This window comes from Urocampus carinirostris, chromosome 6, assembly GCF_059441175.1.
Source record: "Urocampus carinirostris isolate Australia breed hairy pipefish chromosome 6, RoL_Ucar_1.0, whole genome shotgun sequence".
Classification (NCBI taxonomy): domain Eukaryota; kingdom Metazoa; phylum Chordata; class Actinopteri; order Syngnathiformes; family Syngnathidae; genus Urocampus; species Urocampus carinirostris.
In genome coordinates this window covers 25,062,777-25,133,829 of record NC_142354.1, presented here as the reverse complement: position 1 = coordinate 25,133,829, position 71,053 = coordinate 25,062,777, and the positions used below count along the sequence as shown (strand labels likewise).

At 38.6% G+C, this 71,053-nt stretch overlaps 5 protein-coding genes and 1 long non-coding RNA gene across 10 annotated transcripts in view; 3 read left to right on the top strand and 3 right to left on the bottom strand.

Annotated features, from left to right (window-relative positions):
- erbb3a (erb-b2 receptor tyrosine kinase 3a) overlaps window positions 1-21,265 on the bottom strand; it is a 40,867-nt gene extending 19,602 nt beyond the window's left edge. Inside the window, exons 1-6 of the mRNA XM_088338431.1 lie at window positions 21,009-21,265; window positions 6,964-7,121; window positions 4,843-5,029; window positions 2,725-2,850; window positions 1,314-1,379; window positions 1,118-1,236 (exon numbers count right to left, since the gene is read on the bottom strand). Coding sequence (XP_088194557.1) covers window positions 1,118-1,236; window positions 1,314-1,379; window positions 2,725-2,850; window positions 4,843-5,029; window positions 6,964-7,121; window positions 21,009-21,108 — 756 coding nt within the window. The 5' untranslated portion in view covers window positions 21,109-21,265. The remainder of the gene's footprint in view (window positions 1-1,117; window positions 1,237-1,313; window positions 1,380-2,724; window positions 2,851-4,842; window positions 5,030-6,963; window positions 7,122-21,008) is intronic.
- LOC148364359 (uncharacterized) lies at window positions 19,088-24,470 on the top strand. The gene is made up of 3 exons (XR_015850749.1): window positions 19,088-19,206; window positions 20,695-20,801; window positions 24,403-24,470. It is a non-coding gene; the product is annotated as an uncharacterized LOC148364359 (long non-coding RNA).
- Window positions 24,471-30,941: 6,471 nt separating this feature from the next.
- Window positions 30,942-39,469, bottom strand: arf3b (ARF GTPase 3b). Of its 2 annotated transcripts, none has more exons than XM_088338429.1 (5): window positions 39,390-39,469; window positions 36,109-36,329; window positions 35,893-36,003; window positions 35,684-35,808; window positions 30,942-33,993 (listed from the first exon to the last, which is right to left on the bottom strand). In XM_088338429.1, exons 2-5 carry the CDS (start codon window positions 36,254-36,256, stop codon window positions 33,832-33,834), a joined length of 546 nt encoding a protein of 181 aa, XP_088194555.1. In that variant the 5' UTR covers window positions 36,257-36,329; window positions 39,390-39,469; the 3' UTR covers window positions 30,942-33,831. The 2 variants fall into 2 exon arrangements, with proteins under 2 accessions (XP_088194555.1, XP_088194554.1); XM_088338428.1 differs by having other exon boundaries at window positions 39,330-39,418.
- Window positions 39,470-41,791: 2,322 nt separating this feature from the next.
- fkbp11 (FKBP prolyl isomerase 11) lies at window positions 41,792-51,165 on the top strand. Its single transcript, XM_088338426.1, has 6 exons — window positions 41,792-42,149; window positions 42,234-42,296; window positions 45,363-45,450; window positions 45,555-45,588; window positions 48,692-48,762; window positions 50,547-51,165. Exons 1-6 carry the CDS (start codon window positions 42,045-42,047, stop codon window positions 50,753-50,755), a joined length of 570 nt encoding a protein of 189 aa, XP_088194552.1. The 5' UTR covers window positions 41,792-42,044; the 3' UTR covers window positions 50,756-51,165.
- Window positions 51,166-52,502: 1,337 nt separating this feature from the next.
- On the top strand, window positions 52,503-54,132 carry LOC148364356 (small ribosomal subunit protein eS26). Its single transcript, XM_088338427.1, has 4 exons — window positions 52,503-52,669; window positions 53,593-53,770; window positions 53,855-53,985; window positions 54,055-54,132. Exons 1-4 carry the CDS (start codon window positions 52,667-52,669, stop codon window positions 54,088-54,090), a joined length of 348 nt encoding a protein of 115 aa, XP_088194553.1. The 5' UTR covers window positions 52,503-52,666; the 3' UTR covers window positions 54,091-54,132.
- Window positions 54,130-69,979, bottom strand: ikzf4 (IKAROS family zinc finger 4). Of its 4 annotated transcripts, none has more exons than XM_088338423.1 (8): window positions 69,880-69,979; window positions 67,673-67,731; window positions 67,494-67,601; window positions 65,358-65,585; window positions 65,098-65,265; window positions 62,681-62,830; window positions 59,074-59,205; window positions 54,130-57,883 (listed from the first exon to the last, which is right to left on the bottom strand). In XM_088338423.1, the coding sequence occupies exons 2-8, from the start codon at window positions 67,710-67,712 to the stop codon at window positions 57,084-57,086; spliced, it is 1,626 nt and encodes a 541-aa protein (XP_088194549.1). In that variant the 5' UTR covers window positions 67,713-67,731; window positions 69,880-69,979; the 3' UTR covers window positions 54,130-57,083. The 4 variants fall into 4 exon arrangements, with proteins under 4 accessions (XP_088194549.1, XP_088194551.1, XP_088194548.1 ...); XM_088338425.1 differs by lacking the exon at window positions 69,880-69,979 and adding an exon at window positions 69,011-69,032; XM_088338422.1 differs by lacking the exon at window positions 69,880-69,979 and adding an exon at window positions 68,474-68,715.
- Between the last annotated feature and the right edge of the window lie 1,074 nt (window positions 69,980-71,053).

The following is a 71,053-nucleotide window of genomic DNA, read 5'->3' as shown; positions in this document are numbered from 1 at the left end:
CAGCAATTTTCAGATCTTTTCACCAATTCCTTTAGGATTTAAATCTGGACTTTTCCTTAGCCACTCTAAAACCTTTATATTGTTTTAGACCATTCCGTTGTAGATTTTGCCTGTTGGAAGGTGAACTTGCGTTCTATTCTCAGGTCTCTTGCAGACTCCAACAGATTTTTTCTTCACCGTATTTCTACACAGTCCCTCTCAAAGAAAAACAACCCCAGAGCAGGATTCTACCACCACAATGTTCGACAGTGGGGATGGTGTTCACAGCGCAATGTGTGGTCTTATTTTTACGCCAAACACCACGCTTTGCATTCAAGCCAAAAACAAATCTAATTTTGGTCTCATCTGAGTAGAGCACCTTGTTCCACATGTTATACAAACAGGCCTTTTTTATGAAATTCTTTTAGGAAGAGCTTTCTTCTTGCCATAATGGGCAGATTTATGCAGAGTGCGACTAATAGTTCTCTTATGCACAAATTGTCCCAACTGTGTAAGCCTGCAGGTCATCCAATGTGATCATGGGCCTGTTGGTTTCTTCGCTGATTAATTTCCACCTTGTTTGGGCCGAAAGTTTAGAGGGACAGCCAGGTGTTGATGAGTTTGCAGTGTTTTTAGTTCCTCTCCATTTTGATATTATCTCTTGCACAGTGCTCCGGGAGATGTGTAAACATTTTCTTGTATCCCATTCCTGCTTTGAACTTTTCCATTTCTTTACAACGGACCTGCCTGGTGTGTTCTTTGGTCTTCATAACACTGTCAGTTCTCCAGTGTCTGCTTTCACAGAACTCTGAGCACATCACAGAGCAGATGGATTAAAACTGAGACTTAATGACACAGTCATGCTTAGTCATTTGGGTTGACAGTGAATCATACTAAAGTCAACAGGAAACTATTGATGTCAGCTGAGAGAACAAGGGGGGGCAATATTTTTGCAACACACACTTTTCTGTTATTTTTGTCGTAAATATGATACAAAATGTTGAAATAATTTGGTTACACTTCACAATTGTGCCTCATAGATTGTCGATTATTAGAAAATATTTTCAGTTTTTTTAGCTTTAAGTTTGAAACTTAAAATGTTGCATTATGACAAAAAGTGCTCTATATCAGGACTTACAAAGCAGTCAGTGTCGAGGGGTCCGGTGCATCCTCCGGCGCATTCGTTGTGGCAACACTCGCTCGGGTTCCTGCCAAAACATCTGCTATTGCACTGGGGAGCGCAAACCGTCTTTGTCACTAGAAAACATTTGAGACGACATGTCAGTCAAACAACAGGGCACGAGGAAATAAAACGGGGCGACGAGGTCACTCACGGATCTGACACGTGTCGTTGCCGGGACCCCAACATGGAACATCCTCGCATGCTTCACTGCAGGGCCCTGGTTAAAACATTAATGTGATTATCTGAATGAAAATGTGTGCTTTTGGATTGGGGGTCACCAACATGGTGATTATGGGCATCAGGTTGCCCCTCAAAGGGACACTGTAGTATTTAAACACTAGATGTCGCTGTATTGTGTTGTGCAAACATGTTTTCCAAAATTGTTTTTAAAAAACATCCTTTAATTTATCTATGTAAACCACTCAGTGCCCTTCTACAAGGAGGATCTTTTAGTGGTTGACTTAACCTCTTTCAATAATACTTCTCGTTATTATTACCTGGTTATATATAATAAAGCCAGTGTAACAACATAGTAATAACAACTTTATAACAAGTTTAGATATGAATAAAATAAACGGTCACCTCTTTTTACTAATCAGTAAAAAAAAAAAAAAAAAAAACGTAGATTTTATCTTCAAAAAGACTTTTAGAAAACAGCGACCCCCCGCTACTTTGCGTTTTGTTTCTTGCTGGTTCACTCCTTTGTAGATTTTCAATTGAATTGTCTTTGTTTTTATTGATGTCAACATATTGTGCATTTTGTTCTAAGCAGACAGTCTATAGCAAATGCTATCACAGGGGCATGTTAAAGAGGGCTTTGTGTGTTAGGTGGGCGTGACTGAGTCTGTGTGACTGTTATAGGCTGGTATATACGGTCAGTCAAACAGCCGGGCGCACAAATGGCCACCAAAACAAACTAAGCAGCTAGCTTTTAGCAACTTTTTACATTGATAAACATTTCATGAATTTGATTGGACTCTGAGGTAAATCGGAAGAACCCAGAGAAATGGTGATCACCAGCAGGTGCCAGAGGATTGTTATCTGGTCCACGAAGCGACTGAAGAGGTGTCGGGAGAGAAGGCAATATCCAGGCTGCATTTCCAGCCTACTGCTGCGGAAAGGCTAACCCTCTCTATGAAGCCACCCCTGCCGAGCTTGTATCTCACGAACATCAGATCTATTACACTTAAAACCGATGAGCTACAACTTGTGGGAAACCACTACATTCGTGAGGGTTGTATTTTAATCCTCGCGGACACCTGGCTCAATGTGAAGAAATCAGAAGCTAGCCAGACGCTCTCTAAATTACTTTCTTACACTGAAAGGAGAAGCCCTCCAATTTCGTTGTACTTTTGTATTATTATAATAAGACTATTTATTTAACTGCAATTCCGTGTTCTGTGTTTTAATTTGTAGATCTCTAATTGTTATTTCGTTACAGTGGTATATTCTGAGTCGGTAAGTACGTCATCTCAAGATGATTTTGATCTTTAGGGGGTTTAATAAAGATCTGACCTCCATTAACCACAATAACCAAGGGGGTTACTGTACTTTTCACTCACTTTCAGGTCCATTGTCTTCCAATTCGATAGGCGCCGCCCCGTCTTTTACGATATCCTCCCAGTTGACCTGCGGGGCGTAGCTCAGGTACTTGTTTTGGATGATCTTCACGCCTCCCTCCAGTATCTCTGAGTGCGACAAAAAAAAAACGCATGCACGTGTTAAGACACAAACAACAAGCCGCAACATGCCTCAGATTAAAGAGATTATTAGAAATTGCAGGGCCTGGGAAACACACTTTCATGGGAAAGCACTTTGATTCCACTGGCAGTTGAAAGGATTGCGTAAGGTATTCCTGTGACCTCACCAAATACAATACATACTTTTACACAAGCTGATCAATGACCAGTATGTTAAAGGCGTGGCGGCTTTTTCCTGTTGTAAATGGTAAAACGTGTGCATTGATATATCCTCCGAAAAGCGCTTAACATGTAATTTACACTTACCCATTCACACACACACTCACACAGAGAGTTGCGTCAGCTACCTGCTTAGGGGTTCAGTCAAGGACACTTTGAAATTTAATGCTGGGAATCGAAGCTGCGGCCTATCGGTCCCAAGATGATCGTTCTACCTCCTGATCTACTGCCGCCCTGCCCGTCAAGCACAATAAAAAATGTTCTTCTCCATTTGACCGAGCGCTTCTGGCTGATTCTGAGAGAAAATTGAGATGGTTGATAATGGAGTACTCTGTTGGTTTGGACACATGGAGAGGATGGATGAAGAGCAAATGTTGAGAGGATCTACAGAGCAGAAGTAAATGGAAGGACACCAAGAGGAAGGCCGCGATTGATCTGGATGGAATGTGTTATGAGTGCACTGGAGGAAAGAGGTCTAAATATAGTGGGACCTAGAGCTCTTGTTGGTGATAGGAATGAGTGGAGAGGTGTTGTGAAAGGATAGTGAGATGTTTGGACACGTTCTATGGGATAGGCAGGATACCTGTATGCGGCAGGGATAAACCAGTGAAAGCTGTTGGTCCCTGCTGTTTAACAAAAGAGTGTGTTGTGTCCCCCTGACCCTAGTGACATGGCTGCTTTCTTGTCTTCATCTGGAGGGACGAAAGCATGACCAACTCTGGTGCCGAGGTGCTTAACTTGTTTGGGTGTTTGGCCATTTGGGTTGGCCATGGTCAATTTTTTTAGTGTATTTGCTACTTTTTCCTTTTTTCTTTTATTTGTTTTTGTGTATGTGTATGTGTCTTGCTGTCAGTCACCCCTCTTGAGGAATATCACCAAGGTAGATAGATAGATAGATAGATAGATAGATAGATAGATAGATAGATAGATAGATAGATAGATAGATAGATAGATAGATAGATAGATGGATAATTTTTCTAGCAGCTAGTATCGCACATGCTAGCATTGGCTGCTTGCATATTGGAAGCTAGCATTAGCAGCTAGCTAATTCTAACCAGGCTTACCCAACTGTGCTGATTTGTCTGTAAAATTTTGATGGGATAAAAATGAAACCAAGTTTGTTGTTCATCATCAAGCACTGTAAAACTTTGTTTTTTCCCCCTTTGAATCTATTAGCCGTTAACATCGCAAATGCTACCGTTAACAGGTAACTAATTATAATCAGGGTTTAATTCCTCTGTAAAATGTTCTCATCTCATCTCATCTCATTAGCTGCACCGCTTATCCTCAGTAGGGTTGCGGGGGTTCTGGAGCCTATTCCAGCAATCATCAGGCAGTGGGCAGGGGACACCCTGAACTTGTTGCCAGCCAATCGCAGGGCACACAGGGACAGACAACTCGCTCGCTCATTCACACCTAGGGACAATTTGGACCGGCCAATCCACCTGAAATGCATGTCTTTGGAATGTGGGAGGAAACCAGAGTGCCCGGAGAAAACCCACGCAAGCATGGGGAGAACATACAAACTCCGCACAGGAAGTCCGGTAGCTGGATTTGAACCCACACAGAAGGTTCCCAAGACCTTACAACTGTGCCGCACACGCGCTAACCACTGCGCCGCCGTGCTGCCCCTGTAAAATGTTGATCTAAAATTGTCTATGCGGCCGCCCACACTTAAAGATACCATGCTTCAATGAATATATTCTAACACACATGCTTTGACAGTCTCCGGCCACATCCAACCAAGTGACTAAAGACTACCTGTGAGACGCGTGAGGCCCAATTCTTGCAGGCCGTGCGGGCCATCCTTCTGGTAGTTGACCATGACCGCCAGAGCATACTTGTCCTCGTACAAGGTGGTGCCCCGGATCACACGAAGATGGTCTAGAGGCAGGCGGCTGAACTCGTTGATAGCAAACAAGATGTAGCCCGTCACCTCCCGGATTGACTGCAAGGAAGTTAAAGTTTAGAGTTATTTGTAATTTGGTTTGGCATTGTACTATGAAATGAATGTAATATGGTTTTATTTAAAAAAAATATTATTTTATTTTATTTAAAAAAAACAGTCAAGCTTATGGGTGCCTAAGACAGTGGTTCTCAAATGAGGGTCCGTTTACCCTTGAGGGTATGCGAGGGCACTCCAGGGTGCTCGATAGTGAAAAAAACATATATATAAAAATCATTGAAATTTGAATACCATTGGATGGCATTATTTCAAGAAAATATTATTACTGTACATGAAATAATGTTATATTTATAAAGCCTTTCATTTTAAAATATAAGCTGCAATGTTTTTCTAACAGATACATACGATAACCCAGGGGTGTTCATAAGTTTTCAGATTTGGTAAGCTCATTGTGGGCAGATCAAATTCTTGACCATTTTTTGGACACAGTCTTTAATAAATTCACCCTCCGAGAAAGGTTAGCCGTGCTTAGCAATCAGTGTCTTGACCTCGTAGCTTTCCTTTGTAGAATTTTCATTTCATTTTTTTTATTGCTTTCCACCGAAACTGGTGCCAAGGGAACCAATCAGTGTTACAACTCTTGCTGTAGGTTTAATTTTCTTTATTGGATCCACCAACACCATTCAGCCATTCTAGTAGTTAGGTATGGTATAAACCTACAATACAATACCTGTATACGTATTTTACTTTATTTACATTTCAAGTATTAAATAAAAACAAAGCATTTAAATCATATATATTTTAGAGGAATATTCACGATCCTAACTCCCCACAAACGTTTGAACAGAACAACTACAATACCCATAAATCACTGCACTGCAGAAGTGCAGTCATGTGACCATGCCGGGTCTAAATACTTGAAAAACACAAAACAGAACTAAAAGAGCGATCAGAAAGACAGCGATGTTGAACAGTCACAAAAAGCAAAGCACGCTCATAGAAATAATAACAACAGTCGAACTGGAGCAAAATAAAGGAGGACTTACTGGTGGCGTTTCGCACACTTAACGTACATTAACATTTTAAGTTCTCTGGATTCGAGCTCCAAAGCACAATAACGTGTGTGCTCCTGTTTTAAATCCCGGAAGCCCTGTTGTTTCGGATTTTGGTAAAAAAAATACTCCAATTTCCACTTGTCCTGGAAGCGACGGCCTTCACACTCAACTTTCCTTTTTTTTCTTCTTTTTTTTTTTTTTTTTTTACAGTCGCCATTTCAGAAATGGGGACAGTAGCCAAAGGGCTACTACCACTCTCTGATGAAACGATGATTTTTTTGGTGCCATTTTTTTTTTAATGCGGGCTACATATTATTAATTTTCTGACAGAGGCCACGGACCAGTAAAAATTTGATCACGGGTCGTATCTGGCCCACAGGCCGGACTTTACACATAGCTGCTACAACCCATAAAGATGATTAGAAACAATTAACAATTAAGCTAATTTACCACTCAAATTTTGTAAACATTTAATTAAATAATTCAGTTGTTTTTTTTCAAGTTTTTCTCTCTTTCTTTCTTTCTTTCTTTCTTTCTTTCTTTCTTTCTTTCTTTCTTTCTTTCTTTCTTATTTTCTGCCAACTAAACAAGAATAAATGATTATTTTTCTTACTTTACAACATTTTTCCCCTTTAATTAACTAACTTTTTGTTATTGCTGTTATAAATATTGTTCTGTCATATATCGTTTTTACAAATCTATGAGAGAAGTCCAAAAAAAACGAAGCCAAAACGTTAGATAAATCACATGAAATAATTTTATTATTTTTATTTTATTATTTTGGGTAACCCCCCAAGCCCAAACAATTTTTGCAGGTTCTTCGCTGGAAAAAATACCTCTCAAGGTGTACAGCATCTCTCCTAAGTGACACCACTATGACATTTTCAATGAGAACTGGTCATCTATTATGGAGTGGCTCACCTTCAGGAAGGAGAAATCCCTGTTGTGTTCCATCATTGTTATTTCCAGGTTGCCCATGACGATCTCACAACCCGTGTACCTCTCCCGCATCAGGTTGAACTGGATCTCCGCATTTCCCGTCACGCTTAGAGAATTTTGGGTGCCGCTACAAACCACCACTAAGGAGAAAAGAAATAAAGATTAAACATCTACTTTAGAATGCCACAAGTGAACCTACTTGAACCTTCTGAAAACTGAATATACATGGTCAGATAACTAAAGCCATTTTTTCTTACAACAAACATCCATCCATCCATCCATTATCTGCACCACTTATCCTCAGTAGGGTCGCAGGGGTGCTGGAGCCCATCCCAGATATCTTCGGGCAGTGAGCAGGGGACACACTGAACTGGTTGCCAGCCAGTTGAAGGGCACACAGAGACAGACAATTCGCTCGCCAGAATGCCTATATGCCCGTGCAACACCGTTGCATTATGGGAAATGTAGTATGTGTGCATATAGAAGATCTGCGGGTTGCCAGCTTGCTAGTTCTGATAATAACTTACGATCATCTCAGGGGCCTAAGACAACTTTTTGGAGGGCCAGATTGGTCCCACGGGCCTAAACTTTGAAATATGTCCTCTTTAACAGGGGTCACCGACATGGTGCTTTCGGGCCCCTAAGAACACTTGAGTCGCAGCAGACGCAGACCGGTTCCGAAAATATCTTTCTTGGAAAATTTGATTTCTAAACGGCATGAGAAACCATTTATATTTTATTTTAATAAATGATCACTTTTTCTAAAATTATTATTGAAATTAGCCTAGAATTAATATATGTGAATAACTCCATACAAGGCAGATGTTTTAGTGTTATACCTTGCCCTTTTTCACCTCACTCCTTATAATAACATCTATATTAACTACATAGATAGATAGATAGATAGATAGATAGATAGATATACTTTGTTCATAGTGACAAGATAGTAATAACATAATAAGTTATTATTTTGTGAATGCATATCAAACCGGTATGGCCCTTTTGCGCTAATCAGCAACTAAAAAGTAGCTTAGTGCCCCTTGCTCTATACAGTGTACACCCTGCTATTTTGCTATTTATCACTATTTTGCTATTTCTCTTACTCAGAAATCATGGAAGGGTCTGAAATTTCCATCGTAGGTGCGTGTCCGTGCGTGTGCGTGTGAGAGAGATAAACTAAAAAGAAAAATCCAGAAATCACAATGAATGATTTTTTTAACGATTTATTTTGTGATACAGCTGCAAATAACTATTTGAAGTCCACAAGCACTTTATGTATCATCCTGAATCAGATGCACCCGTTTGAGGCTGTTAGCTGCATTAAAGACACCTGTCCACCCCATATGATCAGTAAGACTTTAACTTGTAACATGGCAAAGACCAAAGAGCTGCCCAAAGACACCAGAGACAAAATTGTACACCTCCACAAGGCTGGAAAGGGCAATGGAGCAATTGCCAAGCAGCTTGGTGAAAAAAGGTCCACTGTTGGAGCAATCATTAATAAATGGAAGAAGCTAAATATTACGGTTATTATGAAAAAAACGTTCTCCTTTTTATACAAGCAAGATTTTTAAATATCCCTGTGTGAAGTTCATTGCGGTAACAAACCTACAATAGAGCTTCTCATTCTGGACCTTAACTGCAATCAGGGACCAGAAAATTTGCAACTTTGTGACACTTCTTCAGTGCAAGTTGGCAAGTCGTGAGCTCTTCTTACAGAAACTGAAAAAAGGTCTCGGATATTTGCATGTATGGGATGAATAGATTTGCTGAAACAAGGACTGGGGTGTGATTCTGACAAGAAAACATAACACAAGGCTTTGCTTATGTACCGGGGGAGTACATTTGTTAGCATTGTGAGTCCGTTTTGCTATTAACATGTTAGGGAGGGAGTGCAGAGGACACTAGCAGTCTGATGAGAACCCATCATATGGGTTCTTGGGTATTTGTGGGGCATACGTTCCAAAACAGAAAAAAAATAAAATAAAATATAATGATAACAAGCAAAACGGCCCAGGTTTGCGAGCTGTGATTTGATAAATTGTGAGTTATTCAGAATTACTGGTATGCAACCTTTTTTTGAAAAATTGTTCTTGAAATAAATTCGGGAGGGTTATATTAAACTCAAGTAGACACTCAAAATAAAAGATTTGGAACTTGCAAGGAGGACAGGAAGAGTGGCTTTTTGATAGAAAATTCCAACCCGTTCAGAAGGCCCTCCCCCGAGCCCTTTCTATTTATTACATACTTACGAAAGCAGATTCGCCCTAGAGGGTGTGGCGGTCTAGGAACAGAAAAATGATTGGCCGATAGTGACACTATACTCAACATTGTGTAAAAATAGTCAAAATAACCAACTGGCATTCTAACTAATCGCCCTCACAGGTGTACAATATTAAAAACAGAATAAATAATAAAAAAAAAAAATTAAAAAGGAGAGCAGAAAACCCTAACCCTTAATTCAAATGCACAAAATTATCTACCGGTGGTATTAAAAATTACCTGGAAAAAATATATATTTTCTTTAACATTTGTCTCGATGGTAGCGAGTGTTTTGGCAACAATAGGCTATTGTGTCGGTATTCATATTACATTCCATTTATAAACCTTATAAATATAGTTGTTGTTGTTGTTGTTGTCATTTATTCTGAATATGCGTTACAAGTAGTGCAAGGCATTCTGATTGTTGTCGAACAATTTCTCGGAACCAAAAAATATGAAAAATGATTTAAAAAATGACGACGCTACACAAAACAAAAAAAAAGAGAAAACAAAAAAACATTTTCAGAAACTTGTGAGCAGAAGCAAAACGTGTTAGCTCTCGCCCCTTAACTAAACTAAAAAAAATAAAATGTACATACTGTATGTACATATATACACCGACATACATACATAGACAAAGGCTACATTCACGCATATAAACTCATACAATCCTTTATGCATACCTACACATAGACTACTCATCTAGATCGTTCCATAGTTTTGCACCGGTCATAGTTATACAGAAACTTTTCAATGTTATTATTTCATTTAAGATTTTGATGCTATTTTATACGTTATTTCGTAATTCAGTCTCTGATTTTCTACTGCAAACAGATGCACGTGCAAACTGGTCGCAGTGTTGCAGAAAAATGAATCAGTGCCAGCCATGCAAACAATGCACAAGCTCCGGCTGGGGGAGGCTGAGAACGTCAACAGGACGAGTGGGTTTTCCTATCAAAGGCCGACTTTCAGGGAAGGCAGATGGACGGCAGGCCAGGAAAAAAAAGGAAGGGGAGAAGGGATGCGAATCAATGCTTGCAAAGATAAACAATACCGTCCTTTTTAAAAGATGTCCAAATTGTATCATTGTTGGAAGGCTGACCTTTATTTGGGACCATTCCAACACTGACCAGAGCTTAGACTGCTCTGAAGAAGCCAGTATTGTTGAGTTAGTAGTAAAGTGAAAACAACCCTAAGTCGTGAAATAACTTTGTACAAGCCACTGCTTGTCAGAACTTTAAATTAAATATTCACCGGGTAATATCAAACAAGTAGTTCAGGGGTGCTCACACTTTCTTAGCATGCGGGCTCGATACAAAATAACCATTTCACAATGATTTATGAGCAAAATATGTAATTATTTTGTATCTTTAAATAACCATAACATTATTTTTTTTACATAAAGGCCCTTTATTTGTTGAGTGAATACAGCACATTCATTTAACACGCGAAAGATTGCCGGTTTGAGACCGGGTGGAAACATTTGTAGGCCTGGAGAGGGATGGGCATCACCAGGCTGTACTTGCCCAAGACACACCACAGGAAATGGTTCCCTCACAACCCTGGTGGTTCAGGGAAACCAATTTCCACTGGAAATGACATTTCTCGGCATTACAAAAATGCTTTTATTTTTTGTTTTGTTTTTCCTGATTGTCGATGTTTAATGAATGGTGACTTGATATCGGAAGACAGCAAAAAATTTACTATGGAGCTTTGACAAGAAATTCATGTGGTTACTGGCATTTTTAAAGAGGCAAAATGTAGATTTTGTGTAATCTTTAGGTCTTAGGTCTTAAAATGTAAGTGTTTTAATTGCTTACATGTTCAATTGTTCCAGCCCAGCCTACTAGCGCTTAGTGTTGGGCATGAAAGGTGATCTATAGGTCAAAATTTCGTCTACATCTGACTGGTTGCTCTGTAAGTCGTTCAAGTTCCGGGATTGCTGATTGGCTGACAACATAAAATTGTTGTTTGTTGTGCTTGAATGTCAAATGTTGTTGTTATCTAACTAGCAGGGTGACGAGATGAAAATGATAAGCTGATGTTTTTTCTGATGTCGGGCTGTGATACCAGTGATCTACCGGTAGATCGCGATCTACCTAACAAGCACCCTGATGGATTGGAAACAAAAACAAGTTCTACAAGCACAAGGAAGATTGCAAACTCTGGAGAATTAGGGTGACCAAACTAGGGCTGCAACTAATACTGAATTTTATGATATGAAACAACAAAAACATTCAAGTGCCAAATAGCCTAACAATAAACAAAAATAGATACCAATGTATGCAAATATGTAAGACAATTTTTGTTTGTTGGATTTTAGCTTGCATATCGAATGTTTTTATAAAGCCCTTTGAGTTGCATTTCTGTGTCTGAAACCTGCCGTATATATAAATATGTATTTTTATCAAGATGACCTCATGCATCAAAATATCGTCTCGAAGCGCCCCCTGCCGGACAAATGTGTTACTACAAGTTTGTCGCCGCATCAAGTGGAAATTCAATGCACTCTTTTATTTGCATTGAATTACCGTGCTGGGTGCCGCTTAAATCCCGTAACACAATGAATCAATGATGAAATTCGTTTTGTAGCGTTTTTAATAATTGATTTGAATCGATTTTAGCAATTTCTTGTTGCCGATCGCATCGCTTTTCTTTTTTTTGCCAAGCCTTTCACAAGGTTTTTAGTTTTTGGGAAACAATAGTATCAGTAAGCTAACGCAAAGTTAAGCCATCCAGTCATTTCCTACTCGGTGCATGGACTTTATTTTTTATAAAATTAATGTATTTGTTAGGGCAGGGGTGGGAACCTTTTTGATTTAAAAGAGCCATAAAAGTAAAAATATTTAGATTTTTCTTTTTCGGAGAGCCGCTACATTTATTTTAAGACAAAATTCAACATATCCGACAAACCTGTTTTCCAAACAAAAGCTAATTCTTTAACACATTTTCTTTCACTGTGTGAAATTTGATTATTATATCAAATCTATGAAATAATGATAATGCCTGTGTCCCATATCAATATCAACATACTTAAAATGTGTCTCTTTCCTTCAGTTACTTAAGAGTGTTGAGGCTCATATTGGCATTTTTGTCCTAACTCCTAACTAATGGTTTCAAAACAAAGCGCAAGCAAAGTTACCTTGTAAAAATGTCACAAAATACTGTAAACAAGGATACCAGTTATTTACCTTCAGTGCAGACGGCGCTGGGCAAATAAGGTAGAGTGTGCACGCCCTGTTTATTGCTCCGCCCATTCCTACCGCCAACCCAATCAAATTCATCTAGGTGCTTTGCTAGAGCTTCTGGGTAAAATGTTTGTTTTGGGTTGAAGTTTGTTTTGTGCCTTTTTATCATAAAGTGTCTCAACAATAAACACAGATTGTTAAATGAGGATTATTTAGCGATTTACAGATAAAACGGGTCTGCTGTGGAGACACCTTGACTGCAAACAGTAATTAAAATTGTGTCAAATGTAAACTGCAGACATGGGGACTTGAGACTTAGTGACTTGGACTCGAGTCGACTCGAGTCGCTGTTTTTATGACTTGTGACTTGACTTGGACTTGGCAATCTAAGACTCGGGACTTGACTTGTGACTTGACTTGCCCAAGAAAAAAATACTTGGGACTTACTTGGGACTTGAAGGTGAAGACTTGAGACTTACTTGAGACTTGCACATGTGTGACTTGGTCCCATGTCTGGTAAACTGGTTTGAACCTTTTGTACATCAGTAATAATTGGCTTTGAAAGAAGTAATATATTACACTAAATGTACATTTTTTGTTTTATACCCGAGCACTTGCACTCACGAAAAGAGCCATATACGGCTCACAAGCCATATGTTCTCAACCCCTGAGTTAGGGTAAGACAATGGAGCTGATTTTTTCTATGCTCGAGTTTATATACTGTTTTCTTGCTAAGCCAATCAAACGATGAATATATTTAAATTGATTTATTTGTAAATCTGACAAGATGGGAACCTCTTCACAGTCGAATGGGGAATTTGAATGTTGCCTGTGATCATTCAAATGTACACTTTATGACGCATTTTGCCTGATGGCTTGGAAATTTTTCATCATCACTGCTGAGTTCTCATCGATTACAATAAGCCTCGATTTTCATTTCCACGACCTTCGGCTTTGTGTGAATTTTAATCCTTGTAGAGTGGGAGGTAAACACAAAAGCGCCTTGAAGAAATTGCAGACTTGGGTAGATTCACACGCATTTGGATTTGTTGTTTTTGTTGGTGAATACAATGGAATACAATTATATGTTGTTCTAAGTTGCCATGGGCTGCACTTCACGGGACAAACAAATCGGGCAGTAGCCAAGTGACGACTTTGTGGTGCAAAGGTGTCAAATTCAGCTTTATCTGTGGCCCATTGAGCAGATCTTGGAAAAGGGGTTCTATAAAATATAGATAAAATTAAATCGTTTTGTTGTTCTCCATACAAGTATCAACCAATGCCCAACACCATCTTTCCATTGTTTTCCATGTAAAATAAATTGAATGTACTGCGACAATGTACAACCAAAATATCTTCAAGTAGAAAATATAACTCTTAGAATGATCTAAATGTATTTTTAATTGGGTTAGAATATTTTCTTTCGCAGTGATGAAAAAAAGAAGGTAAAACTACTTTGGGAGAAACTGAAATTTTTCCCATTTTAAATATATTTTTTTTCATTTTTTAAGAATTATTTGGAAACACATTTTGACGAATTAAGGAAATTTCATTTTAAAATAGTTTATTTTTGAGAAATATTGAAGACATGTATTGATAAATAACATGAGAAAATATACTTAAAATCTGAAAATTCATTCAAAACTGAAAACAATAATTTTACTTAGAATGTATTTTCTACAAAGGAAAAAATACAGTCTTTGTTAGTAGGAAAAAAAGGTTGAATATATATATATTTGATATATATACATATATATATATATATATATATATATATATATATATATATATATATATATATATATATATATATATATATATATATATATATATATATATATATATATAAATGTGTATATTTCCAAAGGTAAGGGTGGGAAAAATATATATCCACTATTGTCCGCCGCCTCCACAAACACGTCTCACGTTTATTCCACTTCCCGTCATCCCCCGTGGTTTTCGCCCTTCTTTTTTATTTGCCCGTACAAAACATATCAGAATAAGTCTCTAAACTAAATACATTACAAAAATAGACAGTTGCAAATACATACTATACATGGTTACACATATTTACAAAGAAAGACGGTACACCGAGAGAGTTTTCAAAGCTTTAATAATGATAATATAACTTTCATCCCAAACGGTGCCTGCGACAGGTAGCAACACGCTAACAACACGCTCGCAACACAGAATACGGGTCTGTTAAAAAAAAACATACCGTACTTGTAAAAATCACGGTAAACCGTCCTCATCTTCCTCCTTAGAATTGAAGCCATCAAAGTCGTCTTCCTCTGTGTCGGAAAGAAACCTTGTCATCTAGACGTCGTCCCACGCTCCCATCCACTCCTGATTCTGTGCCCTCCTCTCCGACCGGCTTTTCAGAACCCGTTGGTGATGGTGGATTTTTTGATGCTGCCCCACGCTGTCAGGATCCACTGGCAGACTTGCGAAAAAGTTGCCTTTTGCATGCGGCCAGTTTTAGTGAAAGATTTCTCGCCGCTAGTCAAGCCAAGAAGTTGCAGTCTTCCTCGGCGCATATATTCCACCAGTCTAAATCTTACCTTTTGTACTCGAGCGCCGCTGGCGGCCGTTAGAAAAATTACATAAATTGGCCGCATCACTGAATAAGCCGCAAGGTTGAAAGTTTGGGGAAAAAGTAGCGGCTTATAGTCCGGAATTTACGGTATATTATTCTTTAAAATCTCTACGTTGTTATCAATGACGATAAAAACAGTTCTACACAAAATATTTCATTTATTTGAGCAGAGGAGTTTATCAACTGTTAAACCTGATAACACACCAACCTACTATCAGTGGCACTATATTTATCTCAGTAAATGAGATCTTTGGTCAACAAGGCAACTTAAGCAAGATAAATCAGTCACCAACACAAAAATCGAGTCACAATTCCAGTGAATAATTACATGAAAACACCACTTGTAGTCTATGAATACAAAATAAGCAGCCCTGGAACCTTTCGACATACCTAGTGTTAATGGTAGAGATTAAGCACAGTACAATAAATGTCTTCGCATCTAGAATGCAAAACAAATTGCTGTTGGTCCGGTTGCTGATGTTTGTGCATTCTAGAAAATGTCAGCCTTGATGAACCTCCTTTAATTACAAGTTGTGATCATCACCAACAATTTTCACGAGATTTCAGCACCAAAAGGCATTTGTGTTCAGGTGTTGTTGCATGAGCGCTTGCTCATCGTGCAGTTATTTCAAAACTTTGCACGCCAAGTTTCTGTTTACCTCCTTCATGTCTAAGTTGTCATCATTTCCTCCTTCCCGCTTCGTTTTTTCTAAAAAACATGTTGTTTGGGCCTCCACTATAACAAATACATTTTAAATAATATTGTAATTGTAGAATATCGGGTCTTGGTGGTGATGTTTGAGGCAGGTGAGGCACAGTCAGATTTACAAACAAATGAACCTACATCTTATTTATCATTTGATTGGCAGAAGGAAAAAAAAAATTGTAGCATAGAACAAACATTTTTTTTTCCAAAAACCTTTTAATAAAAGCTTCGATTGGTAATTATCAAGAAAAGAATTCCTGGATGGCTTGTCACGACTTCTATTGTTTTGAGCCGAAGTGTGCACCAAATCAGAGTACTTGGTTTCACAATCGACCTCTGCCATGAGGCAAGAGAATTGCGGGCCTCACTTTGGATCTGCAGACGGTTAGCACAGTAATATATTACAGACAACCTTTTTTAAATCAAAGAAACAATAGATAGGTAATCCTCAATAATCAAAAGAAGTCAATAAATGACTGGATGGTAAGACTTGCTGTGAGTTTGCTAATACTATCACAAATTTTATCACCTAGGGCTGAGGTGTACACCAAATTAGAATCCTTGCTCTCACTATCGCCCTCTGCCATGAGGCAAGAGAATTGGGTGCCTCATTCTGCTGTCAGCACCGTATTACATTACATACTTAATAATATTCATAAAATAATATGCAAATTCAGCAATTTTGAAAAATAAAATCAAAATATTGAGCAGTGAAATGAGAAAGAATTTTGAGACTTAATAAGTACTGTGATACTTTGCTATATTGCAGTTTATTATTTATGTTTTTGATACTTCATGGATTTTCGTTGTGCATTGTGTTCTGCATTCTGATTGGTCAGACTGCCGCCCCATATCGTTTTTGTGTTGCGGTCTAAACGTAAAACAACTTGACGAATCTACATTTTTCAATGTTGAGTTTCTTTAAAAGCCACTATGTCAACAAAGCGCTCTGGACCGCCACAAAAGACAACATGGTTGGACTTCTCCTCATGCTAAAGATAGGTAAAGGCATTTATACGTCACATTTCCGTTTTCCCAATAACATCCACCTGAAGGCGATAAAATATCATCTGAAGTGAAAATAATTGATACAAGGTAGAGCAATACAGCAGCTAGATTATTTCTAAAATCATAATGGACAGCACAGAGGTTTTAGTTAAAGAAAAGTACAGAATATGTCATGATTACTGATGCGGGGCACCTGAGTTTGCTCCGTTGGCGCCAACAGCCCTGGGCGCTGATTGGCTCCCTGCTACTTTTTAAACCCCCCGGTTACCGGATACCAGCGTCAGACTGTCTGCGAACCTTAGCTATACGCAAGGCCAGCTCTTTTGACGCCTGACTTTATCCTGCCCTGTTTCCGTCTGATTCCCGTTGCCGACCTCTTTTCTGAACCCGTTTTAAGTTTTTGCTCCTCCGTCCCGGCCATCGACCTGTTTTTTCTCGCTCTCGACATTGTCTTCGATCGACACGGAAGTGCCACTTACGCGTTCCCAGCGATCTGCTACCCAAAACTGACGATCACCGGATCGTGGGTGAAAGCTCTTTCCTCCTTCCAAATAAAGCTGAGTAAAACAAATGCAAATGGGTCCCATCTCCGTTCCTGGTCCGTGACAGAATACAGTACTTTTTTCAAATTAATGCTTGCGCCTGTAAATAGGGTTTGTTCTATTGTTTCAATGTACTATAGATAGATAGATAGATAGATAGATAGATAGATAGATAGATAGATAGATAGATAGATAGATAGATAGATAGATAGATAGATAGATAGATAGATAGATAGATAGATAGATAGATAGATAGATAGATAGATCGATAGATAGATAGATAGATAGATAGATAGATAGATAGATAGATAGATAGATAGATAGATGAAACGAGGGATTATTGAATAACCATTTTTTTATTTGACGCAAATTGGGGTTGTGCCTCAACTTCCTCCCCTGACTGCATGTCACCACTCTATTCAATTTTTGTTTTGTACTGCGCATCAGTCAGACAGAGCAGTACAGTAGTCATTTACATTTTCCACGATATAAATTCGTGGAAAACGTAAATTCGGGCTGCCTCACAACAGACATGTATGCTGTATGGTAAAATTCCGGTTTGAGAGTGCAGGGACCCTACACTCTGCTGCACTTTGATGTACAGTGGAACCTCGGTTTTCGAACGCCTCTCAGTTCGAACAAATCGGTTCTCGACCAAAAATTTCGAGAAATTCTTGCTTCGCTGTTCGGTCAAATAATTGGAGTTCGAACGCCGGTACGCTAGGGTGCGATGCTGAGCGGCGTACGGGTGTAGATCGTGTAGATTGCCCCCACCCTTCGTGAAGAACTGTTATCACGTGCGGACGTGTTTTGTTTTGCTTTCGCTTTTAATATAGGTGTACCAAGTGTTTTAGCCCCTAATTATGCCTCCGAAGAAGGCCGGTGCAAGCAGCAAAGTTGCTACAGGTGAAAAAAAGAAAAGTAGTGCCTACAACTATTGCATTCAAGAAACAAATAATAGCAAAATATGAAGAAGGTGTGCGAGTTTCCGATCTTGCTATACATACAGCATGGCTTCTGCTGAGCACCACAAAGGTAAGAAATCCTATTCATAATTCTTTTCTTTACCCTTTGTTTATTTTTACACGTTCATGTTAGCGTAATCTTTCGTACGGAAGATTACGATAACGCGAACGTACGATTAGCCTGGGTTAGCTTTGTTTACGTAAAACATTCAGGGTGTTGTAACGGAGCCCCATTTCCAATGAAGCACTAGCCACTTGTTGTGGAGACCCGGGTGCTAAATGACGTGTAAACGACCAGATTTTTGATTTTTACATGTTCATGTTAGCGTAATCTTTCGTGCGGATGATTACGCTAACGCGAACGTACGATTAGCCTGGGTTAGCTTCATGTTTACGTTCATGGTAAACATTCAGGGTGTCGGAACGGATTAAAAATGATTTACATTACTTTTAATGGGAAAAACGATTTCGGTGATTAAACAAATCGTTTTTCGAACAGGGTTCTGGAACGGATTATGGTCGAGAACCGAGGTTCCACTGTACATATACAACACAAAATGTTTGTACATAGTCTACACCCTCTTACACATATGATTGTAGTTTTATTGCATTCAAATTTTAAGCGCCTTTTCTTAAAGAAGATTTCAATGGCATTCTCCTGTTGATGACAATAAAGACAATCTTGGGTCTTAAGGACGTCACCCTTTGGATTCACTTCAACTGAAATTGTTCTTCTCTTGTTGTTTTTAAACATGGAGGCGCGGTCAAATGCAAATGTTTTTGTTGTCGGAACATCGGAACATCAGCTTTCAGAAATGCGCGACGCGATTATACCGATTATTCAAACTACTTTGTTTTCCTCAGTCGCAGGCGCCACCAGAGTCTGATGCGACAGGTGACGGTAGTTGGGGTTAAAGTTCACCGTTTCCCCGGGATTTAAACAACAACAACACTCACGGTGGGTGATGACCTGACGCCGGCTCGTGTACTTCCTCTGAGTCGATACGACGTAAAACAATGTGCAACTTGTTCTGTTTGGCTTCATTGTAGTGTTTTTTTGTCAGGCGGGTTGAAATAAGTTCAAGAGTGTCAAGTGAGAAACAAGTATCTATTTTATTCTGTTCAGTTTATACACTGGGCAGATATATTGGTTATTTATAAGGTTATCGTAGGTATCATATGTCTTACTTTGATATATTTGAAGCTATTTGTTTATAATATTATTTTTCTATTTAAAGTCTTTATTAGGTGTTTATCCTGTAGTTCAATGTCTAATTGCGTTGTAAACAATGTTCCCGATGTTTGTTATCATTGTTAATAAATATAATTCTAATTCTAAAATAAGCTAAATTCTGTAAGACAGCAAGTCATTTATGTTAGTTTTTATTATATTATTCATATTTAAGTAGAAAATCACACTAGCCTACATGCTAAGAAAATTATATGCCACCTGATACTCCAGAAGACGTTTTTTGTTTTAAGGATTTTATTCTGAAATAATTCTTAAAATGAGCACAACAGATTTAATTTTGTATTTATTTATATACCTTGAAAGTTAGCTAGCTAGCTTGATTGTCATTAAGTCCCACATAGGAAACTGATTTAAGTGACTTTGTGTTAATTGTTTAAGCCATTAAAAAATATATATTATGTTGGCAGAAAATGTTGGTAGTTGTATTATTCTTTTTACTTTAATATATTTTGAAATATTTGTTCTAGTACAATAAGAAAAATATTATTTCAAATTAACAAAATTCTGCAAGACAGCAGATCGTTTTATGTTAGGTATTATTTTTCTAATTTTCATTGAAAATCATACTTAAAATAAAAAAATTAATACCTGATACATCTGAAAATGTCATTGTTTTAAGGATATTTTTTCCCGTTTTACCAGAGAAACCGAAAATATAGAGCACCATGGGAAAAATTATATTGTTTTAATTTTTCATTTATTTATCTGGCTGGCTTGCTATCTTACTTATCATTAATTTATATTTTGATTTATATTAGAATATAGATAGATTTCTTTTTATAATAATTAATTGGGTCCCTTTATTGAGCATTTCATTTGATAATGTGTATTTTAAAATGTCAAAATCCAATAGTGTTTTCCTGCTTACGATTTGATAAATATACTAACACATAAAATGAATACATGATTAAAAAGTGAGTATTGTACAAACAGATGTAGCCAGTGTGTTTCGTGAAAAATACATTTTTTCTCGGCAGGGAGACAAAAGAACACTAGGGACTGGAGAGTCACCAAAAGAGCATTTTTTATTCTCTGTACTTAATTTACCGTTGTGAATATCATCAGTGTATTTTAACAATTTGTGTTTAGTGGGCCGGATTAAAAAGCTTGATGGGATGCATGTGGCCCGCGAGGCGTAGTTTTCCCACACCGACTTTGAAATGAAGGAACTAAAACAACATTGAAATTTCTCAGGATTCCAAACGTGTGGGAAGACCATAGAAAATGTGTGAGACTGTTGTGAACTCTCGACGAGTGTTGAGCAACTCATTTGTGGTTCCAGAACCTTGAACGAATGACAGGTGAGATAAGCGTTGCCCCACAAACTTGTGGGAGAGGTGCAGGTGAGTCATTGCAAACAGGTTTCCGAGTTTGCCGAGCAGGTTGTGATTGCGTGGCCCGGCAGGTGTTTTTTTCTAAGCTGAGATAAGATTCTAAAAATTCACTCTAGCAATCTTCTAAATGAGCTTCTTTATAGAACAAGAGAAAGCGAGTCTTTCAAATCTTACCTCCTTGTGTCTGAGCGCTGCAGAGTTGCAGAACCGAGCATGGCAGTAGCAGCAGGACACTAAGCACCTGCAGGACCTTCTTCTCCAACGTACTCATCATCACTCAAAAGGTCTCACCGTCTCCAAGTTGCTTAACCGTCCCATGAAGCAAAAAAGCCCAAGAGTTCATTCAGAACGGCCGTGGTAGTAAATCCTTTAGCAACGGTGGTAGGTTCTGTCCTAGTGGTGCCGTCCCCAGCGCATAGTGTGATGTTGAAATGAACAAGGCAGTGATTGGAGCGTGGCTGGGGGCCAATCACAGATGGGAGCGCCTTTTTCTTCTTCCTGCCAGGCTCTGATTTGAATGGGAGGGATTAGCTTGCATAGAGTACACACACAGGCACACACCACTCAAGTAAACACCAGCTTGCAAAACTGGATACCTTGAAACAATTTAGAAGATTGGAATGAATTGTGACATTTAGATTTGAACTTTTGTGCATAACAAGATATTGTGGAACTATTACCTAGCGCTACCTCCCACTTGCATCCCACTTGCATCCCACTTGGAATCTAAAAAAAATGATCGGTGGCCTCGTCAACTATTTACCGCGCACCAGGGCCATACACAGCTTTCTTGAACGAATTCGCTGAACTTTTGTCTGAACTAGTAACCTATACAGACAAAATTATAATTATGGGGGACTTTAACATTCATATGAACTCCCCACTCAATTCACTCACTGTTGCGTTTCGGTCTCTAATTGATACATTTGGTTTTAACCAACTCGGTGATTTGCCAACTCATAAAGATTTGGTTTTGACTCGAGGAGTTTCAACCTCAAACATGACGGTGTTACCGTGTACTACAGTTATCTCGGATCATTATTTAGTTACATTCGAGGTGCTAGCTAAATGTAGTACTAAAAAAGCTGAATTGTGTAGTGAACGCAATATAAGCACTGGCACATTTTCTGAGCTCTCCAATCTTCTTACAGGAGCAGTTGCGTCCTTTCCTTCATACAAAGGCTCTATCGACTCACTCATGAATGAGTTTAATGCTACCCTGGCTAGTGTCCTGGATTTAGTAGCGCCCATACGGCTTAAATCAGTTATTAAAGGTCTTTTTGGCGTCCTTGCACCTTCGGTTCTAAATATTATACATATCACTCTCCTCAGGTGTAGTTCCAGCGGCTTTTAAGTCCGCCGTTATTAAACCCACACTGAAACGACCCAACCTTGATCCAGAAAGCCTATGTTATTATAGACCTGTGTCAAACCTACCGTTTCTTTGTAAAGTACTTGAAAAAGTAGTGGCACAGCAGCTGAATGATTTCATATCCGAGAACAATCTTTTTGAATCAATACAATCAGGATTCAGGGCTAACCACTCTACTGAGACAGCTCTGATTAAGGTAACCAATGATCTCCTACGGGCAATGGACTCTGGCGCTTCATCACTTTTGCTGCTGCTGGACTTTAGTGCTGCTTTTTACACAGTGGACCATAATATCTTACTAGAACGGTTGGAAAAATGGATTGGTCTCTCAGGAAACGTCCTCTTATAGTTCAGATCCTACCTCTCAGATAGGACGCACTGTGTTAAATATGGCGAAATTACATCTGAGCCCTTTAGTGGTACCTGTGGTGTTCCGCAGGATTCAGTGCTTGGCCCCCTTCTTTTCAGCATTTACATGCTTCCATTAGGTGATATCATTCCCAAGTATAATATCAGTTTCCATTGTTACGCAGATGACACTCAACTATATCTCCCAATGGAGGAATCTGCCACACTAAACTGTGCAAATTTGGAGGCCTGCCTCACTGAGATAAAAGAGTGGATGTCACTCAATTTCTTGCGTCTTAACTCTCAAAAGACCGAATTGTTAGTTATTGGTCCATCTAAATGCCGCGACTTATTCTCTAAAACTGCTGTGAACATTGACAAATGTCACATCAGAGTGACTCACTTAAAAATTTAGGTGTCACATTTGACCCCGATCTGTCCTTTCAAACACATGTGAAGAAAATTACTAGAACCGCTTTCTTCCATCTACGTAACATTGCTAAAATTCGTCCTATACTGTCTCAGTCGGATGCGGGGATTATAATTCACGCGTTTGTTACCTCCCGTCTCGATTACTGTAATGCACTACTCTCCGGTCTTCCGATGACCAGACTCAAGAGTCTTCAGCTGGTACAAAATGCCGCAGCAAGGCTTTTAACTAGGACAAAAAAGTCCGATCACATCACCCCAATTTTGGCTAACCTGCATTGGCTCCCTCTTAGCCTAAGATGTGATTTCAAAGTTTTCTTATTATTACAGTAAGACCTCGGTTATCGCGATTAATGGGGACCAAAACCACCAGCGATAAGTGAAAATCCGCGAAGTAGCGGCGCACCTTCAAAAAAAAATTTTTTTTTAAATTATTATTATTATTTTTTTTTTTAATTATTATTTTTTAGACCCGGTTAATGGGGACCAAAACCACCCGCAAAAACTGAAAATCTGCGAAATAGCAACGCCCCTTGAAAAAGAAAAAAAAAAAAAAAAAAAAAGGTTTTTTTTTAATTATTATTTTTTAGACCCGTTTAATGGGGAGGAAAACTACCTGCAAAAAGTGAAAATCTGCGGAGTAGCGACGCCCCTTCAAAAAAAAAAAATCTCATCTCATCTCATTATCTGCACCGCTTATGCTTATTATTCGCAAGCGAGCCCCTAACCCATGGCGTGGGTACTTTCAGGCGTGATACGTACGACACCGCGACAAGCCGGCCTGTCGGAAGCGCAGACACCCCCCCCCCATACAGGATTTTGTACGGGAGTCGGATTTGGGGACAACACCGGCGCACGGTTTTGGTGCGGCTTCCGCTTCACCGCTGTAATGCATAATAGTCTTTGAGATCCCGTCAGCAAACACGAGCTTTAACTTGCGCCACGAGCACCATGCTAAGCCAGAAAGGCTCTCGACTTACTCTGGCCGTACTGAGTGTACTGGTAGCCCACGGCTGCCACTGCTGGGTCCACGCAGCTTCCGCTTCACCGCCCCCTAACCCCCACAGGTCCCCCCCTATGTTCCGGCACGAAGCCTTCGTTCTGAGCGCGCCGGTCTTCTGGTGATCCCAAGAGCCAAGAAGTGTTCCGCTGGTTCGAGAGCGTTCTTCATCCGGGCACCGGTGTTGTGGAATGCTCTTCCCCCTGAGATCCGATCAGCAGTGGAAATGTTTAAATCTAAGCTTAAAACTCACTTCTACTCTATAGCATATAATTAACCTAAACTTCTCATGTGTAATAACCTGTGAAGCCCTTTGAGACTCTTTGTGATTAAGGGCTATACAAATAAAAATGACTTGACTTGACTTGACTCGTTGTATAGACCTTTTGCATGTGGCATCACTTTGCCTTCTCTTGCAGAATGAGAGCCATGACAGACGGCTAGAAGCACCCTAGCCTCAGCATTTGAATGAGCCTTTGAGGTGAAACAAATATCAATAGCCATGACAGAAGAATATAATCGCGACGTTTTACGATGGTGAGTTTTTGCTGTGCGATGGGCTGTTCCAAGAGGCAATGTTCTTTAGAATTTTATCATATCTGTTTTGATTAAATGGCGGCATTGCAGCTGAGTGATTAGCTCGCCACATCACAGTTCTGAGGTCATGGGTTCAATTCCAGTAACCAACCATTCCTGTGTAGAGTTTGCATGTTCTCACTTTGCCTGCATGGGTTTCCTCCGGACGCTCTGGTTTCCTCCCACATTCCAAAAACATGCATTTAAGGTCAATTGACCGGTCAAAACTGTCCCTATCTGTGAATGAGCGAGTCAGTCATCTGTTTCTGTGTCCCCTACGACTGTCCGGCAACCAGTTGAGGGTGTCCCCTGCCCACTGCCAGAAGATAGCTGGAATAGGCTCCAGCACCCCCGCAACTCTCCTGTGGATAGGCGGGGAAGATAATGGATGGATGGGTCTGACAGAAAACAGAAGACGGTGATGTGTACATCAAACCGAGGTACTCGCAGCCCTCAAATTATTCCAGGATTTGCAGTTAGTATTTTTACAAGGTATGTTCTATGTATTTCCGAGCAATTTTATTTGGAGTATCGATTTGAATCATATGCAAAAATACATTGACTACTATATAAACCTGCATTTTTGTAATACTCGTGGGTCAGAAAAATTGTATTTCTTTTACATAACGCGACTCGGGAAGCTGACATAATTGTCGGCCATCCTGCCGCTACGGGTACCCAAAGAAAACAAAAAGGTGGCAGAGAAGAAGAGTATGTTTTGCTCTGTATAGTTTGTATTGTTCCTTGAGCTTTTTGGCACTTGTTTTTAGTTGCATTACACAATACAGCGACATCGAGTGATGAAACATTAGACAGTGTCACTATAAGCAAAAAAAGGGAGTGTGGCATTTATTTGACATTACTTGGTTGATGTTATCAGAATCTTAACTGGAAATCTGTTTCACAGTTCACTGGATTTAAAGAAACTCACCTCAGTATTTGTTTTAGGAATGTTTTAACTTTTGTCAAACAGGGTTCATACGCCTTTTTTGTGGCCAAATTCAAGCACTTTTTAAGGACTTTGAAAGATAATTTTAAAATTTCTCCAGTACTTTTATAAGAAAAAATCCGGTGTTAATCGTGTTTTTTTGCGAATCCACAAATATATCTGCAATTTACATATGCAATTTTGGATCTTATGTTTGCATTTATCAAGACATATGATTTTTAGATCTTGGGTGGATCGTGAATACATTTGTGAATCTGAACAATACGTGTGTAAATATTTTTTGAGACAAATCTCTCCCCATATTAGTGTTGGGGAAAGTGACGGTAATAGGTAACTTGTATTTTCAGTTGCAGGAAGTTCTTCCCATTCCCATTTACCACTGGGAAACGTTACCTTAACGTTTTGGATGACCCATGATAAATGTCCACAATTGATACTTAATCTTTGCATTAATACACATTTCATAGTGCCCTTTTAACGTGTAGTATGCACCTGTTCTATTGAGCCATACAAATTGATGTCAGCTGCCGTTAATCACAAGGGAGGAAATGCAATGGCAAAGCATAGCCACCAGAGAGTAAGGGCCAGGGGTAATTTTTAAGCAGACTTGTTGTGAAACTTGGCAACAATTTCAAACATTTACAAGCACTTCAGCCAAATGTAAGCATTTTTTAATCCTAGAAAACACAACATTGAAAGGATTTCAAGCACTTCTACAAACACTGACAACAAGTAAATCTGAACACAAATCTTTTCTAATATGATGAAAAGTTAACCCAAAATATTATTGACAACTGCCTACACAAGTATACAAACAAAACTCTCACTAAGGTTTTTCGGAGTAAAATATGTAGCAAAGTGTACTTTTTTTTAATCCATGACCATAGGCGGCCACTTACTGTGACAGCTCAGCTGGTTTGAAATTCACAAACAAAATCATGGGTTTTTCCTGAACATTGCCGTGTTTTGTTGTCCTAAACAGTAAAGTTATTACGGTTATCATCAACATCGCAATTAAAAAAGGTTTGGTTGTACATTCCCTCTTTATTATACTGTATATGACTAACAACGACACACTGCGTTGTTAGTGAAAATAAGCAAGTGACTGGTGTGTAAATGGAAAAATGGACAACAGTGGTGTCAAACAGAATACTTTCTGACATATCAGCTTTGCCATGTTACTTACTTACTAATCATGAGTTGAAAAATACTACCAATGCAAAAGTGAAACTTGCAAAAAGAAGTAACCCGCAGCTCATAAACTTTATTTGAGATGTTTTGTTGGGACTTTGGACTTTCCACTCCCTTACTTATATGGCCTCAAGATTGTAGTGCTATATGACACCAACTCTTGGTGCTCATGTTTAATATTCAGCACCCTTTCAGTATAATCATAATAATGATACGATATAATGTATCATATACATGATATATGATGTATAATTCGGCAGACTTTGTTCTTTTTGGTTTTTCAAGGGGGTAAAGACTACATGTCGTTTGAGGATTTTTATATCTAACTGTATTGTGTTTAAACTTTTCGTGTACTATCGTGGTTAACATTTTTGTATATTAATAAACCACGAGATACAACTAATTATTTTCTACTAATAAGTCAATCTTCTAATGAGTGGTGTTACTGACTAAAACTAATATTTAAACCCTGGGCAGTAACAAGCCAAACAGCAACGAGCCACCATACTACGAGTGGCCACTTGCCAAACATTGTATTAAAGCGTTTAATGTACAATATGAGTCGAGAAAAGTGTCAGGACAAGAGCGCTACAAAAAAACTTGTTAAAGATGTAAGGTTGTAATATCACTATCTACCACTACACTACTTCTTCAATCCATATGCTGCGCCACTTATCCTCAGTAGGGTCGCGGGGGTGCTGGAGCCCATCCCAGCAATCACCGGGGAGTGGGCAGGGGACATCCTGAACTGGTTGCCAGCCAATCACAGGGCACACAGGGACAGACAACTCGCTCGTCCATTCACACCTAGGGACAATTTGGACCGGCCAATCCACCTGAAATGCATGTCTTTGGAATGTGGGAGGAAACCCACGCAAGCACGGGGAGAACATACAAACTCCGCACAGGAGGTCCGGTAGCTGGATTTGAACCCACACAGGAAGTTCCCAGGACCTGTGCCGCACATGCGCTAACCACTGTGCCGCCGTGCTGTCCTTAAATAATAATAATATACAGATATTGTCAACTTAAAATATAGGTTATTCATATGCTATAGAATAGAACTGTGTTTTAAGATGTAAACATTTCCACTGAGGTTGCAGATCGAATCTCAGAGGGAAGAGCATTCCACAGCACCGGGGCCCGAATTGAGAACGCTCTCGAACCTGTGGATCTCTTCTTGGCTCTTGGGATTACTAGTAGACCAGCATTTTCAGAGCGAAGGCTAGTGACCGGAACATAGGGGGAAATTAAATCTGAAAGTCCATGCATGATTTTGTATGATACCAACAAAACCTTAAAATCACATCATGAGCGAACTGGGAGCCAATGCAGGTTAGCTAAAATCTGGGTAGTGTGATCAAACTTTCTTAGTTAAAAGGCTCGCTGCAGCTTTGTGTACCAGTCGAAGGCCCTTGATTTTGGACTGCGGGAGATATAAATTAACATAACTTGACTTGACTTGACATTATGAAGACCAAATAACACACCAGGCAGGTTCGGGATAAAGTTGTGAAAAAGTTCAAAGCAGGAATGGGATACTTTCTGAAAAAATACTATCAACAGGGCCCGCATGGCATTTGCAAGAACCCACATTGGAGACACAAATAACACGTGGATCAAGGCGCTCTGGTCAGATGAGACTGAAAATCATTTTTGGGGGGCTAAATGCAAAGCGTTACGTTTGGCGTGAGGGTAACACTGTAAGTCAACCTGAAGACACCATCCCAAATGTCAAACATGTTCTGAGGTTGCTTTTCTTTCGCAATTACTGGAAAGATCCAACAGGACAATGACAGTATAGTGGAATGATTTAAAACTAACAATACAAAGTTGACCTCAATCTTATAGAGCCTTTGTGAAAAGAACTGAAAAGTACTGTCAACAAACGATCACTGTCAAATCTTGAGGAACTTAAGCAGTTTTATAAGGAAGAATGGGCGGATTTTTATGTTTCAAGATGTGCACAACTTATAGAGATACACCCAAAAAGACTTGTGGGGGTGATAATAGTAAAATGAGGTTGTACAAAATATATATTTTTTTATTTGTTTGCACTATGTAAATGTTGAATACATTTTGTTTTTTCACCACTGGGTATACCATGTTTTGATTCTTAGACAATATTCAGAGTTTTTGTATCTATAAGTTTGAATGCTGAAATATGGTAATATGTCAAAAAGTCCTTTGATGGGGAGGCGGTGTTTGGTGCAAAACCTTTTCTAGGCTCTGTATGTCACCTCCATATATTGTTATCCGTAAAGCTTCTTGTTTCGCTGCCTTCTAAACGTCCCAAAAACAACTTCCTGAGAGAAAGAGAGAGGGCGAGCTAGCCAAACTGCTCTGCAGAAACCCGCTTGTCCTGAAGATCCAGTCTCTCTTCCTTGTTCTAGCCACATAGAAACTCGTTCGCAGTGGAAAACGTTTCTCAACTTAAGCACAGAATCAAGGCAAAGACATGCATTCAATGTACAGTGAAAAGAGAGGATTTTATCCAAAGGTAGTGCGGCAAATGGTTAATATTTCACCCAAACCAGGAAGTTATGGAAAAATGCTTGCCCCTGCGTTTCTTTTTTCAATCACAGAAAAGACAGGCTGCTTGGGTAAACATGTTTTACTGGAATCACTGCATAGAAGGCAGAAGCAAAACAAAGACTTTTTCCTTTTTATTTCAACCAACCCATTTGGAAATAAAATCAAATTAAATGATATGGAAAACATTCGATAAAAAGTAAAACATTGCCAATGTATTTTTCTATAGATATGCTCTGCAAATAGATTTCTTGAATTCAATTTCATTGACATGAAAAACTAGATACTACTAATAAGGAAAATAAGTTGTAGGTATATATTTTTTCCAATGGGGGCTAGTTGATTCTCATAACATGAAAACAAACTTAAAATTAAGTTTTAGTGGTCATAGCATTAAAATTGAAATGTTTGACCTTATTATGATGACACATGTAAAAAGGTACTTTTAATTATACTTCAATCTAATACTCATTTTAGAAAATAAGTATGAACCCCCAGTAATATTAATGGTAATTTGAATTTCTCTAAAATATATTTCAAAAGTGTGTAATTCCCTCAACCTGTCAACATAATAGGGAACTGTATGGGTTTTTATTGAACTGCCATGCATCTTCTTATTCCATTCTTGAAGAAACAATGATCCCTTATAATAAACCTTATTATTTTTAATCCTTATCGAACACAATAAAAGGAGGGCTTAAAACCCAATTGAAATTACTGTATGCAATATTATGGGTGGGAATTTTTGTCAGTCCATTGTTATTGTCAGACTGCCCTCTAAAGGAAGGAGTCGAACTAAAAAAAAACTCTCTCTCTGTCTCTGTCCCTCTCTCGCTCTCTCTCTCTCTCTCTCTCTCTCTCTCTCTCGATAAATGCAGAGACGGATGGACAGACAGACAGACAGACAGATAGATAGATAGATAGATAGATAGATAGATAGATAGATAGATAGATAGATAGATAGATAGATAGATAGATAGATAGATAGATAGATAGATAGATAGATAGATAGATAGATAGATAGATAGATAGATAGATAGATAGATAGACGTGGTCAAGTCATGTTTATTAGCCCTTAATTGCAAGAAGTCTTAAAGGGCTGAACAGACTTAAATGCGATACAGATATAGACAAGGACAAAAATAGATAAATATAGACAAAGACCAACATAGACAGATATCGACAGACATAGACAGATAGAGGCAGAGATAGACAGGGACAGGGAAAATGTAGATATAGCGAGGAGCAGTATGTAATTAATAAAAATTTCCCACATATACTGTGAGTATCGTATCATTTTAGGCCTCTGTTGAGATATAACCTGCATATTGTATTTAAGGATGACCCAACTCATGATTTAGTTTAGAAATGTACAGTAAAATTTAAATAATATCACCAGATGGGAAATACGTTAAGGGTATGAATCAGCGTGACATTTGCAACATTTACATGTGAAATATATTTAAATAAAAGAACAGCACAAAATTGTGAATAGACAAGACGTTTTTCTCTAGTTAGTTGTGTTCCAATTATTTTCACTGTTGAATAGATCATATTACTGTATGGATAATATTGTTCTCTAGAGCTTCTATGGTTGTGAATGTCTGATAACAGCAGTTAAAATTGACCATGATATTTTTCCCAAGTCTGTAAAGAAATACATGCGTACGTCACTAAATCCGGTAAAATGAGACCAAGCAGATGAGACTGTTCATACATAAAATGGTTTTATTTGTGATACAGCAGGAAGTAATCGGTCTCCATGCAGTTAGCACTGAAACATGGAATCTAAATGTGTAACTCAGATGGTACAGAATGAATACCGGGGTTCTTTACTTGTTGTCACATTCACTTTCGGACGTAGTCAAAAGATACATTTCTCTTAATTGATAACGCTCCCACCTCATATACACCTTTACAAATAAGACCTACCAGTAAATATGGATCAAGTATACAGGCAAAACAGAAAGCTACAGCAAGACAAACCTTTGCCTATTGATGTCAAACTACAGTGCACAAACCTGATTTTGATCAAATAATTAAACATTATTCTTATAAATATTCAGAAGCCAAAGATCAAATCAATTTAAGCCGTCACTACGTATAAGGCCACGAAAACCCAAAAGATCAGTCAAACTCGATGGTCAAACATAGAACAGATGCACGGATACTATTACGGTATAATCGTTGTCATGTTACGCCACGGATGAAAAATACAAATCCGATCCGTTTTGATCTGCTTACCCTGCTTTCTTTCCAGTACTGACACATCACTCACTGTAAATAAACAACTTTGTGTAAAATAAATATACTATACTTAACTGCCTTTTCTACAGCCACACAGAATATTCACATTCAGTAAACACGGTTATGAGTTTTCAAAGATGAACCCTTCCCACAAATCGGACAAACGGGGACAACGATACAAGTGTTTTTCAACGTTCCCGCCACCAAAAAGGCGTTACGGGAATCTTGTACCGAATCGAATAAACACTCGGAATAAGGTGAATGATGAATTTGCCGTCTGATGTTTAATGATAAAAGCCACTTGAATATTTCAATCAACTGTCTTATTTAGGGAAGTTTGATGCCACATTTTTGGGCCTGATACTGATACTCAACACACAAGTGATACTGATACTAGCCACAAACATAACTTATGTATAAAAATGTTCCCCCTCTGAAAAAAATTGCATTAGCTTTAAATTCCAAAATGGTCTTAAATTTTGTGGTATTTATTAATGACCATCCATGATTCGCCTAATTTAAGGGTGGGCAAACTTTTGGAATCATGGGCCGCGTTAGGTAAAAAAAAACTGCAAAGGGGTCTGGCAAGGACAAAAAAATGGGTTATTAATGTGTGTAATTGTTTGTGTATGCTGATAAAGTTTTGAATTCGATTCCTCAGCTATACATAAGAAAAAATTCTAACGTCAGCCTGTGTGATTCCTCCACATTGCATTTACATGCACAAGTTATATTTCATATAAATTGGTTTGTTAAGGAACCATTACATATAATTGGTTTTGAAATGCTCGGAAATATTAAATGAATGCAATTCATTTATAGAAAACTTAAATAAAGGTAATTAAAGTACTATAATATCTCTCCTTTTCAAGCACGAGGTATTATTTGGAAAAACTCCAAATGCAATTGGGCTCGAAAATGTTTTTATTGCATGAAATTTGATAAATATCTTGATAAATACAATCAAAAAATGAAAAAAAAAGAGAAAGTACAGAAAAATGTGACCAGCAATTTGATGTTAAACTCAGCACTTGAATTTAATTCGTCAATAAATTATTTGTTGAAAAAATGTATTTGCCACCCAAAATACGTTACATGGCCATTAGGCGTAATGAAAAATATAATTTTTATGGGACACACGAAGAGACACGGCGAGAACTGGCCCCAAAACAACAACCTATTTTTCTTAATCGTACTTTTTCAAAGATTTACCGCATTTATTAACTTATAATGCAAAACCCTAACTTTTGATTTAAAAAAAGCTTTATTTAAGCTCGAACTTTGCAGATGCATGCAATGTGAATTGAACCTGGCTTGGAGCCATGAAGGTGCGGAAAACTAACTGCTGGTCCAGCAGTGATTTACAAAAAAAGGCATCAGATTTCATCTCATCCTTTTTCTGTTTTTTTACAATACCAGAGACAAATGGCATCTTAAAAAAAGTGATAATATGCATCAATGTTGGTCAAGAGGTTAGGATTTAGCACTCACATCGCCGGAACCTGGGTTTGATTCTCTTTGCAACTATTGTTTTGCAATGTATTAATAGTTGCATGAATACGGTAAACCTTCTGTAAAACGTGCACCTAAATTTTGAGTTCTTTTTTGGTATATTAACATGCGCGTAATACACGAGTACATACATTTTTTTTACTATTTTCGCTGGGCGGGCCAGATTAAAACGTCATTTGGCCCATGGACCGTAGTTTGCATGCCCATGTCCTATTAAATAGTTCCTGATTGTTAAACAACCACTCGAGGGCAGCCAATACGAGTATCCAGAGTACCGATGCCTTAAAAGGGGCTGGCTACCTTAATCAGTTCATTCTCTGAATACTAGTAAGATAATAACATGTTTGTGATTGAAAATTCCAAACGTTGATACAGTATGTATTATTCCTGCTATATCAAAGTTGCCCCTCTTGAGGGTCTTATACCTTAATGTTGACCTTGAAAGAAACACTCAAGTAGCTTCTCAAAGTAGCTGTTGTCAAACGTAGCTTAGGAAGAGGCGACACAAGACGACTGAGAATGAGACTTTGTGAATAAACGTGAAAGGGTCAAACTCTTTGATGGGGTGGAGTCACACGACCCAACAGACGGACTATACACTGCACCTAAAGACAAGAGGTGGACACAAGGAAAGCACATGCCAAAGTGAATGGTTATAGTTACTGTGTGTTTGTGTGCATGTGCGTTTGTATGTGTTTGTGTGGTTGAACCTGGGCTCAGACAACGACAGACTCCAAACAAAAGGCAAAAATCTTCAAATTCACCCAAACGGCAGCCTCAGTTCCCAAAGAAATAGCCAGAAAACAAGTTGATGGGTGGCGGCTGCCATCCGTTCTTCTTTCTACTTCTTGTTCTTGAGCTGATTGGCCAACCAGTCAAGGCCTTCGTAGAGACCGTCACCGCTGGTGGCGCAGGTGGCTTGGATGTACCAGTTACGGTGGCGCAGGGAGTGCAAACCCAATTTGTCTGTGATCTCGGCGGCATTCATGGCGTTTGGCAAGTCCTGCAACAAGAAATCGCTCGGTAAGTGCGAATGTTCTATCAAGTATGTAAGCAACTCTTGGCAGAACTTAAAAACCAAGCAACTGAGTTTTGTGTGCGGGGGAATGGCGACGTTGGAGTTCTGTAGCCAAAATTGTCAGAGCCAAATTGGAGCCAGTTAGGTGCTGGGCTTGAGATGTGAGAAATAAGCGTGGACGGGTTCATTTGTATGGCTGTTTTTGGTGTGGCCAGACAAGTCTTGTCGCCCCATCAGCTTTATGAAGGTCTTCAACACTCCAAACCCATTCAGCAAGATCCCCTGGGTCAACTGGCTTCACTAGGCCAAGATTCCACAGGAATGTATGCAAACATGCACACACGTAAATGATAATTCATCTATCCATTATCTGCATCGCTTATCCTGAGTAGGGTCACGGGGGTGCTGGAGCCGAGTCCAGCTATCTACGGGGAGTGGGCAGGTGACACCCTGAACTGGTTGCCAGCCAATCGCAGGGCACACAGAGACAGACAACTCACTCTCTCATTCGAACCTAGGGACAATCTGAACCGGCCAATTAACCTGACATGCATGTTTTTGGGAACGTGGGAGGAAACCGGAGTGCCCAGAGTAAACCAACGCAGACACGGGGAGAACATGCAAACTCCACTCGGGGAGGCTGCGATAGCTGGACTTGAACCCTGAACCTCTGCACTGGGGGGCTGCGTGCTAACCACCCTCCCGCCGTTCCACGCAAAAGAGCCCTCCCTCACATCAATAACATGCATTGTAATGGTACTGGAGAAATTGGAAGTTGGAGGAGGACGTGTGATGTCTGTTTTGTTTGTTGATGCCTTGCAACATCTATTGGAGCGTGGCCATCCTGGGAGGGGGATTACCTCATGTACAGCCCCATCTCAAGGTTTCATAATTTCCTCACGCTGAGGTTTTGAGCTTTTCCTTGACCGCATGTAGGTTTTAGATCAGGGGATAGTGTAATAATAATCCATACACCCTTTTGAGACATATTGTGTTTAAGGGCTATACAAATAAATATGACTTGATTTGACTTAAATTCCTGGAATGGTTTTGAAAAAAGGTTAGGATTCCGAATAGGAAGTTGAGTTCAAGTTCCTCATATGATTTTTGAAATGGAATGAGGGTTGTTATTGCAATTGGGCTTTGAGTTTCGAGTCCTCTCACCAACTTAAGTTTCCTACTAAACAGACATAGAGATGATTCAAATACTCGAATTTCATTCGAGGCTTGAGCCACTAAACCACTCTCCGGGATTTCAAATTTTGTATAAACTTATACACTGCCAAACCAGTTGAAAGGGATTTTTGACGTCCATAGTCTTAAATGGCAGTGAAAGAAGTAAATATGACAGGTGGTAAAAAATGAAATTCTGCTATTATTTAATATTTGATTCTTTCTCATTTAGGGTTGGTGAAAAAATCATCAACCAACAATCGTGGCACTTGTTTTTATCACTTTGGTCTCAAATTAGACTGAAAATTATAATAAGCTTTGGGCAACACAGTAAAAATACATACGGCTACATTATTTTGATTATTATTTTGGAAATTTGGTGGATGCTATAACCAGTGAGCACAAACAAAATATTTTATTTATGTTAATTCTTTTTATAGAGCTCATCTATTAGAACTTGTGAAATAAACTAAGCAACTGTATATGAGTGAGTGATTCCTGCCTGTTTATTGGCAAACACAAGGAGCACCGCATCTCTCAGCTCATCCTCAGCCAGCATTCTCATCAACTCCTCTCTTGCCTCGTTCACACGCTCTCTATCGTTGCTGTCCACCACAAAAATTAAACCTGGGGTGGATAAAAGATTCGCAAATTAATACAGAATATACTGTATAAGATATGAGATCTTTCATACTGCTTAATTTAGCTCACCCTGTGTGTTTTGAAAGTAGTGTCTCCAGAGGGGGCGGATCTTATCCTGCCCACCCACATCCCACACAGTGAAACTGATGTTCTTGTACTCCACTGTCTCCACATTAAAGCCTGAAAAAATGTACAAACCACATGAGGTCATTCAGCAAATCTGCGAAAAAAGGTGGGCCGCGAAAAAAGGTGGGCCGCGATTAATCTTGGACAGCCTGCTCATACCGATGGTTGGGATGGTGGTGACGATTTCCCCCAGTTTGAGCTTATAGAGGATTGTCGTTTTTCCTGCAGCGTCGAGGCCTACCATCAAGATCCTCATCTCCTTCTTTCCTATGAGGCTCTTCAACAGATTCCCGAAAATGTTCCCCATGATTCCAAGAGGCTTCCGAACGACTCCAGATGCCTTTATGCAATGTCTCCAGTAAGGGCTCCGTTACAGAGGGCTGAATGAGAATAAAATACACGTTCACTTTTCGCAGCTTTTTTTTTTACGTACAAACAACCACGCAAAATTGTCATCTACTCATCTTTCTAAGCATTCCACACACGCACCAAATCACAGCTCCTCTCTTCGCCCACAGTGATTGTCATATAAGTGGCAGAGAGGCATGTCAGCACGATTGCTCCAGGCTACGGAGCAATCTGTTCAAAACCTTCTTTCTGCATTTTCCTCCTACAAACCTTAGCCTAAATGGATGACCTCATAATTCATGGCTGAATGTCCTATATTCTTAGAGCTGCCTTGAAAAGCTGACATATTGAAAGACACATTTGAGTGACCATACAAATTGAAAAGCACCATATCCTAGTTTAAAATCTCATTTTAATTATAATGAGTGTCGTATTTTAAGCAATGTGTTAATATTATTGTATTTCTGACTAAAACTTCCTACAGTGGGTTTAATTATTTTTGGGGGATGCAATTCTAGAAACTACGCTATTATAATATTTTGGTCATTATCATGCAACAACAAAGATAAGTAGAATATGCAAAGTCTATCTTTGTTAGGCTTGTCTGTAGCACTTTAATGTATATCATAGTACTTTAATAATTAATTATTTTTGATACAACATTTTTCTACCCTAATGTTGAGTATAGCCATCAATACCAAGACAACAAAATGATACTACTAGTACATAAAATTCCCTTCCATCTGCCACACAAAACGAATGATATTTTTAAAGAAATACTTTTACTACTTAGGCCAGTCTACAATCACTACCATGTAAATATAGATCCAAATTTTCTTTTTTTCCCCTTTTTTAGAAGGTGGGGTGCATAGTTTGAGACGTCTTTAAAAAAAAATTAAAAAATATATTTTCTCGATTAAGTATGTGCTAACAATGCCCAATTGAGTTCAAAGAGCCTTTTCCTTTTTTCTCACCGTGCCTATCTGCTTTTATCTTACTTTTATCATCGGTGTCCAGGCCACAAAGCTTATTACACTGAAAAGAAGGAGGCCATGGTAAGAGTGGGGGGATGGGCAGAGTAATGTCATGTGCATGGTCGTGTTTTTCTTTAATTGTAGGATGATAATGGTGGAAGTAAGAAAAGGACTGTTTTAAGTACAGTCCAAATGCCAAACTAAAACCCCAAAAAGATGAAAATGGAAGAGTTTATTCCAGCGCTTCTTAGAATTTCACATACTTGTGCGCACAAAAAAAAGGAGCTGCAGGGATTATTTCAGCCGGAGGAGGGCGTCAGCAAGTAGAATATTTTTGAACATACATGCACCACCTATCAAGTATTGCATGTTCATTCTGGAGTGTGACGTCTTATCGCATTGTGAACAATGTACACTACGTTATCATAAAGATAATAAAAAAGGTTTTATAATTGTGTTTAACGTGAAGAAAATGAGGATGTACTGTAAAAATGTATAAATATCCTACATATGCTTGAGCCCGAACAAAATTGCAATGTCCAATCTTGTTGCATATATTGCTTCCAACGTTTTTATCAAAAAAGGCAAGTCAATTCAAGTACTTACAACTAAGGCCAGTCTAAAAGCACTACCTTGTAAATATCTGCCTATTTTCATATTCTTGTATTTCTCTTTTCAGTCTTTTATAACATGTTCATCCTGGACACTCAAATAAAATCATGTCGACTTACTTCAAAAGGAGGAATTTTGTTTTGTTTTTACAGATTAGTTATTTTTAGTCCATGTATGAACACATATTTTAAATGTTTTGAATCTTAATTAGTCAAATTCATTCTAAACGTTGCAGAAATTTTGTGTTCTGTTGTGCAGCTCTTGTCAATGTCAGATCAGGCAATGCTGTAATGGTGGTGCAGCCCTTTGAGACATTTTGTGATCAAGTGCTATAAGTGTTCCGCTGGTTCTAGAGCGTTCTCCATTCGGGCACCGGTGCTGTGGAATGCTCTCCCCCCTGAGATCCGATCTGCAACCTCAGTGGAAATGTTTAAATCTAAGCTTAAAACACACTTCTACTCTATAGCTTATGAATAACCTATACTTTTCGTGGACAATATCTCTGTATTATTTGTGATTGCAACACCCTTTGCTGTCTGGTAATCCTGAAAGGGGGATGCTACATGTGCGGTCCCTTCTCAAGGTTTCTCCATTTTCCTCATGTTGAGGTTTTTGAGTTTTTCCTTGCCCTCATGTTGGTTCCAGACCAGGGGATGATGTAATAATAGTCTCAAAAATAGTCTGTGTAATAACCCGTGCAGCCCTTTGAGACTCTTTGTGATTAAGGGCTATACAAATAAAAATGACTTGACTTGACATATAAACATGACTTGACTTGAGTGCAACGTCTAATCTCATTGTAAACAATGTTCACTACGTCAATATAAATGAAAATACAGACGATTCTAATTCTAAATAACTAAAAGGATCAGAACAGAAATACACAAGAACGGCCCTGTCCATGGTCCTGAAGACGTACGGCAGCACTTGTTCCAAAATGTAATGTTCTGCCTTTGTGTGTTATTAAACAAAAGGTAAAAAAATAAAAAGATAAACAATCGCATGTTTGGCGTGATAAAGCCGGTCCGTCACATGATAAGAATGCGGCCAGGGTGACCCACGTTAGCTCTCCTAGCCACCGATGCTACCCTCGTTAACATTCCAGCTAACTTGTCGTAATTAACCCGTTGCAACGCTATGCGCGTTAATACACGCTGGACCGAGCAAAACGCCGCTTATTTCGACAAAATGTAAAAAAAAAGCGCCGCATTCAACGACGACAAATTAATTTTACTGGCATTTTAAAAGCGGGCTTGATGAGACGCGTCGATGCTAGCAAGTGTCCGTTCTCAGCGCATCCGTCCATTCATTCGCTCTTCTCATCCACCTCAGTGAGCAGCTTGCCGTCACAAAGCCGTCTAAGTGTTTCGGTTCCAGCCGAGAGTGACACCGAATACACGGTCCGAACTGATCACGAAATAAATATATAAGATAACTAGCACTTACTTTTTCGGATTTTAGTAATGGTCGGTGGGTTCCAGTTCGTATGATGGAGCCACTACTTACCTAGCTCGCTTACACGTCTCGCGAGGTTTACTCGATAACAGCGATGTAATGTGACGGGATCTTGCGAGACCATGAGTGACTCAACGGACAATGGCGAGCTCCCCCCCAAATGCAAACTTTTTATATAAAAAGGTCTGACAAACTAGCTTTATCGTTTTATATTTTGAGGTAATTTCCCATTATTAGTGTCTAATTTATTTAAGGCGTTTGAGGTGTCCTCAAACAGTTAAAAGTAGAAAATGTTCTCAATTAAATGTGTTAAGAATGTCCAACTGAGTTCGAAGAGCCCTTTTTCCCCACCATGCCTATCTGCTTTTATCTTACTTTTAGCAAAATTGTTCAGATTAAGGTTGGAGAGTAACTTTAAGCTCGTCACCGCAGCTTCTTATTCTTCCGCATTGCATGAAAATGGTGAAAGTAAGAAAAGGTTTGTTTCAAGTAGAGTACAAACGCCAACCCAAACCGTAAGAGAGGTGAAAGAATAAGAGTTTATTCAAGGGTCTCTAAAAAAATGCACCCACTTGCACGCACAACATTAGGAGCTTGACAGGGGCTGCAATGATGACACAAGCCGAATGATGGCGTCAGTGAGTAGAAATTATCCAAATTCTGTACAGCACATTTCAAATAATCGTAATAACAAGAACAAAAACCCTGCTATTTATGAAACACAGTTTATGGTCTTGATGGTAATCTTTCTTTTATAAGCCTTGTAACATGTGATTACAGAATTTTATGATAAGAGTGCTGAATTTGGGTCTTTTTATTGGTAATTTTATTTTTATTTTTTGCATTGTACTAGCCTGGCGAAAAAAATACATCATGGACACAAGTGGTTTGAAGACAAAAGACAACATGGATATGGAGTGTCTCGGCTGTGTTCGTTTGCAAACTCTCAAGATTGCGCAAGTTAAGAAATATGAATGGTTCATCGCCCCACAAGTTGGTGTACACAATTGCTTTCTTTTCTTATGTGGTTATTTCAGGGTGCTGGCTTAAATGTGAGCTTGTTTTTTTTCCATTTCTTCTTTTTGTTTTTCTTCTTCGGTTTCTTTTCCCCCCAAGCTGTTCTCTTTTTTTTCATAGCTTTTTTCATCTTTTTCTTATTTTTTTTCTGCCTTCCTTTGCTCATATCCCTTGTACTATTTTGATTCTTCTAACCTCTTACTTCAAGTTTCTTCCTTTGTCAGTGTTTCTCGTTTTTTCTTCCTTTCTTTTAGCTTTCGTTTCATTTTTTTCCTTCGGTTGTTTTTTTTTCATTGTTGTCCCTTTTTCTTACATAGTTTTATTTGTCCCCCAAACGTATTTGTGTGCATGAGCTTACATAATCATTTTTAATATTTGGCTGAAAGCAACGAAAACACACCTGAAGAAGCTTTGGGGAGTCGAAAGAGCCAAACTTTCTTAGTGAGCTGAGCCGAATGAACCACTTTTTTAAAAAGAGACGGAATTCACATCGATACGAGTTTGAGTAACTGTTCAATTCTGCAAAAATGCAGTACAATACATAACTGAAGACACAAGAGGAGTGAAATGAATAAAAACAGTCCTTCTTTCAACGTGTTTCTATTTCTTTTCCTGTTTTTTACGGTTCCTACGAGCACCTTTTTGTTTTCTATCGCCCCTGGCTCATCATTCTCGCGGTTCAGCGTTCATTTTACTGCTACGGAAAGGGAAAATAGTGGTGGGCCAAACCAACTTAAAATTTGGGAGGGGAGAATTCCCCCATTTGGTAAAACTCATTTCATCTTCTACGTTAAAATCCACCTTGACGTTAGCCGGCCCTTCGGGTTATCTCCCGTTCTTCCCGATTAGCCACTCCGGTATTGTCTGTAACTTATTGTTCATTTTAAGTAACGTTCCCAACACTGGTACTGAGTATCTACTACAATATCTCTATTCTTAGGGTTGGGTAGGCTTACTTTAACTGGATTACTTTCAATTACTTTTGGATTACTCCAATACCAAATATGCTATTAAAAGACAAAATAAACTAAATATGAATAGAATTATGACTCACAACACGTGGTAGGCTTTCTCTCCTGGCTTTGATCTTTTTTTATCTCCGGCAAAACTAACATAAAATGCGACAGAAACAAAATGAAAATAAATTCAAACAGCTTGCCAACATCATTTTTGCCGTTCCATGTATTCCGTTACTCCCCAAGCCTGCACAAAATTAAGTCATTTTATTCATATTTAGTTTCTTTTATCTTTTAAAGGTATATTTGGTATTGGAGTAATCCAAAAGTAATTGAAAGTAATCCAGTTAAAGTAACCCTACCCAACCCTGTCCATTCTAGAACCTCATATCCCGCGAATTATTTCACGCACACGCTCACAGATGAAAGATAGCCTACGTGGCATAACTCAAGGACCACAGCGCCCTCCAGCGTCCTTAAAGAGCATCACACGCCCTTAGCTTACATACAGATGTGTGATGTTAGCGGAAGGTCTGAAGCGGGCTCGTCCCACTGAGCCAAGTGTGGGGGGCCAACGTTCACTAGAAGCTCAAGCTTATCTCTACTCTCTTTTGAACACATCAGCATTAGCCGGAGCGCGGACACGTTTTGACGCTTGGGCGCAGAAATTCGCTGTGCATTAGCCATTTTACGCATAGTGTTTCCCCTTTCCAGCCTCTTGCAGAAGTTCACAATGCGAGGCTGCTTTGTTTTGCTGCTACTCGCAGCTTTCACATTCAATGGGTTGCTCGTTCAAGGCGACGAAAATGAAGCCGAGGAGTTGCAGGTGGAGACCTTGGTGAGTGAAAAATCACAAATGTAAAGAAAATCATGCTTTGAATTGAAAAAAGGCGATGCTGATTATCAAGTGTTCTGCTTCTAGCTGAAACCCGAAACTTGCTCCGTACTCTCTGCAATGGGGGACACGTTGCAGATCCATTACACGGTAAGACGCTAATTAAAGCCCCGCAACGAGTCCTCATCGTGCTAGCTTACTAAAAATGCTTAATGCATGTTATTCGGCGAGTAGAGCAATTCTTGACCGGGAGACACAGGTTTTTGACGTGTGGCATGAGAATGTGGCGGCCCTTTTGTGCAACACGTCAGCAGATAATACGAGAGAAGCTCATCCACGCGTTTGCATTGCCACGGCATACTCCCGAATTGCACGCCGTACAAACACACGTATCGAATGTCAAATCCTTCATCAATTAGATGGTATTCATTCTCATTCATTCATGTATATACAGAAGCAGTAACGTGCGGTGGGTTCGGGTCTGATGAGGCTCAGTCAGATTTACAAATAATGCAGCTGCATCTTATTCATCATCTATCCTTCCCGCTTATTTTTCGAACTATCCTAAATATGGCATGTTATGTATGACTCCACCATTCTAAACACATTTTAATCATTATTGTAAATTGCAGGCACGGGCGCTGTGGTTCGTGTTTAGTGAGACACATTATTTACAAATAAATTAACCTACATCTTATTTATCATTTGATTTCCAGATCAAGAAGGCAATATAGAAATTGGAATATAGGAGAAAAAACATAATATTGTCCTACCTTAACCGATAAATGAGGTATACTTGCTGCTCCTTTTAATAACAGCATCAATAGAAAGGTAATACTCAATTTTTGGGGAAAAAAAAATCAATTTAACAAGAAATAAATACTGGGTGGCATGACTTATTGGTAGTTTGCTAATATCATCACTAATTATATTATTTGGGGATGGGGTATGGACCAAATTAGAGTCCTTGGTCTCAATATTACCCTCTGACATGAGGCAAGAGAATTGTGTGCCTCATTCTGCATCAGAGATCTTGGGCCCAAACCCGGCCCGAAAATCTCAGGCTTCTTTCTCTCTTGTGTAATTATTGGGAAGATCGATTTTTACTTCTATTTGATGAATATTTTTCTGAAATAACAGTACTTTTCAGCGCTGCACTTTGGCGCTGCACTTTGGCGCTGCACTTCGAAGCTGCACTTCGAAGCTGCAGAAGTTCGTGCTGCGCCGAAGTGCAGCTTCGGGTTTACTTGAAGCTCGGTCCTTCAAATCGTGTTAATTGGTCCTTTTTTGGGCTGGTTCGAACTTTTAAACCCGCAGGCCAGGTCGGGTCGAGCTGGATTTTTATTAGGCCCAATTTTACCTCTAATCTGCATCTAGAGATTTTCAAAACAGTAGAACATTACACGCTGCTCCTTTAAAAAAAGTGTCAATAGATAGGTAAAGCTCCATTATGAAAAAACTCTAAACAACCAGACCAAATTTACTGCATTGCTTGACTTACTGGTAGGTTATAACTAATTCTGTTGTTTGGGGCTGAACTTTCCGCAAAATCAGAATCCTTAATCTCACTGTTGCGCTCTGCCATGAGGAAAGATAATTGCGTGCCTCACTCTGCATAGTTTACATACTAATTTATCAATAGTATAATGTGAAAATTCATCGATTTGACAAAGGAAATCCAAAGAATTGTGATATTAAATGAGAAAAAACATTAACACTGAGTACGTTTATATTTTCATGACTGCACAATTCTGGTACTAAAGGTTTTTTGATCACACATCGGACATATACCATTATTCTACTCATATGTAGTCATTGATATCAGTAACACTTTAAATTGCCATAAACAGTTATGTTTTGAGAATAAAATACTGTTAAATCCACACATAATATTTTCCCTAATATTGCATTCCATTATGTAATATTTAGTGCCTCCTAAAGGTCCAAAAAACTTGCATTCATTAAAAAAATAAACATTGATTTGAATAATTGGCAAAATACATAAACTATCACACCAATGTTATTTTTATAAAAAAAATCCCAGGTCGAGAAATTTCTTTTACACAGTGGAATCCCCACTTGGGTCGCCACCATGTTTGTCTGGCATCCCACTGCCACTCTGTGCTCTTTGACACTGGCCTGCATTCACACCAGACAACACAGTGTCATCTAGTGGTCAAATATTACACACTGAGGCTTTAATGGCAATTTATTATCCCTCTCATCTCTGGTTAGTGATTTTTAAAAGGCTGCTAGAGTGTAGCCAATACTTTTATCAGCCACCGTCACGAGTACCAATGCCTTAAAAAGGCTGGTATTAGTATTGTACAGTATACTTATACATAGTATCAATACTAGCTCATCCATATACTGTACAATGAGTTCCGAGTACACTGTTTCCTAGATCCACACCAACAAGCCTTCACAAGGAATCCTCAAAAGGAACAGTGTGTATTATTTGACCACTAGATATCATTGTATTGTGTCGTCCAACTGAAAACGAGTGCTAAAACTCACAAGGTATAATGCGAGCTAAGGTTACTCAAATTAAATATAAGGACCAATTTTACTCCAACTTTTTGCCCAGCCTATAAGTGAGGATTCTACTTTTATCAATATAGATTTTTTTAGTTGAATAAAGTTCTGTTTTTTACCACGAGGAGGCGCTTAATAATAAAATATTAAACTTTTTTTTTCCAATGTGAAAGGAGCCAGACTTTCTTAAGAAAACCAAATTATTTGCAATCATATTATATTTTCTGCTAAACTCTACTCTAAAATTAAAGTCAATTAACCTGACATCCATGTTTTTTGAGATGTGGGAGGAGGCCACACAGGGAGGTTCGATCTCATGACCTCAGAACTGTGCCACACACGCTCTAACCAATGCACTGCCGTGCTGCCCACTACTAAGACATAAATCCCTTTATTTTGCAAAAAGTAGCTGATATTTTTAAAGACACGACTTTGTTTCAAGAAACGTTTATTAAATAAATAAATTAATTTAAAAAAAAACAGCAAAATGTTTTGGAGAAAAAAAAAATCATTTTAACCAGTTTTCATTAAAAGTTATCAGTTAAAGCTCATTAAAAAATAACGTCCATTTTAAAGCCGTTCAAAATACAAGTTTATTACGGAACAAATGCGGCATATTGTAACAGAAATCACCCTGCTTTACACACTACGAAGCCGTAACAATTTATTCCTGCTGACCAGGGAAAACTGATGGATGGCAAGATCATTGACTCGTCGTTATCTCGGGACCCTCTTGTTGTGGAGCTGGGGAAGAGGACAGTCATTTCTGGTAGGTTGAAGTCATTCAAGCCCATCCGAGTCGTAACGGTTAAAAGAATGCACTCCCTCACTTTGAAGGCTTGACTTTGTCTCTTGTTTGATATTTCCTCTCAGGTCTGGAGCAAAGCCTGATCGGCGTGTGTGAAGGGTTAGTATAAAATATTTGAGCAATAAAGTGGTGCTGAAAACGCAATTGGTTCATATAGCTTGAGATGGAGCCTATAAAATGCCTGCTCTCCCTGCAACAAAAAAAGGTTCCATTGGCAGAGGATGTAGTTTATATTAAGTATTGTTTTACTTCTTTTTATTGTTTTTTTTTCTTGTAAAAAAAATTAAAACGATTGTTATTATGTTAGGTTTTTTTGTTTTTCAAGAAATTAATTGTGAGGTTCAAAACAATGTCCAGATGAAATAAGAAACTTTTGAGTTACAATCAAATTCGTTTTTACAGAAAAGCAAACAGATTGAAACAAGGCAATATCGCGTTCTTGAATTGAAAGGAAATACTTCCGCAGACTGAAGCGTGAGCCACCTTTTTATACGGTTTCGTGGATTCAAATTGGAGGATAGAATAAACCACGTGCACCTAAAAGGATTCTGATTGGGTCAGACAGAAACAACATATTTAAATTCAGTGTATAATGTTGGTCGCTAGATAGCGTGCAAGTATAGTAAATGAGCAATAGGGATAGTGAACTTTGTAAAAACAATGTGTTTCTGTGAGGAGAAAAGCAAGCTCTCGGTTGGAATTTGGGACTCAAATTCTCCCAAAAACGAAACCTGATAAGATCAATAGAATAGGGAGTAAAAGCTATCTTTTGACCCTGGAGGTGCTTGTCTCAGAACACCAAGGGAAATCGTAAAACCACACACTTATTGAGCACTACAGAAACACAAACGCACGATATAAAAGCGTAAAGTATATACTGGGTGTAAAATATAGAATCTAGTGTAAAAGGCACACTTAGACTATAGTTCCCTCCACATTAGTAATAATTAAAATAACCTAAATACCCTACATTTTGGGTCTTCAGCCTATATTTAATAGTTTTTTTCCATTTAACAAAAGAAATAACATACTTAAAAGTGTGTGATTGTATGAAATAGCAGATCATTTTGCTAATTTCAAGTATTTTGTTTAATATAATTATTCTTAATTATAGGAAAATACTTTAGGTAGAAAACACATCCACTGACATGTAAATAAAATACTTGGAATATAGATTATTTAAAGCATGTGTCTGTAACTTCAAAATATTCTACTTGCTGACGCCATCTTCTGGCTGAAATCATTGTACTCTCTGTCAAGCTCCTTTTGTTGCGCCTGCAAGTATGTGAAATTCGTAGATGCGCTCGAATAAACTCTTTTTATCTTTTTGGGAGTTGGCATTTGGACTGTATTTGAAACAGTCCTTTTCTAACTTTCACCATTTCCTCCTAAAATAAACTAAAACACTTCTGTGAAATCACTCCCCCTTGTCCCCCTGCCTCCTTTACTCTAGGGAAATGAGCTCTCTGGCTGGAACACAGAGGGTAAATGTAAGATAAAAGCAGATAGGGGCGGTGAAAAAAAACATTTAAAGCCTCTTTGATGCATAAATATGGTTCTACTACGTTTTATTGTCTAGTAAACTAAAATTTACTTAATAATTTTGTCAATTTTATTGAATTTTAGCTTAATTTTGTAGAAAAAATACTGTATTCTTAACTTATTTCTCTAGTATAAAGAGTTTTTTTTTCTAATTCTTCTATATTGTGTGCTTTTTCCTCTGGTTAAATATGATTTTTTTTTTTACATAAAAATTGATCTATTTAGTTTAACTGTGTAGTAAACTATGTTCTTCAAGGGGAAAAAATAGAATATGGGTAAGCATTTAATACCTTTGGCTTATGCCTACTCCCTTTGGGCTCATGTTATTGTATTATGTTATTGTATAGTAAAGCTGTTTTGCAAATATTTAGTTGATTCCATTGTTAAGTATTGGTTGATGTTGTTTTTTTGTGCTGTGCTTAATAAAAAGGTACTAACAAACAAATAATTTGTAACCTGACTTAAGTTTCAGGTGGATTTTAAGCAATATACAGACGCTGCCCTACTTACAAACGAGATAGGTTCCGGACAATCGTTCGTAAGTTGAATTTGTTAGTAAGTTGCTTCAGTGCTTTATTTTGTGAGTTTAAGGTTTGTATAAGTATTTTTAAGGTTTGTATAAGTAGCCTTTATTGTTTTGTACTAAAAAAATAAAAATTTCATGAAATAATTTGTTCTATAAAGATAAATAAAGTTAAGTTTATCTTACTTTTGGAAGATGAGCTTCAAGAATTAGGGGACTTCCTCCTCCGTGGTAAAAAGTGGCCGAAAAAAGCGTTCCTACCATTTTCTCAACCGCATCAAGCTTTCTTATTCCACTCTCATTTCAAAAGAAAAAGCTCGCCGCTTCTTTACACTTTACTCCAGAGATATTAAACAATAAAAATGTCAAAGTTCTTAGCGCGGTAGAGATACAATATGGTATGTTTAGACACAAACTAGGAAGAGGAAGCCGGTATTCTTCTTCGGAGTGGATTCTGGGTGAGCTGTCACAGCACCACACGCCGGTAGCAGCGGGAAGAAGCACTACAGTAAAGTCCTCTACTCAGAAAAAGGTGCAAAGGAGCAAATCTAACTTACAGCAATGTCCAAGTACAGTAATCCCTCGGTTATCGTGGTTAATGGGGACCAAAAACACCCGCAAAAAGTGAAAATCCGCAAAGTAGCGCCTCCCCTTCAAAAATGCTTTGAAAAAAAAATAGAATAAATATATATATATATATGTATATGTATGTATGTATGTATGTATATATTTTATTTTATTATTATTTTTTTTTTAAACTCGCGAAGCTCTGAACCCGCAAACGTGGAACCGCGAAGTAGCGAGGTCCCACTGTATCTCTCGACATCCCGAATTTTTTTTTCGTATGTACCCTTTTTCGTAACTTGAATGTTCGTAAGTCGGGGAGCGTCTGTACTTTGATATTGAACATGGGTTTGAACTAAAGACAGAATTGTGTTAATATTTTGTTTTATTTAAAGTATTGAATATGGGAAATAGAGTAAATGTGGTAAAGCTTTATTTTACAATACATTTGTATTAAAAGATCTATGTAAGCCTGCATTGGTTTATATTTCTTTTTGAATGAAGACATTTTAATCATTTTTTTCCAAAATGACTTATTGCTGGTTCATTCATTTATTTTATTTTCATTTTTAGGCAAAAAATTAAAGCCACTATTCCATCTCACCTTGCCTATGGAAAAAAGGGTTACCCTCCTACAATTCCAGGTACATGATTTTTATCATTAACTTTTATATATGTCATCTCAAACCAAAGCTAGAAGTGGTTCCAAGTTAAATTAGTTTGTAGGTCAGTCTTGAATAGAAAGCAAACATTACCGGAAATTCCGGAATACAAGCTGTTGTTACTTGTTACTTTTTAACCGCTGTCACTTTAGTTAAAATGCAGCTTATTCTTTTCTTCGTGGCGGCACCGAGGAAAACGGTGAACTGCTCTTTTCCAAAATGCATGCGCTGTGAATACAAAACAATTAGGTGACATCTGGAAACATTTAGGACGCCCCAATGGAGGAGAAATTAGTCTATATTCTAAAAGGGGAGTTTTTACAGTACTTTATTAAATATTTACAGAATTCTCACCACATTACAAATTTTTTACTCACAAATCAAGCCTTCCAGTTATACATCCAAATTGAACACGAGTGGAAGTTATCAACAGCCTTCGAACGGGTGCTTGAAATCCTTAGAAATGCTTGAATTTTAAATTGTGATTCCAAATATTGGTAAGTTCTTGAATTGTGGGTGAAATGCTAGTAAATGCTTAAAATTGTTGCCACGTTTCACCGCAAGTCTGCTTCAAAATGACTCAGACACTGCTCTCTGGTGGCTTCACACTGCCATTGTATTTTTTCTTCCATTGTGGATAACTGCAGCTGCCATTAGTTTGTTTGCCACTGTCCTATGAAGCGTCATTGCCCCATACGGGTCGCAGACAAGAGGACAGGTGCATGCTATAAACGGGGCACTATGAAATGTGTATTGTTGCAAGGATTGCGAATCAATTATTGAATCAATAAGGTAGTGTTTCTCAGTGTTAAATTCTAAGAACTTCCTGCAACTGAAAATGTAAGCTATATATTACCGTCGTTTTACCTAACACCTATATGACGAGAGATTTGTCGCCAAAATATTTACTCACGTATTGTTCAGATCCACATATATTTTTGTGATTTACTCAGAATCTTGATAAATGAGCACGGAAGATTAAAATTTGTATCGTGTATATCACAGATGTATTTGTGGATCTGCAAAATACATGATTCGTACTGGATTCCTTTTTTAATTGTACAGGAGAAATTGTAAACTTAGCTTTGAAAGTTCTTAAGAAATGCTTAAATTTGGCCATGAAAATGGTGTACGGATCAAAAATTCTACACTTGAAAAGTATCATCCATGTTAATTTAAGGTGGCTGAAGTTTCTTTTAAACTTTAAGGACGGATATCAAGCAAATGATATGACACGAAACGACGTGTGTGTTGCAATCTGGCACTCTCTCCACAGTATGGTTTCCCTGGCCCTGTTGTCTAGAATTATAGGTCTCTTTTGGTGCAGTAGTAAATGTGTGCTTGTCTTTGTAATCGTCATCTTGAACGGTTACGTGATCCACAAAGACGTGACGCAAACAACTCTAAGCAGAACTGTAAATGATGCAGCTGAAATCCGTATCAGGTTTCTTTGGGGGATTGTGGAAACGCCGCCATTGGCGTTCCACAACCAGAGGCGTCGATGCCAAATTCCTCACGCGGTTGTCGCCAGGTGTGGGGTGGCTTAAAATGTAAGAATATAAGAAATGGACTTGAATTATCTGCGGCTTAAAATCAGGTGTGGCTTATACAAAGACAAAATTGAGTGTCATTTCCCATTTTGAGTACGTGGCTTTTAATCAGGGGTCCTCCATAGTCCAGAATGTATGGCAGTTTAAGTGTAAGTACTAAATACAATGCAAGAGTTCGTCTTCTTTATGGACTTTCTCCTTGTAAAATTGACACAGGCGACGCATCGCTCGAGTTTGAAGTGGAAGTGATCTCGCTGACGCAACAAACGCCATGGCAAAAGATGGTAAACGACGTGTTCCCCCTCCTGTGTTTGGCCCTTGTGCCCACTCTTCTCGGCTTGGTGGGGCTTTACCTCTACAACAAGGCTAAAGATCCCAAACCCAGCAAAAAGAAGGCCAAGGACAAGAAGAGCAAGAAGAAATAAGTACGAGACAAAGAACTATTTAAATCAGTTTTTAAAAAAATGTGTTTTCTTTGTGTCTATTTTGTGAAATATCCATTCGTAAGGGTCGAACTGGAATTAACATATTTAACTGGTGTCGATTGTACGTTAATCGGCTTCATTGACACTATGTTGCTTCTCAGCTTGAGTATGAATATACTGAAACATCACCAAAATTCAACAGACACAGAGGACACATCTTCTGATCAGAGAATTATAATTGTTTTACTGGACTGAGTCGAAATCTGTTTTATGAATTTCAGATTCATGCTCAATTTACAATCAGGCTTTTTTTCCGACATGGCAGGATACAACCACATTCTGAGACTTGTGTCAATGAGTAAGATGGAGAAAATGGAATCTTTGTTCTCATTAAAACTTCTAAAAAATGAGTCTTGTTTTTTATTGTTTACCATTGCTGTTAAAAGTTTAATTCTTTAAAGCAGGGGTCTCAAACTCAATTGACTTGGGGGCCGCTGGAACTAGGTCCAGGTTGTCATCGGGCCAAATGGGGTTTTCCACAAGAGCTCAGATAAATCTACTGCTCTTGAATATATTTTATAAAATTGGTTGTACAAAATAAGATCTAAAACTAAAGTATCAAGAATACAATCAGTATTAAAGGAATCCATCATTTGCACGGGCTGCACTCGTGTTAAAGGGACAGTGTGTAATGTTCGACCACTAGATCTTGTTGGATATCGCTGTGCAGCCAAAAAGGAGTGCTGAAGAGCACAGGAAAGAAAACAAACCACGGAGACTGAAAGGGACCAATTGGCACCATTTTTTCTTATCGTATTTTGCTCAGTCTTTGAAGAGGGAGACAAATGGAAAAATAAGAAAAAAAGAAAGAAAACAAATGGACAAACAAGAAAAAAGAAGGGGAAAGGGACAAATGGAAAAGAATAAAGCAAGAAAAAATTCAAGAAGAAAAAAAAATCAAACGAAAGATGGAAAAGGAGAATAAAGCAAGACATAACGAAAACAGTCAATCGTAATAAAGAGAATGAAATAATGACAAGAAACATGAAAAAAGTATGAAGTCATACCTAATTGGTAAAATGGCGGCGCCCTCTGTTGGCTGCGGCTGCATCGACTCGCTACAACGGGTCAGGTGTATCGACATTTCGTTCTGTGTACATTGTTACAAAGAATGACAATACAAAGGAAATTATTATTATTAAGTAAAAAAGGAAAAAGATAAAACAAGGATAGAGAATGAAAAAATTGAGGTCTTTTTTTACCCATAGCGGCAAGATGGCAAACAATCATGTCATATCTCTTTAGTTAAGCATCATGTTATATAAAATAAATATAACATTTCTTGGCCTGTGTGTATTTTATAAATGTGTATATGTTAGTTTATGTATTTCTGCTTATTTTCCGAATCAATTCTGTATTGTTTTTAATGAATAAAGGTTTGGTTCACCACTAGTAGGCGCTAAATAATAAACACTGTCACTTCAAGAGTGTTGCAGCAGCTTGTGGATTGTACAAAGGCACGACAGAATTCAGTCTTGAATCCCATTCGTGTTATAACCATCTGATAATAAGATATTAAAACATTAAATTAAAAATTGCTTTCAAATTACCGTAACAAGTTCTTGTAGTTTATGTTGCTGCACATGGCACTATTTTTCGCAATAGACTATCTGAAGTTGCATGCGCACGCGTACTATATCCTTCCGCGCCGACAAATTGGCAATTTTATTAAACTTTACAATAACTCACATCACGTATATTTTAAAAGTAAATGCATGAATTATGAGCATGAATCTAAATACAAATAATTTTAAACTTTTAAAACAGTAATTTGATGCGCCAGCAGGGCGGAAATTCACTACGTTCGGCGGTTCAACCTTTTCCGGTCCTCTTTCCAGCTTCCCGTGCAACATGGTGAGTTCACTACAACAGTGGCCGTTCGACAAAAACAGAATAAATCTGTGAATTTGTCGCTAAACTATTTCAATTTGGAAAAGTATAGTTATTTATATTACAATAAACCACCTTTGTGTATTATGTTGTAATTTAAAGCTCAATAAAACGCTCCTAATGTGCCCGGGCCTAAATGCTAGCTGGTTAGCCAGCTAGCATCGATGTGCATGCGTCTGCTAGCGTACGATAAATCTGGAGATGAATACGAAGTGACATATTTCAAATGTAATTATATATGTGCTTGTCATTATAAATGTCCGATTTTTGTCCCCCTTATGAGATCTACGTGAGAATTCTCTATACAGTAACATTTTTAATCTCGGTTTGGTTTTCTCGGTCGCGAAACGTTATTTCAATGTTACCACAGAAATTCATCAATCAGTGTGTGCGTATTAATCCCATCTATTTTCTGCGCCGCTTATCCTCACTAGGGTCGTGGGTGTGCTGAAGCCCAACCCAGCAATCTTAGTGTTTAATCTATTATAATTTCACTGAACTGAGTACTGCATTGCCATAGGTGCAAGGGTTTCTGTTTGGCATAAACTGGGGAGATGCGTCCACATCAATATCGAGGAATCCTTGTTTTGTCCCCACCATTATTATAAATTGTGATCATATGTGTCAAGTCATGTTTTTAATATAGCCCTTTATCACAAGGAGTCTCAAAGGGCTGTACAGACAACAGACGAATACAAACTAAAGACCCTTTATCATACCATCCCCTGATCTAAAACCTACATGAGGGCAAGGAAATACTCGAAAACCTCAGCATGAGGAAATGCAAACCTTATGAAGGGACAGCGTTAGTGCCCACAAAGACCAAACATATGCCCTTGCAAGGGTTTACCGCAAGCTAAAACTAATTTCTTTATCTTTTGTTTCAGACCAAGAAGAGAAGGAATAACGGTCGTGCCAAGAAGGGCCGTGGGCACGTGCAACCCATCCGTTGCACCAACTGTGCCCGGTGTGTCCCCAAGGATAAGGCCATTAAAAAGTTTGTCATCAGGAACATTGTTGAAGCTGCTGGTGTGAGAGACATCTCGGAGGCCAGTGTCTTTGACTGTAAGTGCATTATTGTGCCCTTCAATGATGGAAATATCTTGAACCAATGTGATTGATATCCTTCATGTGCCCTCTTCTATTCAGCTTATGTTTTGCCCAAGCTCTACGTGAAGCTACACTACTGTGTCAGCTGTGCCATCCACAGTAAAGTGGTGAGAAATCGCTCCCGTGAGGCCAGGAAAGACCGCACGCCGCCACCCAGGTTCAGGCCCAATGTAAGGAGGAGTTTCTAAAATATGATGGTTACTTTGTAAACATATCTAACTTTTTGCATTCTCCCTTAGGCTGGTGCACCAAGAGCTCCTGCAAAGCCTATGTAAAATGACATGCTTGACGTGAGGAATAAAACATTCATAAAGTCACACATTGTATATTTATTTTGAGTCTTCAAACAAAAACTGACTTTTAATTGGAGTAAATCATTACAGTACAAAACATACAATAGTTAAGATCAAATTAGTTGAACGCAAAACAAATACATTTAAGGGTTAGCATGAATTGAAAGCAGTACCAGGTCATTTACAGTTTACAGAATAGGCATTTCAATAATCATACAATTGAGTGCTGCATCAGGTGTTGAAATACAATGAGGTCTTCAGTTGTACAATTCCACCACTCACAATATAAGCAAACAGAATAGGTCAGAAGGTATTTTTTTCATAAGATTTCAACAAAGAACTCACTTCTGTGGGGAGTTTTCTTTGGCTCTTAGCAGCAGCATTATAGCCTATGGGCATCCAGTAGTATGTGTAAAGTGTTTTTACGAAGGAAAAAGCTGGTCGGTAAGCGCATCACAAAGCTTAAAATTCTACAGCACAGGGTGACAACTTGCGTAACACGAGAATGAAGGCACAATATCAAAAAGACTATGCAAGAAGCAAGCTGACAGAAAGTGCTCATCTGCCATTGCCAATATGAAATTCTAGGAGGGAGTTTGGTTTTCACGTTTAAAAAGACAATTAAGGCAAGCCATTATCGTAATACCCAAAATTTGGCTTCTGTTTGGTGGTGCAAGATTTGTGCAGTTAGGTAATTTTAAATTGTGCACTTAAGATCTTTTTCTTGTACATGAGGATTGAAACATATTCAGAAAACGTTTTTAAGGATCAGTTACAAGGTCAATATGCAAAGACTCACAATAGGAACAGCAAAATGTGCTTTAGATGCTGAAATTAATACCAAGGAAATTAATCTTGAAAATCAATGTACACTTAACTGCAAACATCCGTTTCAGGATTTGTACAAACATTGGTGAGGATTTCTTGGCCTATGCTGTTCTGCGCAGTATACATCAGTTACAAAACATTTTACTCCATTTTTTTTTTTCACAAAATAAAATCACCATGCAATCAAGATAATCCCAACTAATGGCTGACAAGCCTAACAAAAAGCTTTCCACATCGAACCACTAAACAGTAGTGCATAAAATAGACCCCTTTTAACTCTTGTAAGTCATTCCAACATTAATTTGTATCTTTAGGGATTTAATTTGTTGGTCCACAGCTTAAGCTCAATTACGACAGGGAAGGCACAATAGCCAAGTCTTGGTTACATTTATCAATATCGTCCCACCTCAGCGGCAGTGTTTTTTCTCCCCACATATTTGAGAAATATGCAGCTCATTAAAATCGTAACAGTTTAATATCTTTAGGATATGTGCAACAAAAGCAGTTATACGACAAACACCAGACAACACTCACAATTAATCCAAGTAAAAGGCCTTCATTATACACTTAACACTCGACCACTTGACAAAAAAGTGCATTTACACATCACAGACAATTATTTCCCTACACGTCCCTCGGGCTTTGACCTGGCTTTTGGATTTGGTCTGCACTGAAAACAAAGAAAAAAATAAATAGAAAAAGGACTACGTGAGGTTTTTAAGGTATTTCTTCAAATGAGAAGCGTACTCATTTCAAACATTAATTTTTGTCAGCGAAGAGTTGAATATGGTGTGAAACCATGAGACAATTCCTGTGACATTACACATTGATAGACATATTTAAAAGGTGCCATGAAGGCATTTGGGTCCAGTAATAACATGGTTGTTACTTAAAGGGAGAATTTCCAAAATGGATAAGTCGACCAGTGAGGGCCTGAACATTGCGTGAAACCATGAGAAGAACCATCCTGTGAGGTTTTGGATGGATTGGACATATTTAGGAGGTGCCCCGGGGCTAGTTTGTCCCTGTAATATAAGCCATCAGAGGTGGGCTTTGTTTAAAGTGCATTTGAAAAAGACTCATAGGGTGTAAACATCAAAAATACATGCGTGTCATATGGTTTTGGTAAACTATTTTTGATAAAATTGTATTTATCGCTAATTTTGTTCCAACTCAGTTTCAGATGTTGTTAGGGCCAAGCAATGTATTGGGAGTGAAAAGTATGGCGACTGCAACTAGGAAAGCGACGGAGGTCTGGCTCATTGGCCAACCGGACCCCGAGGCGATGATTGGAAAACAGCTGCCCTTCTGGAGGGAAGTGCTGAGTCGGTTCTTTCACTTCCACGATCAAGAAAAGACTGTCAAGGAGGCAGCAAGCCCAGTAGTGGAGTAGGTTGCCTTGATCTTGAAGGCCAAGATCTACACAAAGACCTTGAGCCAGACACACGGAGCTTTCCTCCTTGCATTCACAGTCGCTAAACCATAGTTAGTTTCGGATACTAATGCGACATCTTTTTTTTTTCTCAATGTTTTACACTGTATGCGAGACTTTTGAATCCAAAATATCAAATGCACTTTGCAAAAATCACAACTCTGATTGCTTATATTACCAGGTCAAATTGGCACTTAGGCACCTCTTAAACATGCACGATCCCTCTGAAACTTCACAAGATGGGTTTTCTCATGGTTTCACATCATATTCAGGCCTTCGCTCGTCGAAATATCCGTTTTAGAAATTATCCCTTTGTGTAAGGACCACCTTGTTATATTGTAACAAATTGGCTTTGAGGCACCTTTTAGATATCTGAGCATTTTCCCAGTTTCATACCGTATTCAGGCCTTCGCCCGTCGAAATATTCATTTTGGAAATTCTCCTTGTATAGAAGGACCACCCTAAGGCAAAGCTTTTGACAGTTTTCACATTTGACTTTTTGGGATGATGAATCTGTTAAAGTGCTCAAGAGTTTTCAGGTCCGATTGGTCGACCACAAATGTGCATCAGGTGGGAGGGTCCTGAATTTGGGTGCAAGGCACAGGTGTGGATGTGAAAGTGCATCTTCAATTAAAAGTGCGTTTCAATAAATAATGTTGACATTGTGCGGTGCAGACCAAAAACCCAACCGGGCCCAGCTTTCGGGGAGCGTCCCTCAGTCCAGGACGTGCTCTCCGCGGGCAATGTGGGAGGAGAACTCGTAGCGGTCTTGACTTCGGTGACCGCAGATGTTGCACTCGAAAGGCTGGCGGAAGCCGTGGCAGCCCATGTGGATGGTAAACATGACGTGATCCAGGAAAAGAATGCGGCAGTGGTCGCATCGAAAGCAGCGGACTGTTCGTCCTTCACCGTCAACCACCCGCAGGGTCTCCCGAGAAGTGGACGAGGGTGCCGGTGGAGAGCTGGGTGTGGGAGCAGGGCCGGACACCGCGGGTGGACCTTCTCGTTTCACTTCGTCTTTGACCTGATTCTGGTGGCGCCCATCCCAGATTTTGTAGTGCGGTGGAGGGGCAGCGTTGTGGAGATTATGCCCGTTGTTTGTATGCGGCCCGGTGCTGTTGCACGGCTCGTCCGGCATGCTTTCCGTGTCCGTGGAGTCATGGCAGCCGTTGCTTGGGGATGTTGCCCGACTCCGACCCGAGGGTACGTCTTCGTGTCCCTCGGCCGCTTCCCTTCGTCCCTCATTGTCGCCCCCCGGCCCCACGCAGTCGAGCCTCAACCCGTAAGCGGTGCCGTGTATCGATTGGATTTCGGATAAACATGATGGGTGGGTCATGGGGAGGTGGAGGGGCTGCAGGGTGTCGGCCATCACCCCGGCTCTGCTTCCTGCCACGCCTGCAAACTCTCCTCCAGGAACGTGTAGGGCTTCGTAATCTCCTGGATGCGTCTCTCCGTCTTTTTCCAAAGCAGCGTGGAGCTCGTAAGGTGCGTTTCCACCATGTGTGTTCTTTTGCCCTACAGTTTACAAAAAAGAAGACAATCTCATCGATGAGAAATGGAGCATGGCATTCTTCCATTATATTGATATTTTGTGGCCCAGCATGAACTTTTCAGTGGCCCAAACATCTTTAAAAATAAAAATTTGACGTTTGGCTAGTTTGCGAAGAGACACACACCTAAAAATATTTTTTTCCCCAATCTAGTTAATTATAAGTGGAACTTCTCATTTTACTGTATTTTTCACGTGTTTGTCTTGTCTTAGAAAATACATCTTAAGTATGGTTCGTCTTATCTCACTACATTTTTCAGTTTTCTGGTAAAAAACAAAACAAAAAAAACGTTTATAATGAGCAAAACAATCCACTGTCGCAAATGGTTGATAATTGCTACTCTAAAAATAAAATTCTTTATGTTGGTAAAAATAGTCTTATTTTTACAAAACTGAAAAGTGCTTGGAAGTACAATGTATTATCTTTATTATTAAAATAGTTGCTGTAGCAAATGGTTGATCATTCTAATTAATCTAATGTCCGTCATCTTGTTGCAACGGGCACTAGAAAATCCCAAAAATGCATGGCAAAAAAAGCAGAAGTAAAATAGTGCAGTTAGGTTCCTTTGAGCCTCCGTAGTTTGTAATCTTTTCATGCTTTGTTTGTAGCTCTCATTTTCGGTGGTAGTACAACAGACGGCAACATCGAGCAGTCACACGTTTCTTGTTTAATAGAAAAACAAGTTTAAAAATGTGAAATGTACAACATACATTAAATCGAGAATATATTCCCTAGCAACGAGGATTTCTGTTTGTCGTGTGGAGGTAGGTGTTAATTCTTAAGCTTTTCCTTTAACAGCCAATGGGATTTCCGGCCTATTATTTTTTGTGGCTAAAACAAAATATTAGTTTGTTCTCAAAGTCATGTAAAATAGGGACTCTGCGGAGAAGACCTGCATTTATTTATATATATATACAGAATATATTTCAGCTTTTCTAAGAGTCTACTAACCTAATGAGTTTTTTTTCAGTTAGTTTTTAGGCAAAAATACATTTAAGTCTTGAATGCGGAGCGGTATCTTGACAGAAATAAATTCCACGAAGAACATTTCATTTTCATCTGAAAATCTAAACCCTTGTTCCTTAAGTTCATTAATAGGTCATTAAAACTAAAGGTATTTTTCCAAACCTTGACAAAATTAGGTAAAATTCTCACCTACAAATTTTTGCGGCATGGATCTTTTTCGTTTGGTGATGTTGCTGCCAGGCCGATCACCATACGCCATCTTTTCTGAGGATGCGTGAAGAGGAGAGTCTGCTATGTACTCCATCTCCCTGATTTCCTCTCCTACAAAACACATGATATATAATATGTGCTTCGTAGAAAATCACAGATTGTCCGGCTCCTTTAAAAATGAAAAAGGTGAAAAAAATACTGATGTCCTCTTAAACCCAAAGACCCTAACTCAGACTTTTTTTTTAATAACTTTTTATTTCGCACACCAATTTTGATAGAGGTTTGATTCCACCATCATACATCATCACAAACACAAAATATATACACTTGTCACACCCATAAATAACAGAAGGAACAACAGAAAAAAATTATAAAAAAAAATTGATAAAAATAAACAAAATAAATACATATACAATACAATACAATCAATACAATCAAAATGGGGGGGATGTGTTTAGACATCAAGTAGAATTTGTGTGATAGGCTTCCACATTTTTTCGAATTGATCGAGTTTCAGTTGAAGTCTTGCAGTGATTTTTTCCATAACGTACAGTTGCTTTAATTTGTCTCTCCATTGTTTTATGTCAGGGGGTTGTGGTTTCTGCCAAGACACTGTGATCATTTTCTTTGCTACCAGAAGCATAACCTGTAGTATATATTTATGTTGACATGACAGTAATTCTTCTGGCAAAATTCCTACTACGTAGGCCATTGGGTCCAACTGCAACTCCCAACCAATAATTAATTTTCTAACTCAGACTTTTAAAGCTATTATTTTACCTGAAATAACAAGATGTTTCACATATCTAGATCCATCCGGACCATCTACTGGACTGTCTCAGAAAATTAGAATATTGTGATAAAGTTATTTATTTTCTGTAACGCAATTAAAAAAACAAAAATTTCATACATTCTGGATTCATTACACATCAACTGAACTATTTCAAGCCTTTTATTATTTGAATATTGCTGATTTTGGCTTACAGCTGAAAAAAACTCAAAAATCCTATCTCAAAATATTAGAATACTTCCTCAGACCAAGTAAAAAAATAATTTTATAACAGCAAAACTAAATCAAACATTTGAAAATGTCTATTGATGCACTCAGTACTTGTTTAGGAATCCTTTTGCACGGATTACTGCATCAATCCGGCGTGGCATGGAGGCAATCAGCCTGTGGCATTGCTGAGGTGTTATTGATGCCCAGGATGCTTCGATAGCGGCCTTCAGCTCATTTGCATTTGTAGGTCTGGTGTCTATCATCTTCTTAACTATACCCCACACATTCTCGATGGGGTTCAGGTCAGGGGAATTAGCAGGCCAATCAAGGACAGTGATGCCATGGTCAGTGCACCAGTTACTGGTGATTTTGGCACTGTGGGCAGGTGCCAGATCATGCTGGAAAATGAAATCCTCATCTCCATAGAGCTTTTCAGCAGATGGAAGCATGTAGTGCTCTAAAATCTCTTGGTACACAGTTGCATTTACTCTGGACTTGATAAAACACAGTGGACCAACACCAGCAGCTGACATGGCTCCCCAAACCATTGCTGACTGTGGGAACTTCACACTGGATTTCAAGCAACTTGGATTTTGCTCCTCTCCAGCCTTTTTCCAGACTCTGGCGCTTGACTTCCAAATGAAATGCAAAACTTGCTTTCGTCTGAAAAGAGGACTTTGGACCACTCTGCAACTGTCCAGTGCTTCTTCTCCATAGCCCAAGTCAGACGCTTTTTCCGTTGTCTTGAGTTCAGAAGTGGCTTGACCATGGGAATACGGCTATTGTAGCCCATTTCCCGGAAACGTCTGTGAACTGTGGCTTTTGATACCTGGACTCCAGCTTCAGCCCACTGTCTTTGAAGCTCCCCCAAATTCTGGAAGCGGCTCTTCTTCACAATTTTGTTAAGGCTGCGGTCATCTCTCTTGGTTGTGCAGCGTTTCCGGCCAGATTTTTCCCTTCCAACAGACTTTTTGTGGATATGCTTTGAAACTGCACTCTGTGAACAGCCTGCTCTTTGAGAAATTTATTTTTGTGTCTTACCCTCCTGATGGAGGGTATCAATGATGGTCCTCTGGACAGCAGTCAGATCAGCAGTCTTCCCCATACTTGTGATTTAGTTTACTGAACCAAGCTGAGTGTTTTTAAGGCTCAGGAAACCCTCGCAAGGTGTTTCGAGTTAATTAGATGATTCAGGTGATTAGTTGAATAGCCTACTTGTATACTTTTTCATGATATTCTAATATTTTGAGATAGGATTTTTGAGTTTTCTTAAGCTGTAAGCCAAATTCAGCAATATTAAAATAATAAAAGGCTTGAAATAGTTCAGTTGATGTGTAATGAATCCAGAATGTATGACATTTTTGTTTCTTTAAATTGCATTACAGAAAATAAAGAACTTTATCACAATATTCTAATTTTCTGAGACAGTCCAGTATATCTCGAATGTTATATGAATATAAATGGCTACTGTGATCCCTCGCTACTTAGCGCTTCGTACTTCGCAGCCTCAGTGCATAGCAGGTTGAAAAATATTTCGAGATCCATTATCTGTAATCGCATATTGCGCATTTTTGTGAGGCCCCGCGGCTCTTTCTTTTGCCGTTACAGTATTTCTGCCATAAATGCACAACAATCCATCATCCCAAATTCCATATTGCTGCGAGCTGAGACATTTTTTTCCATTGTCTTCAATAATGAAATACCAACTATCTTTACATTAAGTGAAATCAAACAACTTTTGTTGTTTTTAGAATGGAAGTTCATGATTAAAATATTTTGGGGTGAAAAAAAAAAAAAACTTTTGTACTTTCGGGCCACAAACGTGTGTGTTATTTTCCAGCCATGATTTGCACCGTTTATTCTCAGTAGGGTCGCTGGGGTACAGGAGCCCATTCCAGCCATCTTCGGGCAGTGGGCAGGGGACACCCTGAACTGGTTGCCAGGCGGTCAAAGGGCACACAAGGACAGACATCACACTAGCTCATTCACACCTAGGGACAATTCAAACCGGCCAATCAACCTGACATGCATGTTTTAGGAATGTGGGAAGAAACCGGAGAGCCCGAAGGAAACCCACGCAAGCACAGGGAGAACATGCAAACTCCACACAGGAAGATTCGATCTCATGACCTCAGAACTGAGCCGCGGACGCGCTACACACCCATCCGCCGTACCGCGTGTGTTATTTTATTAATTACAAGTTATTGACAGTTTTGAGGGTCTTTCCCTTTATTTTTGAAATATTGATTGCTGAATTTCTCTAATAGCATAAGCAAAACCATTAAGAAATTCAGAAATAACTTTTCTACAAAGTTTTATTTTTAATCCAAATAATTTTAAATTTAAAAAAAAGAGGGATTGAGACCAAAACATTTTGTTTTATCAGACTCATCAGCAAAATAAATTAATTGATAGGTATGGTTAAGTCCTAATCATTTTTTCATGAACAAATATTTTCGGAGTAAGACTTGCTCTAGATTTTGTTGAAACAAATCGTTATGAAAGTGGTATTCTAGTCAAATCAAGTCAAAGGAATACACACTTTTCCCATAAACGTTTCCAATGATCTTAAAATGAAGTTCTCACCCAAATGTTGTGCACTATTCTGCTGCTTGGATTCCACACTCTGTAAATAGTTATAGCAGCGTTCAATGTGCTCCTCCAAAGTGCTTTGTTGCTTGTAACAGCGACCACAGTAACTGCACTTAAATGGCTTCCCAACAGTGGGAGAGGACACTGGAACCAAAGAGAAAAGTTGGTCATTACCTCAGTCCTTATCCATGACAACATACAGTGTTTCCCATTGAATTTTGTGACATTACAGTGGGGGGACAGTCTAGTGCAGGGGTGGGCTAACCGTGGCCCGTGGTCCAAATGCGGCCCGCAATACGAAAATGATAAAGGTGCTGCATGGAATTTAAAACTTTTCTACTCGCTGACGTCATCTTCTGGCTTAAGCCATCATTGCACCCTCTGTCAAGCTCCAAATGGGGCAATTGCAAGCACGTTTCTTGGACACTGTCAAACTACTTTTTTTCCTCTTTCTTGGAGTTTGGGCTGGTATTTAGACTGTACTTAGAACAGGCCTTTCTTACTTTTACCACTTTCACACTACACTAACAAAGAAACACAGAGACAAGCAGTAAATCCCTCACCACCTCCTCTGCCCTCATACCTTCAAGTGTTGCTGAAAGTAAGATTAAAGCAGACATCGAGTGGGTAAAAATATATAAAGATTCTTTGACTCAGTTGGGCATTTGTAACACATATCATAACGTTCAAAAGTTAAAAAAAAAAAAATCAAAGCACTTATAGTGCTTAAACAGTAGTATAATTTTGTACCTTGTTTTATTTCTGAGCCTTTTTGATTAAATGTTTATTATCAGACACAATAAAGAAATATAACATGTACTGCATTTTTTTTCCCGTAAATGAATATCGCCTTTGCTATTCTAAAGATTTATCTCCATTTTTTGGTCAGTTCTTATTTATGCATGAATGGAACATGCAGAAAATAGAATAAAAAAATTCTAAGAAATCCAGAACACCAGAGATTATACATCATCTTACACATATAATTTTATCGTTTCCCCTCATTTGCTGCTGAGGTATCGGAGTCAAGACTGTATCGTTAGATACGAGAAAAAAAAAAAGAAAAATCCATCCTGACTCTTTTGCAAAAACTTTTAGTCCAATGTGGCCTGCGACTGAAAGAGTTTGACCACACCTGGACTCTAGTGGATTGCAGGGGCTACCCCTGAAAGATGATTCTTTACAATCTGGTGCATTTTTAGAGCGAAACTAAGAAGCCAGATCTATGATGAATTTGAGCCCTTGCAAATGATTGAATCATAAATACACTAGTTATAAAAGGCAAAGACAAGTTGGCATCTATTTACTTAAAGCAAGACAGATTATTTAGAATAAAAAAGTTTTTTAAATTCATTTTAAAACGTACAAAAATTAAAACAAGGTAAACACAAATTGGAAAAAAAGCATAGAAATATGGGGAAAAGATATAAATTGACAGGGATGTTAACTAATCATAATAGTGATTTAAATTCCGGCTCTTTTATACTTTAACCGATAAATTACCAAAAATAAAGTCATGTTCTGCATGAAAAGATGTATTATATAACTATATTATACAAGCCTTTGTTTTTTAACTCTATTGTAAACTTTCAACTAATTTAAACTGTTGCATAGAGAGCATCTTTGGAATTAAAGCAACACAGAATCCCTGGAAAAACAAGTAAACAATAAAATAAAATGTAAAATATTAACTTTTCAGTGATGTTAAAAAAAACTATTAAATACAGGAATTTTTCACTATTCACAATTCAATTATTAATCAATGTAGACTGAAGAAACACAGAACCTCTGAAAAACATGCTAAAGAATAAACTCAAATGTGTTAAACAAAAAATATTACTATTTAGGAACACTCTGCTTTGGGGCCATTAATATAGTTAAAAGGAGTCAAAATGAAAATTATTTTCCTGCTTAGATTTGTTTTTCTATTTCATTTCCTTCCATTTGTGGAACTCGCTCCTCTCGGACCCGTTCTTGTGCTAAATGTTCTGCTCCAAAAACAAAATCGAGTGAGAGGACAAAAAGGGTGCAGGCAAGCACACCTTGGCGTTTGCAATCTTTTTTTAAAGATCTTAGTTATTTTGATTAACTTTGTATGTATTAATATATAAAAATATAATGACATTTTTCCATAACGCGAGTGTAAGACTGTGGCGCAGGGGTGGCCAACCCGGTCCTTGAGAGCTGCATGTTTTGGAAGTTTGAAGCCAATTTTCAGCTTGGTTAGCAAGCTATTGAGAGCTTGATAATAATCCAGGTGATTTGAATCACATGGATTGGAGCAGAGCAACTCCAAACACGTTCAGGACATGCAGCTCCCTGCTATAGACACTGGCGGCCCACCAGATAATTGACAAAGGAAACACTGACATGAGGGATGCACGCTCTTAAAAAGGCACAAAATGTCCTACCGGCATGAGTGCGAAGATGGCCGGTGAGAGCGTCCCTCCTTCTACAGGCATAGCTGCACAACGGACATTTAAAAGGCTTCTCTCCAGAGTGCAGCTTGATATGACGGAGTAGATTTCCTTTTTGGGTGAAGGAGGCACCACATTGATTGCACTGGAATGGCCGCTCACCTGTGCAAAGATTGAAATGATACATAAAGCATCCACTTCACTTACTGATCTGTCTTCTCTATCAACTTCTGACATATGAGCTATCTATTTACCTGTGTGGCTACGCTTGTGCACCATGAGAACATTTGGTCCAATGCAGATCATCCCGCAGACGTCACACTTGAGCTTCCCGCTGGGCAGTCGAGCATTTTCATGATTGGCGAGCTCCCTGTAACCAAGTGCTTCCGTTCCCTGATCCTGACCCCCTTTTTCGACGCGATCTTCATCATTACTAGGCCCGGGGTCATCATCACTGTATAGCTCTACTTTAACGGAATTTGCTACAGGATTGAAAAAAAAAAAACAGTCTTATTTACAAAAGTGAAGATTTGAGAGCGCAGCACATTAAAAACCACACACACAAATTAAAAAAAACTCAACTTTGCTTTTGGACAAACCCCACCCGATTTTAGGTCGCAGGCTTAAACATCTATACAAATAATCTCCTTCACGTCTATTTCTTACTTCTTAAGAAAAATCAGCGGGGAAATGTCTAGAACAGAGAAGTAACACTTATTTGCAGACTGTGTCTGCAGTTGTCAATTTTAATCAACTAGCGCAGCAGTCAAATAATTGGCATTAAATGCAGGAGTGCAACAAAAATATTTATACATACCTGCAGTGTCTGAAACTCAGGACAAAAAGTTACCGAACACCAGAGCAGACAACTTTGAAAAGTTGCCTGCCCAGCTATAAAGTTGCCTGCCCCATTTTTCACAAGTTGAAACACAATAAGACGACTAATCGCAAAAAAATAACATTGTTGCATAGTATTAAGGATTGATAATCGGAATATATAACATAACAACACTTTAAAATTAAGTTTATTATAGATCTACTTATAACATTCATTGCATGTGTATGACATCGCTGTTTTCCATCTGCCATCAGTATGTACCGGTATTAACTCATCTTCATTCATGTAATGTTTGCATTGCGTCGTCTGCTACAAGCCACGTGAACTCCTTTTTCCACAATGCTTTTAATGTGCGTTTGCGTTTTGTTGCGTCATAAATTTTGTTAGCTTGTTTTGAATCTTTTTTCTGGGGCTGAGGTTTTGGCTTGATTCCTAACCACTTCTCCATTTTTCTTGTGTTCTCTGTGTGTCTACTTTGGAAAATGATATGCAAATGAACGACCTTGTAACGCTCAGGAAAGTCCGAAAGCACGAAGTTATTCGACGCAGGCTTCTGATTGGCTGCCGAGTATGCAAATTGCCAAACGAACCGAAACTCCGAAATTTCCAAACTGAACGAAGATTTCGAAATTGGAATAAAGCAAACGTTTGATTTGAATAAAAAACAAAATCTTTTTTTTTCTTGAAAAGGTTATCGGCCACCTGGGCGGAGACGTTTTGTGAGATGTACGCCTGACGTAAAAGATGCACGGGCGTCCGGGCAGGCGTTATTTCAGACACTGATAACTGCTTGGAATGTTTTTAACAAGTAGGGTGGGCTGACTATGTTAGTGTGATAGCAGGTGGCTAATCATCAGGTATAGATTTCCTATCGGGCCAAACACTGATATCATATTGGACTGTGATCTGTCCAATAACTCTAAGGCTGATGATTATCATGTGCCCCTCCTTACTTAGTGACCAGTATCAGCATATATGATTTCTTTTATGCAGTAGTGGCAATACTTGGTCCCTCTATTACGTCTTCATGTGCGAAAGGGATGCAAGAGAACAGTCTCCTGGCACAGCAAATGTACTGGCTGTCGTAATTGTATGAGGCTCTACCTTTAGTCACTCCAGTACATTAACATATACACTCCAGTGTATATGTTAATGCAGACTTAATAACCTTTGACTGATGCACTAGTTGATTGACAGAAGCAGAGAGAGTCTGCAAACAATGTGTTACTTTTCTGTACTAGATATTTCCCTGCCGAATCTGCATGGACTCCGAAGGGACAGTGGGAAACTTGTTTATCCATTCATGTGTGTTGCTAATTAGATGACGAAGGAAGTCACAACGTTCATTGAATTATTTCCATTTGACATTCAGAGCACTCGGCAGAAATCGTATCTCGTCACCCGCCACGTGTCCTCTCGATAATTTGTTTTACTTCAACAGTCGGATTACCTGATCGGCACCAGCTCTAAGCCAGCTGCTAGGCGCCAAACGAAGCGACCCGCCAGAGACGCGCAGACAGATAGGGTAGGGAGCTTGAAGTCTGTTACTTACCACTAAGTGAGCGATGAGGTGAGGTTTCTTTGCTGTTTGGAGTGCTTGCTGTTGGGCCACCAAGGCCTCTAGAAAACTCCTTTTCCATTGAAGAGTCTCCGGTATTGACTGCATATTCACAAATCATGATTGTAGACTAAAATATTACAGAATATGCATCAATGAAACAAATCACTCACCTGACATGTAAGACTGCCCATTGCACTCATTGACATCCATACTAGATGATCCCTTAAAACTGGAAGCACATTTATGTACACATGACATTACTCTCGGTTTTAATGACATAAATTTTAGCCAAGACTAGTGTGTTTCCATCTACAGACCTGCATGAAATGGTACCATTAAACTGATATGAAAGTGAGATCAGGAATATCAATACGACAAAATCATGTTGGGACTTGTGATCGCTACTAAATTGATCTAGTTTGCTGGAAACTCCACTAGAGCCAAGCGGCTACTACGGATCGACTCATAGCGAGATGACAACTACTCATGTGTCGTTAGACTCATTTCTGTGCTGTGACCGCGATTAATTAGTGTCATTTGTCCATAATTTACGGCGTAATTAGTGTAAGCGAGCCGCCATATCAACAGTCGGCCTTTGCACCAAGAGCTAAGCTAACCTTGCTGTACTTTAACGCGAATAACACTGTTAAAACAAACAGTGCAGCTTCAATACTTTTAACAATCGCTCGCTGAAGCTCGAATCTAAAAAAATAAATGTCTGGAGATGTGATGCTGGTGATTGTTAAGCGTGACAAGTTCTCAGACTGGCCGATGCTATATTTAGCCCGCTATATGCTAAGCACGGCGGCCAGTGTTTCCGAAACGGTTGCTATGGCACCCGCAGTCTCGCCGAATACTATGACGAGACAGGTGGGGATTAGCGATGTATGGGTAAATAAAAATAATCCCACGCGTAAACAACGACAACTGGCATTCAAACGAATCCATTTTCTGCCAGTTTGAGTTATTACCTTTGCCTGGCCAAGGCAACGGGTGAGGTTATTCGGTTTCTGCATCAGCTTGTTTAGGTTTGTGGAGACGACATGAGCGGCAGGCAGAACTTCCTTACGCGACAAATTATTTCCGGTCGCAATTTCTAGAGCTCATGAATAGGTGATTCAATTAACAAACACAAACGTCTTTACTTAAGATTATACGTGGAGGAGTCAAAAAAAAAACAAATTATCATTTATTTTAACAAGTGTTAACCCATCGTATGATATATATATTTATACCATTTGGGTTCTTTTGACGTACGGTACTTAAGAAATTTGTCAGATAACTGGTAAAAGGTCTGCATTTATATAGCGCTTTTCGAGTCACTGGAGACCTAAAGTCAAGTCATTTTTATTAGTATAGACCTTTATCACTAGGGGTCTCAAAGGCAGCTGCACAGACCACACATTATTGCAAACTACAGACTATTACTATACCAAGCCTTGATCTAAAAACCTACAAGAGGGCAGGAAAAAACTCAAAAACCTCAAAATCAGGGAAAATGAAGAAACCTTGAGAAGAGACTGCACAGGAGGTAATCCCCCTTCCATGATGACCAGGCTGCAAGGGATGTTGCAGTAACAAACAATACACAGATATTGTCAACATAAAATATAGGTCATTCACAAACTATAGAATATAAGTTTGTTTTAAGCCACTGAGTTTGCAACTCGAATCTCAGTGGGCAGAGCATACCACTGCACCAGGGCCCAAATGGAGAATGCTCTCGAACCTACTGATCTCTTCTTGGCTCTTGGGATCACTAGTAGACCAGCTTTTTCAGAACGAAGGCTCCGGACCGGAACATAGGGGGAAATTAAATCTGAAAGATATGAGAGAGCAAATCCATGCATGTTTTTGTATACTACAACAGAACCTTAAAATCATATCTTAAACTAACAGGGAGCCAATGCAGGTTAGCTAAAATCGGGCTAATGTGATCAAACTTTCTTGTCTTAGTTCAAAGCCTTGTTACAGCATTTTGTACCTGCTGAAGGCTCTTGATCTTGGACTTGGGGAGACCGGAGAGTAGTGCATTGCAGTGATTGAGACGGGAGGTAACAAATGCATGAATTATAATCTCCAGATCAGAATGGAACAGCATAGGAAGAATTTTAGCAATGTTGCGAAGATGAAAAAAAGCAGTTTGAACATTTTTTTAATGTCCCAGTCGGCATAGTTTAAAAAATGATGCAGGATGAGTGTCAGCAGAGCAAGAATTAGATGTCTGATTTCTGAGTAAAAACATAAAATATGAAACAAAAAAAATAAATTTTAGGTAACCGTTTTGTGTGCTACTTTGGACCTTGTAAATGAAAAATGACATATACATTCAAAGATCAATCTTTGGGGTGAATTTCACAGTATTACCAATCCCTACCTTGTTGGAGAGAAGTGAAAAGCTCAAATAGAGTCTTGATTGGCGGGAAAAGCTCCGTCTGGCTGGCAAAGCTGTGCACCAACTGTCGTGTGAAGTCAGAAAATACTTTTAATAATTGAATCCTATTTGACATTTGACTACAACAGTGACGTGCGTTGAGTTTCTTATTTGGTGAGGCACAGTCCGATTGAAAAATGAAGAAACCTACATTTGATTATCTAATTTGCAGAGGAAGAAAGCAATGTATAAACTGTAGAATATAAAATAAAACCTTTTATCTTCTCACCCTAACTTATAATTAAAGTATAAGCACTGCTTCTTTTGAATAAAAAATGTGTAATCTTCCATGATGAAAATAAGGCAATGCAACGAGGAAAAAAACTACTATATGGCTTGACTTGCTGATAGCACCCTAATTCTATTGTTTGAGCTGAGGTGTGCGCCAAATCAGAATTCTTAGTCTCACTATCGCCCTCTGCCATGAGGCAAGAGAATTGTGGGCCTCACTCTGCATCTGCAGATGCTCATTATAGTATTACAATACATACTAATTTTATAAATAATATTCTTCATATAAAAATTGGCAATTTTGAAAGACGAAATTAGAAAATTATGATGTTTAATGAGAAAAAACTTTAACATAGAATAAGAATAATTATTTCATATATTTTAAGTTTTATATTTCCATGAAGCCAGCCTCCCTTGACTGCACATCACTGAACTTCAATGCAAAAAAACGTTGGATGTTTGATACTACAATTTGAGAACTGCCCACATAAATATATGTCCGTGCATCTGCACTCGTTCCCATTGGATTTTGTACCTATTGTTCTTTGAATTCTCAAAACAGTGACAGTAAAAAAAATAATTAATCAAATAAAAATTTGTACTGTATAGCACTTTTTAGACTATAGAGTCCTGTATAAAAACATATATATATATATATATATATATATATATATATATATATATATATATAAATAAATTAGTATTTGAACACTGTAAGAGTGAGAAATGAAAAATAAAAATTCAAAAATCACAATGCAAGATATAGGCAGAACGGCGGCGCAGTGGTTAGCGCTTGTGCGGCACAGTTCATGTCATGGGAACCTGTCGAGGGTTCAAATCCGGCTCCAGACTTCCTGTGCGGAGTTTGTATGTTCTCCCCGTGCTT

Bases quoted from the DNA above. Each gene is read 5' to 3' on its own strand.
- LOC148364356 (XM_088338427.1), top strand. The intron at 53,771-53,854 runs GTAAGTGCATTA...TCTTCTATTCAG, and splicing joins GGAGGCCAGTGTCTTTGACT to CTTATGTTTTGCCCAAGCTC. The intron at 53,986-54,054 runs GTAAGGAGGAGT...ATTCTCCCTTAG, and splicing joins CACCCAGGTTCAGGCCCAAT to GCTGGTGCACCAAGAGCTCC.
- ikzf4 (XM_088338423.1), bottom strand. From the start codon at position 67,712: ATGGATGTCAATGAGTGCAATGGGCAGTCTTACATGTCAG. The intron at 67,602-67,672 runs GTGAGTGATTTG...GTGAATATGCAG, and splicing joins TGGGCAGTCTTACATGTCAG to TCAATACCGGAGACTCTTCA. The intron at 59,206-62,680 runs GTGAGAACTTCA...TGTGTTTTGTAG, and splicing joins GAATAGTGCACAACATTTGG to GAGAGGAAATCAGGGAGATG.
- fkbp11 (XM_088338426.1), top strand. From the start codon at position 42,045: ATGCGAGGCTGCTTTGTTTTGCTGCTACTCGCAGCTTTCACATTCAAT. The intron at 45,451-45,554 runs GTAGGTTGAAGT...ATTTCCTCTCAG, and splicing joins GAAGAGGACAGTCATTTCTG to GTCTGGAGCAAAGCCTGATC. The intron at 45,589-48,691 runs GTTAGTATAAAA...TTTCATTTTTAG, and splicing joins CTGATCGGCGTGTGTGAAGG to GCAAAAAATTAAAGCCACTA.
- arf3b (XM_088338429.1), bottom strand. From the start codon at position 36,256: ATGGGGAACATTTTCGGGAATCTGTTGAAGAGCCTCATAGGAAAGAAG. The intron at 35,809-35,892 runs GTGAGCTAAATT...TATCCACCCCAG, and splicing joins CTACTTTCAAAACACACAGG to GTTTAATTTTTGTGGTGGAC. The intron at 33,994-35,683 runs GCAGGAATCACT...TTCTTGTTGCAG, and splicing joins TTGTGTTTGCCAATAAACAG to GACTTGCCAAACGCCATGAA.